This window comes from Dipodomys spectabilis, unplaced genomic scaffold (assembly GCF_019054845.1).
Source record: "Dipodomys spectabilis isolate Male_0828 unplaced genomic scaffold, ASM1905484v1 ptg000062l, whole genome shotgun sequence".
NCBI classification, from domain to species: domain Eukaryota; kingdom Metazoa; phylum Chordata; class Mammalia; order Rodentia; family Heteromyidae; genus Dipodomys; species Dipodomys spectabilis.
The window spans coordinates 2,316,413-2,386,393 of NW_024870739.1; the positions used below are offsets into that span (position 1 = coordinate 2,316,413).

The 69,981-nt window shown below is 46.3% G+C and overlaps 3 protein-coding genes across 7 annotated transcripts; 2 read left to right on the forward strand and 1 right to left on the reverse strand.

The window, feature by feature from the left end:
* Positions 1–6,388: 6,388 nt before the first annotated feature.
* Positions 6,389–19,156, forward strand: Xaf1 (XIAP associated factor 1). 2 transcript variants are annotated; one of them, XM_042680652.1, is made up of 7 exons: positions 6,389–6,474; positions 8,729–8,864; positions 10,065–10,260; positions 11,930–12,012; positions 15,801–16,139; positions 18,837–18,906; positions 19,040–19,156. In XM_042680652.1, exons 1-7 carry the CDS (start codon positions 6,443–6,445, stop codon positions 19,090–19,092), a joined length of 909 nt encoding a protein of 302 aa, XP_042536586.1. In that variant the 5' UTR covers positions 6,389–6,442; the 3' UTR covers positions 19,093–19,156. The 2 variants fall into 2 exon arrangements, with proteins under 2 accessions (XP_042536586.1, XP_042536587.1); XM_042680653.1 differs by lacking the exon at positions 18,837–18,906.
* A 21-nt stretch (positions 19,157–19,177) lies between these two features.
* Fbxo39 (F-box protein 39) lies at positions 19,178–27,394 on the forward strand. 4 transcript variants are annotated; one of them, XM_042680650.1, is made up of 4 exons: positions 19,178–19,207; positions 21,920–23,024; positions 24,871–25,047; positions 25,944–27,394. In XM_042680650.1, the coding sequence occupies exons 2-4, from the start codon at positions 21,999–22,001 to the stop codon at positions 26,070–26,072; spliced, it is 1,332 nt and encodes a 443-aa protein (XP_042536584.1). In that variant the 5' UTR covers positions 19,178–19,207; positions 21,920–21,998; the 3' UTR covers positions 26,073–27,394. The 4 variants fall into 4 exon arrangements, 3 of the variants coding, with proteins under 3 accessions (XP_042536584.1, XP_042536582.1, XP_042536585.1); XM_042680648.1 differs by lacking the exon at positions 19,178–19,207 and adding an exon at positions 19,256–19,324; XR_006147601.1 differs by lacking the exon at positions 19,178–19,207 and adding an exon at positions 25,172–25,620 and having other exon boundaries at positions 21,405–23,024; positions 25,944–26,005.
* A 21,296-nt stretch (positions 27,395–48,690) lies between these two features.
* Positions 48,691–69,018, reverse strand: Tekt1 (tektin 1). The gene is made up of 8 exons (XM_042680603.1): positions 68,934–69,018; positions 67,755–67,962; positions 59,596–59,761; positions 55,658–55,786; positions 54,788–54,931; positions 53,377–53,599; positions 49,555–49,751; positions 48,691–48,940 (listed from the first exon to the last, which is right to left on the reverse strand). The coding sequence occupies exons 2-8, from the start codon at positions 67,942–67,944 to the stop codon at positions 48,730–48,732; spliced, it is 1,260 nt and encodes a 419-aa protein (XP_042536537.1). The 5' UTR covers positions 67,945–67,962; positions 68,934–69,018; the 3' UTR covers positions 48,691–48,729.
* Between the last annotated feature and the right edge of the window lie 963 nt (positions 69,019–69,981).

The following is a 69,981-nucleotide window of genomic DNA, read 5'->3' on the forward strand; positions in this document are numbered from 1 at the left end:
AAAGAAGCTCAGGGACAGTGCCCAGGCCCTGAGCTCAAGCTCCAGGACTGGCAGAAAAAAAATTAAGTGAAGTAAGTTTGGTTCAGGCGACAAAAGATACATCTTTTCTTTCCTTTTTTCCTTTCCTTGCCTTCCCTTCCCTTCTTTCCTTTCCTTTCCTTTCCTTTCCTTTCCCTTCCTTTCCTTTCCTTTCCTTCCTTCCTTCCTTCCTTCCTTCCTTCCTTCCTTCCTTCCTTCCTTCCTTCCTTCCTTCCTTCCTTCCTAACTTTCTTTTTTTGTTGGTCATGGGGCTTGAACTCTGGGCCTAGGCACTGTCCCTCAGCTCTTCAGATCAAGGCTAGAGCTCTACCACTTGAGCCACAGTGCCACTTCAGGATTTCTGAGTGGTTAATTGGAGATAAGAGTCTCACGGACTTTCCTGCCCAGGCTGGCTTTGAACAGCAATCTTCAGATCCCAGCCTCCTAAGTAACTAGGAATACAGGTGTGAGCCCGGCCTAAGGTACAAGTTTTCTATCATATATGGAAGTTAAACCTAAATTATAAATACATTTGTATGCATATATATTATATGGTATATCCAGGGGAGAATTCTGATGACATAACTCCTTTGAACAACTCACAGTTTAACAAAATGAATATCAGGAAGCTGGAACTTGTGATGTGAGGTTGTGGGGGAGTGGGGGGGGAGCGAGGGGGAGGATAGGAGTAAGTAGGGGAGATGAATGGAGAAAGAAAACATAAGCTGAAAGCACTGGTGATATTCAATGTACAGATGTGAATGTAGCCAAGGCAACCAGGGGGTGAGCAGAGCTGAGACAGACAGGGAAGAATGGCAAAAGGGCACCCTGGTCAAGATGCACTGTAGCTCAAGCAGTAGAGCGCTAGCCTCGCGCAAACGAAGCTCAGGGACCAAGGGAGGAAGGGAGGAAGGGAGGAAGGAGGGAAGGAAGGAAGGAAGGAAGGAAGGAAGGAAGGAAGGAAGGAAGGAAGGAAGGAAGGAAGGAAGGAAGGAACCAAGGAACCAAGGAAGGAAGGAAGGAAGGAAGGAAGGAAGGAAGGAACCAAGGAAGGAAGGAAGGAAGGAAGGAAGGAACCAAGGAAGGAAGGAAGGAAGGAAGGAAGGAAGGAAGGAAGGAAGGAAGGAAGGAAGGAAGGAGGGAAGGAACGAAGGAACCAAGGAAGGAAGGAAGGAAGGAAGGAAGGAAGGAAGGAACCAAGGAAGGAAGGAAGGAAGGAACGAAGGAAGGAAGGAACGAAGGAAGGAAGGAAGGAAGAAAAAAATCCAAACTATAACAAGCTTTCTGTCAAATTGTCTATACTGTAAGTTACATGGAGACCCAGATGAGAAGAAACTGTCCCTAAGAGAAACAAAGGAGATTAGATCAGGAAGCGATTCTAGATCAGGAAGAGCGCTTGGTCTTGAAAAATGGCTTGATTTGATGATTTTTGGCTGGGAGTTTGGACTAAGGATTGAGGCACTGTCCCTTAGCTTTTATGCTCAAGGCTGGCCACTTGAGCCACCACTTCACTTCTGACATTTTGGTGGTTAGTTAGAGAATCTCTCAGAATTTTCTGCCTGGGCTGACTTTGAACCGTGATCCTCAGATCTCAGCCTCCTGAGTAGCTAGAATTACAGGCGTGAGCCACTGGCGCCTGGCTAGGCAGTCCCTCTTATGCATGCTAATTTTTCTCTCCCTCTCTCCCCCACTTTTTCTCCCCCTCATCCCCCTCATAATCACTCAGCTGGTGCTCTACCATTTGAACCACATCTCCAGCTCAATTTTACATCTTTACCAGAACCACTACCAACTCTGGGCATCTCAGAAGGACATGATTGTGAATATTCTTCATTTTTCATTAGTATGAACATTCACAGATGGCCCAGAGAAAGGAGTGGAGAACCAAGGTCTTAGGGACTTAGTACCTTGTTGGACTGATGAGGAAGGGGATCAGGAGACCAACTACAGTCTCTGACTCATGACCCAGTGCTTCTCTCTCCACCAGCTGCCAAACGGGTTAGGTTAACCAAATTTGAATCCCAGGTCTGAAATGAACTATACAACCTTGAACAAATTGACCTCATTGTCCCATTTGGGGCAGGGGGGTGCTTAACAGTACTGAGGCTTGAACTCAGGTCCTTACATCCTTTTTTGCTCAAGGCTGGCACTCTACCACGTGAACCATGCCTCTACTTTTGGCTTTTTACTGGCAAATTGGAGATAAGAGACTCTTGGGGTTGTCTACTCTACCATTCTTCAAACCTCAGTCCTCAGTTCTCAGCCTCCTGGATAACTAGAATTGCAGGGGTGAATCTTGGAGCCTAGCAACTACATAAAATCTTAAAATGTCAGGCTGCATGGGTCTGGTCCTCTGTGATCCTGAGGGTGGGAATAGAAGGCACCTAAGTCCTGTAGGCAACACCTCTGACTTACAGAAAACACCTGAATCTTGTAGGAAATTTCACTTTGTGTGTGTGTGTGTGTGTGTGTGCATAAGCACACGTGACACACGCACCAATACTGGGGCTTGAATTCAGGGCCAACACTGTTCCTTTGCTTTTTTTTGAACAAGGCTAGCACTCTACCACTTGAGCCACAGCTCCACTTGTGGCTTTTGGGTGGTCAGTTGAAAGTAAGAGTCCCAGGAACTTTCCTGCCCAAGCTGGCTTCAAACTGGGATCTTCAGATCTCAGTCTCCTGAGTAACTAGAATTATAGGCATGAGCCCCCAGTGCTTGCTTCCTCACTTCCTAGTAGTTTGCTTACTTGGTGGCTCCTCCTACTTTCTTTCTTTCTTTCTTTTTTTTCCCTGTCAGTTGTGGGGCTTGAACTCTGGGCCTGGGCACTGTCCCTCAGCTCTTCAGCTTAAGGCCAGCACTCTACCACTTGAGCCACAGTGCCACTTCTGGTTTTCTGGTGGTTTATTGGAAATAAGAGTCTCACGAACTTTGTTGCCTAGGCTGACTTTGAATCATGATCCTCAGATCTCAGCCTCCTGAGTAGCTAGGATTACAGGTGTGAGCCACCAGCACCTGGCTCCTCCTACTTTCTTGTGGGCCTATTTGTGTGAACTGCAACCACAAAAATTGTTGCAATTGTTTTAAGGGGACTCCTTTATATAAAGTGTATGTATATACATGCACATGTGCGCAAGCATGCGTGCGTGCACACACACACACCCACACACTGGTACTAGGGCTTGAACTTAGAGCTTTGTGCTTTTGCTTGGCTTTATTGCTCAAAGCTGTTGCTCTTACCACTTGAGCCATACCTCTGCTTCCCACTTTTTTGCTGGTTAATTAAAGATAAGAGTCTCATGGAATTTTCTGCCCTGGCTAGCTTCAAACCTCAATCATTGGATCCCAGTTTTCTGAGTAGCTAGGATGACAAGCATGAACCATCAATACCAGTTTAGGACCTCTTTCTACCCTGAAGAGATCACACAAATATTTCTTTAAGATGTGTGTGTGTGTGTGTGTGTGTGTGTGTTGGTCCTAGGGCTTGTACTTGGGACTTGAGCCTTTTCACACAAGCTGGCACTCTACCACTTGAGCCACCGCTCCACTTCTGCCTTTTTGGTAATTAATTGGAAATAAGAGTCTCACAGACTTTGCTGCCCAGATTGGCTTCGAATTGCAATCCTCAGATCTCAGCTTGCTGAGTAGCTAGGATGAGCCACAGGTGCAAGGCATGAGCTAAAGGTGCAGGGTAGATGCTCTTCCAAATTACCAACTGAGGTATAGCAGGGTACTAATAAGCCAGGTGTTTTTGCAAGGAGCACCCCTCATTCCATGTGGCAAGTTGGAAGAGAGAAACGGGAGAGTAAGGGAATAGATGGCTGGGAAAAGAACCAGAAGGGGAAAGTTGCTGCACTGGGGAGGCCTAGCCTCGGACCCCCATCCTCCAGGCTGCAAGAACAGCCTGTCAGGAAGGGGGAGGGGGGGTAGGGGGAGGGACAGCCAGGATTGAGAGGACAGGGCCGGCTGAGCTTCAGAGGGGCTTTCTGGGAGTGTCTGGCCACAGGAAGTTGGGGATAACCTGAGCTGGGAATTCTTTTTTTTTTTTTTTATTTTATTTGAGAACATACTGTACAGAGGGGTTACAATTACATGGGCAGGATAATACATACATTTCTTACCAAGCATTGCAGCCTCCTCCTTTGTTTACCCTTCACCTCCCTTCCCAGCCTCCCCCCTCCCCCCCACCCAATCATACCCCCCTCCCCCCCACCGACATTGTAAAGCTGGTTTTGACATGACATTTTGTACTTCTCATTGTTACAACAGGTCCACCTGAATCCTTAAACGACTTGTTTGTCCCCGTCTCCTCCACATGTTATACTGACATCAAATATAGTGAAAGTGGGGGTTACACTGTGGGGGAGGGACATACAAAGCAACAAAGAAATAATCTTATAAATGCGTTAGAAACACATGCATGAAAGAAACAAAAACATTAAAATACATATTTGAGGGCTCGTTTTCCTAACATCACATTCTCTGACTTTTTCCGCTTGACTCATACCTATACTAGATATTGCAAATAAGGGAAACCATGGGACCTATGTTTCTTTGGGCCTGGCTTACTTCACTTAATATAATTTTTTCCAAGCCTTTCCATTTCCTAACAAATGGGGAAATGTCATTCTTTCTGATGGAGGCATAGAATTCCATTGTGTATATATACCACATTTTCTTGATCCATTCATCTACTGAGGGGCATCTGGGTTGGTTCCATATCTTAGCTATGGTAAATAATGCTGCAATAAACATAGTTGTGCTGGTAGCTTTAATGTGGTCTTTTTTGTAAACATTAGGGTAAATGCCCAAAAGTGGGATTGCTGGGTCATAGGGGAGTTCTATGTGAAGTCTTTTGAGGAACCTCCATACTGCTTTCCAAAGTGGTTGAACAAGTTTACATTCCCACCAACAATGAAGTAAGGTTCCTTTCTGTCCACATCCTCTCCAGCATCTGTTGTTGTTAGAGTTCTTGATTTTTGCTGTTCTAACTGGAGTGAGGTGATATCTCAATGTTGTTTTGATTTGCATTTCTTTTATGGCTAGGGATGTTGAACATTTCTTCATGTGTCTATTGGCCATCCTTCTTTCTTCTTCAGAGAAGCTTCTCTTTAAGTCTTTCGCCCACTTACTTATTGGGCAGTTGTTTCTTTGAGGATTTGTTGTTGGGTGGTTTAATTTTTTGAGTTCCAAGTATATTTTAGATATGAGACCCTTGTCCATTGTATGGCTAGTAAAGATCTTCTCCCAATCCGTGGGCTTTCTATTGATCTTGCTAGCTATGTCATTTGCCCTGCAGAAGCTCTGCAACCTTATGCAATCCCATTTGTCCAACCTTTCTTTGATTTGTTGTGTTTCCGGGTCTCTATTCAGAAAATTTCGGCCTGAGCCAAGAAGACCCAGGGTTTCTCCTATTCCATCCTGTAATGTTTTCAGAGTGTCTGCTTTGAGTTCAAGGTCTTTGATCCATTTGGAGTTGATTCTGGTGCAGGGTGATATATAAGGATCTAGCTTTAGTTTTCTACATGTAGTTAACCAGTTTTGCCAGCACCATTTACTGAAGAGGCTGTCTGTCTTCCATTCTATTGTTTTAGCTCCCTTATCGAAGATTAGATGGCTATAGGTCTGTGGGTTCATTTCTGGGTTTTCAATTCTATTCCATTGGTCCTGAGGTCTGTTCTTATGCCAATACCAAGCTGTTTTGATTACTATGGCTTTATAGTAGAGTTTGAAATTTGGTATTGATATTCCTCCAGCAGTGTTCTTTCCGTTGAGGAGCGTTTTTGCTATTCGGGGTCTTTTATTGTTCCATATGAATTTTTGGATTGCCTCTTCTATTTCCTTGAAGAATGAGGGTGGAATTTTGATAGGTATTGCGTTGAATTTGTAGCTAGCCTTGGGAAGTATTGCCATTTTCACGATGTTAATCTTTCCAATCCAGGAGCATGGAGAAGAAATAAAACTCTCCCTCTTTGCAGATGACATGATCTTGTATTTAAAGCATCCCATAGACTCCACTCCCAAATTACTCAAGCTGATTCAAAACTTTGGCAAAGTAGCAGGTTATAAAATTAACCCCCAAAAATCAATGGCTTTTCTGTATGCCAACAATGAGAAAAGTGTGGCTGAAATTAGGAAAGCAACTCCATTTGTAATAGCCCCACAAAAAATAAAATATCTAGGAATTAACTTAACTAAAGAAGTGAAGGACCTCTATGAGGAAAACCTTAAAATCTTGAAAAAGGAAATCAACACAGAACTTAAAAAATGAGCTGGGAATTCTTAAGGTTCCCGCCCCCCCTCCTCCCAGAGCAGCTGGCACTGCCCCACACTTTCAGTTTTGTTTTGTTTTCTTGTCTTTCCTGGAGAGAAACGAAACTCAACAGAGAGCACAGAGCGACCGGGTGACAGGCACAGAATCGCACCATGGAGGATGGCTTCCAGCTTTGCGGGAATTGGTAAGAGGCCACTCTAGAGCAGCTGGCCCAGGCTGCCTGGAGAGAGAAAGCGAGGAGCAAGTGTGTGGTTCTCGTGCAGGTGCCCCCAAGAGTGCAGGCAGGTGGGGACCGGGGGATCCTGGCAGCTAGGTGAAAGCTAGAGCTGCCTCAATTTCACTGCACTTCAAGGGCAATAGCCTACTGGTCTGCTCTTTCTTCTCAGGGATTATAAATGCTAAGTCCTCACACACTGATATGTGAAAGCAAAGCGCCCACAGGTTCTCCTGAGCCATCCCTATACTCAGGGGGCCGGGAGGTGGGGCTGGCAGACAATGGTGGGGATCAGGACCATGTCAGTAAGCGAAAGGAGCTGGCCCAGAGAGGGACTTCACTCTGGAACATCTCCACTGCACAACTTTGCTCCAACAGGACTTCTCTAGATCTCAGGACTAGAACAAGCTCAGAGTAGAGAAGGAACAAGCCAGATAGAGCAGAGGAAGAACAGATAGGGATGGTGGTAAGGCCACTTGTGTGTGTGGTATGTGTTAAGAGAGCTGGTGTAGATGCAGAGCAGTGCAGTTCAAATGGTTTTTCTCTGGCCTCATCTCAGGTTAGGGCCTGAACATCCAGGCCTGTAGGGCTATGGCCTCTATATTTCTTTTTCCCCCACACAGTTGCCACCAGCAAGAGTTGATGAAGAAAGGAAACATTTCCTGATGATACAGACAGTTAGAATTTGTTTTTAAAAGTGTGTGTGTGGGGAGGGGGGGGGGGGGCTGGGAAGGTGGCTCAGTGGTAGAGCGCTTGCCTTGCATGCATGAGGCCCTGGGTTCGATTCCTCAGCACCACATAAGCAAAATGAAAAAAGCCAGAAGTGGTGCTGTGGCTCAAGTGGTAGAGCGCTAGCCTTGAGCTGAAGAGCTGAGGGACAGCGCCTAGGCTCAGAGTTCAGGCCCCATGACTGGACCACCCCCCCCCCAAAAAAAAGTGTGTGTGGGGGGGAGGCTGGGAAGGTGGCTTAGTGGTAGAGTGCATGCCTAGCATGCATGAAACCGTGGGTTCAACTTCTCAGTGCCACATAAACAGAAAAGGCTAGAAGTGGCGCTGTGGCTCAAGTGGTAAAGTGTTAGCCTTGAGCAAATGAAGCAAGCTCAGGGACAGTGCCCAGGCCCTGAGTTCAAGCCCCAAGACTGGCAAAAATAAAAATAAAAGGAAAAAAAAGTGCCCAGTGTTGGTGGATCACTACTCAACAGGCTGAGATCTGAAAATTGCTGTTCAAAGCCAGCCTAGGCAGGATGGTTCTTTTTTTTTTTTTGGGTCCGGTCGTGGGGCCTGAACTCTGGGCCTGGGCACTGTCCCTCAGCTCTTCAGCTCAAGGCTAGCGCTCTACCACTTGAGCCACAGCACCACTTCCGGCTTTTTTCTTTTTGCTTATGTGGTGCTGAGGAATCGAACCCAGGGCCTCTGGCATGCAAGGCAAGTGCTCTACCACTGAGCCACCTTCCCAGACCCTTTTTTTTTTTTTTCTGTGTTGGTCATGGGACTTGAACTCTGGGCCTGGGTGCTGTCCCTCAGCTCTTCAGCTCAAGGCTAGAACTCTACCACTTGAGCCACAGCGCCACTTATGGCTTTTTCTGCTTATATGGTGCTGAGGAATCAAACCCAGGGCTTCATGCCTGCAAGGCAAGCACTCTCCCACTGAGCCACCTTCCCAGCCCCAGGAAGTTTCTTGAGACTGTTATCTTCAGTTAACCACCAAAGAGCCAGAAGTGAAACTGTGGCTTAAGAGCTAGAGTGCCAGGCTTGAATGACAAGGCTAAGGGAGGGGCATAGTAAAAATAAAAATAATAATAATAAAACCTCAGGGCCTGGGCACTGCCCCTTTTTCAAGCTCAAAGCTGGTACCCTACTACTTGATCTACAGCTTCACTTCTGGCTTTTGGTTGTTAATTGGAGATAGAAATCTCATAGACTTCCCTGCCAGGTCTGTCTTGGAACTGTGATCCCTCAGATCTCAGCCTCCTGAGTAGCTAGGACTGCAAGCCATGGCACTTGGCCTTAAACTGTACATCTTATAGTGCCAGTTGGCACATTTTGAGATGTTATATACCATCAGGGAAAAAAAGCATTGTCCTGGTTCTAGACCAAGATAAGAAAGGCAGAGCAAGTGGTGTCTCCATTATCCTATTTCAGTGCTCAAGGCCTGGGTGTGAAATGGGGTTCTGTGTTTATACCAGGACACTAAGCCTAGCCTTTTTCTTTCCTTGATCCTTAGCAAAAGAAGTGTGGCCTCTGCCCACTTCACCCTCCATGAGGCCCACTGCCTGCGGTTCCTGGTCCTTTGCCCAGAGTGTGAGGAGCCTGTCCCAAAGGAAAAGTTTCAAGAGCATCAACAGAATGAGCACCAGCAGGTAAGCAGCTTCAGGAAGGGGCTAAGGCTCAGAAGCTGGAAGACAGTCCTTCCCTGCCCCCCATCCCACCCCAGAAGCCATGTAACCCCTCCACACCCACTGTCTGGGAAAAGGAAACATAATCCTGACTTTTTTTTTTGGTAGTAAACTGAATCTGCTCTCAGTTTCCCTTTTGGCAGTCTTTCCCTGCAGGCTTGTGAGTCTGGCCAGACAAATAGCTCAAGCTGTAGAAAATGTGGAATGGAGTTTGAGATTTTGGAAGAGCAACAGCATGAATTAAAGACTCTAGAAGATGAGCTTTTTTTTTTTTTTTTTTTTTTTTAAACACATCAGTCCCTCTTGGTGCCTCTTGGATTTCTTTCTGGAAATCTTGAGTTCAAGTGTTGGTTTTAACTTAAACTGACCCAGCAAACCCTTCTTGAGCACTAAGCTGAGCGATGGAGGGAAACAGAAGGTGGCCAACCCTGGTCTAGGAAATCACAGGTCCAGCAAGGTCCCTGAGCCAGGATAGATATGGGAAGGCATGGTGCAGGCTGCAGCATGTTCTGTGTGTGTGTGTGTGTGTGTGTGTGTGTGTGTGTTAGCTGAAAGTGCAGAGAGACCCTTGTTAGAATTGCATAAGAGTCAGGTACCATTTCCTCTCTATAACCCACAAGCAGGCCAACCCAGACAAAGGAGAGGGAGAAGGTAGGCAAGACCAATAATAAAGATGTCCTCTCACCAGGTTCTGGTGGTGCATGCCTGTAATTCTAGCTGCTTACAAGGCTAAGACTGAGGATCAGTTTCTGAATCTAACCTGAGCAGGAAAGTCCATGAGACTCTTATATCCAAATAACCAGCAAAAGCCAAAAGTAGAGTTATAGCTCAAGTGGTAGAGCACCAGTAAAAAAGCCAAGTAAGGGTTTAAGGCTCTGAGTTCAAGCCCCAGTACTGGACCACACACTAAGATATCCTCTGACTACCCTTCCCCCCTGAGTAGGCTCAGGGTGCATTGGAGAGCCAGCCCACCTCAATGACACAGGCCCCTTACCCCCGATACTGAATAGAAGGGCTTTCTCTGGTACATGAAGCCAAGAGAGTTTGTATTCCTTGGCCATCACTTTCTCTGATTGGCTTCACTTCCCCAGGAATCATGGCTAATGTCCCCAATCTACCCACAATCCAAGAAGCCAGTCATTCTGACCCTGCTTCCTCCCACAGACCAAGGAACAAGAGGAAGACCCCATTAAATGCAAGTTCTGTGAGCTTTCTGTGCGGCTCAGCAAGCTGGAGATCCATGAGACCCACTGTGGCAGCCGGAGAGAACGCTGTCCACACTGCGAACAGCTCATCACACTCCGAGTGATGGCCCAGCACACAGATTTCTGTGGGAGCAACCAGGCTGGATTTGGAGAAGGTGAGCACAGAGATAGGCCGAGGAGGACAATGCCCAGGACCAGAGCATCTCCTGGAAAGGATGCAGGGCCTAGAAGCACAGTGGAAGCTGTGGGTCTCCATTCACCTGGCTATTCTAGTTCAGCACTGTATCTGCCTTCTGGCCAGCAGTGGCCCTTAAATGACTGGTCCAAGGAGAATGAGAGGACAGCGGTGGGAATTTGTGACTATACATACAAGTAAGCCCTGAAACTGAGAGGTTTTCTGAAATTCTTCCACATAATCTTTGTTGTTGTTGTTGGTCATGGGGCCTGAACTCTGAGTCAGGGCACTGTCCCTCAGCTCTTCAGCTCAAGGCTAGCACTCTACCACTTGAGCCACAGCACCACTTCTGGCTTTTTTCTGTTTATGTGGTGCTGGGGAACCAAACCCAGCGCCTCATGCATGTGAGGCAAACACTCTATCACTGAGCCACCTTCCCAGCCCTCTTCCACATAATCTTAGCCTGGTAGTACTCACCTGAATCTATTAGTAGTTGAAGAACAATTTAAAAAAACACCTGTCTGTGTAAAGAGAATGAAGAAGAAATTAGACTGCGCATTCATGCTGCCAGAACAAAATCTTTTTCCACCTTCAGCAATGGCCAGAAGCCAGAAGCTACAATAGCTTCAAACACTCCTAATCCAATTCAAGGACCTCTTTTGTTGTTGTTTTTGTTGTTGTTGGTGGTGGTGGTGGTGGTGGTGGTGGTGGCGTGTATGTGTGTGTGTGTGGTTGGTACTGGGGCTTGAATTCAGGGCCTTGCACTCTCCCTTAGCGTTTTTGTTTTTACTCAAGGCTAGGATTTCACCACTTGACTCACAGCTCTACTTCCTGCCTGGGCTGGCTTTGAACCTCGATCCTCAGATTTCAGCCTCCAGAATAGCTAAATTTACTGGTGCCCAGCTGCCATGACCTCTTTATGGAAGTGTGTTAATTAAGGACAGAGCCATCCATGTGATAGATCCTTGTAGGCTTTACTGGTTGTTTTGAGAACATAATAACATGTGAAGAGACACAGAAACTCTTTAGACAGTAAATCCCTCTAAGTAGGCAATTTTCTCTGTCAAAACTGGTCAATGGAAAAACTGACAAGTGTGAGATTTATGTATATTTCCTTCACCCATTGGGCCTGGGCTTCCACACAAACAACCCAGTCTCCAGCACGACACAACTCTAACACAAGGATGTGTACAATGAACACCTGTCTGGAAGGCAGCACCTGGAGAGGGGCAGAAGGAGTCTCATTGGATTAGCCAGGTTTGGCTTCTGTGGCACAACACGCTTCATCTCCTTAGAAACCAGCTCTGGGCTGGGAATGTGGCTTAGGGGTAGAGTGCTTACCTCACATGCATGAAGCCCTGATTTCGATTCCTCAATACAACATACACAGAAAAAGCCAGAAGTGGTTCTGTGGCTCAAGTGGTACAGTGCTAGCCTTGAGCTGTGTTGCCCCTCTGGACATAAAGGCCATGATGTGGGTGACTTAGCCAAGACTGGCCTGTGTGGCCAGGGGTGTTGTCATTACAGGAAACTCTAGACCAGGCAGGCTGGGTGGAAGAGTGTACTCAAGTCATGCAGGCTGTCACAGACAGCTTGGCCAGCCATTGCCAGGGACAGTTATAGATGGTGTTGTTTCTGTGCTTATTTAGGGAGAAGAGTGCCATCTGAAAGGAAAATCCACTGTGTTTCTTGCAACCAAATGATTCCAGGAAATATATATATCCACCACATGGTAAGTAGCAATTCATCTCTGTGTGTGTGTGTGTATATACAGTACCTGGGCTTGAACTCAGGGCCTCATATTCTCACTTGGCTTTTTCACTCAAGGCTGGTGTTCTACCACTTGAGCTACACTTCCACTTCTAGCTATTTGCTGGTTAGAGATAAAAATCTCATTTCTTCTGCCTGGGCTGGCTTGGAATCATCTGTCTGTCTATCTGTCTGTTCAGATACATATAAATGTGTATGTCTATGTATATTTTTTTCAGTTGTTCCCAAAGGGGCTTTCATGCATTGATTAAGGTGAACTTAGCATGCATACTTTGTCTTCTTTGGTGCCCAGCTTTCAAAGAGCATCCTCTGAGCCTCACCTACCTTCAAGACCTAGGCATTGCTGTTTGGAGTTTGGTAGGGCGTGCATTACAGTTCTCTGTGAGCTCCCTGGCAAAACTCAGTGGCTTCTTCTCCATATTTTCCATAGAGAAGTTGGTATTAGACTCCTCCCAGACTTCTTCCATCATCCCGCTAAACACTAATTGTTGTTTTTGTTTTTTGTTTTTTGTGTTTTTTTGGTCAATCATGAGGCTTGAACTCTGGGCCTGAGTGCTGTCCCTCAGCTCTTCAGCTCAAGGCTAGCACTCTAACACTTGAGCCACAGTGCCACTTCCAGTTTTTTGGTCGGTATTGGAGATAAACGTCTCAAGGAGCCAGGTGCCGGTGGCTCACACCTGTAATCCTAGCTACTCAGGAGGCTGAGATCTGAGGATCATGGTTTAAAGCCAGCCTGGGCAAGACAGTCTGTGACACTCTTATCTCCAATAAGCTACTAGAAAACCAGAAGTGGCGCTATGGTTCAAGCGGTAGAGCGCTTGCCTTGAGCTGAAGAGCTCAGGGACAGTGCCCAAGCCTAGAGTTCAAGCCTCACTACTGACAAAAAAAAAATGTCTCATGGATTTCCTGCCCGGGCTGGCTTTGATTGAACAGCGATCCTCAGGTCTCAGCCTCCTGAGTAGCTAGGATTACAGGCATCAGCCACTGGCACCTGGCTCCATGAGACTTTTATCTCCAATAAATGACCAGAAAACTGGAAGTGTGCTCAAATGGTAGAGTGCTAGTCTTGTGCTGAAGAGCTGAGGGACAGCTCTTGAGCTGAAGAGCTGAGGGACAGCGCTTAGGATTACAGACGTGAGCCATCGGTTTCCAGCCCTAAACACTATTTCTTTCCTTTCCTTTTCCATGTTTTCCTTTGAATAGAGGATTGAACACAGGGCCTTGCGATTGCTAGGCAAGTACTTTATCACTTGAACCATACCTCCAGTCCTTCTGCTTGTTTTAAGTTTGCTTTTCAGATAGGATCTCAGGCATTTGTACAAGCTGGCCTCAGACTGAGATCCTCCCAGCTCTGCCTCCAGAATCATTGGGAATCATAGGCATAAGCCATGATGACCACCCCCAAAGCATCATTTGGTGCCTTGCTAGGCCCTGTTTTGGTATAAGATGGAGCATTTTCATTCTGGGAAACTTACCAAAGCTCTTCCTCTTTGGGTGGTGAGCTATTTACCATGCCAAACCCTTCAGTCAACAAATAGACTATCCAAACTAAAGATACCTTAAGACACTGGTGGCTCTTGTTTATAATCTTAGCTACTTGGGAGGCTAAGATCTGAGGATTTGAGATTCAAAGCCAGCTTAGGCAGAAAAGACCATGAGACTCTTATCTATAATTAACCAGCAAAAAGCCAGTCAGAGGCACAGTTCAAGTAGTAGAGTACCAGCCTTGAGTGAAAAAGCCAAGTGAGAACTAGAGGACCTGAGTTCAAGCCCTAGTACTAGCAAAGAGAAAGAGAGAGAGAGATACAGAGACAGAGAAAGACAGTGCTTAGAGATGACCTCATCCTTTGTTACATTCTTTGCCTTGTTTTTTATTCTTGCTGTAAAATACATGTATAATTCGCCATCCCTTCCAGTGTTGTATAGGAGAAGAAGCATCTCATTTCCAATTCCCTACCTGTGTGGACACTTTTCTCTCATTCAAGCACCAAGTCAAGACTGAGCCCATGTTTCTTCCTGTAGCCAAAGTATCAGCTAATGTGCATAAACCATGTATTAGTCCATTTGCACTGCTGTAACAGAAAACCATGGTCTGGGTAACATACAGAACAGAGATGATTTCTTACAATTCTGCAGCCTGGAAGTTCAAGTGAAGATGCTGGCAATTAGTGTCCTGAAAGCCTTTTTGCTTCCTCTTCCTAGGACAGACCACAAATGGACAAACTAGCACAATGCTGCAGTGAAACCTCTTTCATTTATTTATTTGTTTGTTTATGATGGTACTGGGGTTTGAACTCAGGGCCTTGTGCTCTGGCTTGAATTTTTCACTGGTGCTCTACCACTTGAGCCACACCTCTACGTCAGGCTTCCTTCTGGTTAATTGGAGGAAAGAGTCTCACTGAGTTTCCCATCTGGGCTGGCTTCAAACCTCAATTCTCAGATCTCAGCTAGGATTATAGGCATGCACCACCAGCACCTGGTGAGAGTACATCTTCATTATTGGTCTCTCCTACCCTCTGCCTCTCCTTTATCCAGCTTGCTTGGCTGTAGAGAGGAAATGGTACTTGACTATGTCAGCCAAAGCCCTTTTTTTTCTTTTTTCATTTTTTCTTTTTTTTTTTTGGCGGTCATGGGGCTTGAACTCTGGGCCTGGGTGCTGTCCCTCAGTTCTTCAGCTCAAGGCAAACGCTCTACTACATGAGCCACAGTGCCACTTCCGGTTTTCTGAGTAGTTTATTGGAGTTAAGAGTCTCACTGACTTTCATGCTCGGGCTGGCTTTGAACCTTAATCCTTAGCTCTCAGCCTCCTGAGTAGCTAGGATTACAGGGGGAGCCACTGGTATCCAGCTCAAAGCCCTTTTATAAGGTCTTAATCCCATTAATGAAGGAGGAGCTCATGTGACCTCATCGTCTCTTAAGGTCCCCTATCTTTGTGTGATAGCACATTAGCAACTTGGAATTGGTGGGCACACATTCAGGTGTTAGGCAGACAAGCCTTTATGCTGGACACTCTCCCCACCCCTCTCGTTTGCCAGTCCTGGGGCTTAAACTCAGGGCTTGGGTATTGTCCCTGAGCTTCTTTTGCTCAAGGCTAGCACTCTGCCACTTGAGCCATAGCAGCATTTCAGCTTCAAACCCTGGGCTTCGTGCATGCGTGGCAAGCATCTACCACTAAGCCACATTCCCAGCCCCATCAGAGTCTCCTTTCTTCAATATTACTTGTTCTGGACTTCCCTTCTTTTGGCAGTCCTAGGATTTGAACTCATGGCCTTGTACTTGCTAGATAAGTGCTCTACAGCTAAGCTACATCTGCATCCCTTTTTTGAACTAATTCTTTTGTGATAAGATCTCACTTTTTGCACCCGAACTTCAGTTATATTTCTTGCAGTCACTGAGATGACAGGAGTATACCACCACACCCAGCTGTTGCTTGAGACTCTGCTTGGGCTGACCTCCAACCCAAATCTTCCTCACCTCAGCTTCCTGAGTAGCTAGGATTACAGGAATGAGCTATTATGTCAGGCTTGCCTGACTTGTCTCACCTAAGATTAAAGTATCTTTGTAAGTTTTTCTGTTTTTCTTTTCTTTCTTTCTTTCTATTGGGATTTGAACCAGGACTTTCAGCTTGCTAGACAGACATTCGTCTATTTAATTTATGTCCCATCCTTGACATGGGAGGTTCAGTTACTTGGTTGACTATATTAAAGTTGAAGTCATTTTAAAATGTTGATGTGCCACTTACAATTGCAGGGTAAATGCTGTCCAGTCTCAGAGTCTGTGAAACACCATCCTCTTGGAAAGCCAAAACTTTCTCCTCCATCCCTTCCAAGTCAGGCTGATGGAACACAAACCTCTACATCAGAGAAAGATGTCCGTCCAAAGGAAAAAACCACCATCAGTTCACATCCCTCTAAATGTTCAACAAAGCCTACAGTAAGAAGCAAAAGCAGAAGCATGGATTTGCCTTTGAAGTCTAAGCCTAAGCTGAGGGCCGCCTCTCCCACAGAAGAGCAGTCAGCTTATGACATTCTAAGGAGATGTTCTGAGTGTGCCATCCTGCTTCCCTTGCCTACCCTAAACAAACACCAGGTACCCTCTTCTGTGTTCTCTCTCCCTCCCTCCCTCCCTCTCCCTCTCTCTCTCTCTCTATATATATTTTTTCTTTTTTTGCCAGTCCTGGGGCTTGAACTCAGGGCCTGGGCACTGAGTTTCTTTTGCTCAATGCTAGTGTTCTACCACCTGAGCCATAGTGCCATTTCAGGGCTTCATGCATGCTAGGCAAGCACTCTACCACTGAGCCACATTCCCAGCCCTTCTGTGTTCTCTTTACCTCACTGGGAACTGCCTGGATTTTGGAAATCCAAGGCATGGCCTGGTTCTTGTGGCTCCCACCTGTAATCCTAGCTACTCAGGAGGCTGAGATCTGAGGACTGCTGTTTAAAGCCAGCTGGGGCGGGAAAGTCCATGAGACTCATCTACAATTAGCTACCAAAAAGCAGGAAGCAGAGTTTGGCTCAAGTGATAGAGTGCTAGCCTTGAGCAAAAAAGCTAAGGGGTTGAGTTCAAACCCCAATATTGGTGCATGTCTGTACACACACACACACACACACACACACACACACACACACACACAATCCAAATGTGCAAGGTGTGCACAAATGCTGCAGCTGGCCAGCTCTTCTTTGTCTCTTCTTCCTTTTTTGTGTCCCCACGTGCTTTCTTTCCAGCATTTGTCATCTAGTTTCTTTGTGTCACCCACAGCAAGTACTCTGAGGCTTGGAAGTGAATGAATGAAGTCAGTCTCTCTTCTAGGATAGATAAGGCAGCAGAAGCTCAGAGAGCAGAAGTCTTTTATGCTGGTACTGGGGCTAAACTCATTGCCTCATACTCTCACTCCACTTCTGTAGCTCAAGACTGACCCTCTACCACTTGAGCCATATCTCCACTTCCGGCTTTTTTGCTGGATAATTAGGAATAAGAGTCCTGGGCTTTTCTGCCTGGGCTTGCTTTGATCCATGATCATCAGATCTCAGCCTCATATGTGGCTACAATTATAGGAGTAGCTACATTTTCTTTTCCTTCTCTGAACTAGGCATCTTGTATTATTTGAGGGAGGAAATCTATTATTTATCCATATACATTCACATTTGAAGTACTATTGGAACTTTTCTTTGCATTTTAATAAATTAAAATTTAGAAGTGCCCAAGTAAAACAATATGTTCCCTGTTTTGTTATTGTGGTTGTTTGGAAATTGTGTGTGTGTGTGCGCGCGTGTGTGTGGGTGTATGTGTGCATGCACACACATGTGCCTGCTAGTACTGGGGTTTGAACTCAGAGCCTCATGTTCTCCTATAGCTTTTCTGCTTGAGGTTGGCACTCTGCAACTTGAGCCACACCTCACTTCTGACTTTTCTTTCTTTCTTTCTTTCTTTCTTTCTTCCTTCCTTCCTTCCTTCTTTTCTTTCTTTCTTTTTTTTTTTTTTTTGCTGGTCCTGGGACTTGACCTCTAGTCCTGGGCACTGTCCTTGAGATCCTTTTTGCTCAAGGCTAGCATTCTAACACTTGAGCTACAGGGACACTTTCAGCCTTTTCTGTGATTAATTAGAGATAAGAGTCTCACAGGCTTTCCCTCTGGTTGGCTTCAAACCACAATCCTCACATCACAATCGTCCAATCTCAGCCTTCTGAGTAGCTAGGATTACAGGCATGCACCACCAGCTTTTAGCTACTTCCAGCTTTTAGCCAGTAAATTATAAAAGTCTGAAGGATTTGACTGCTCAAGCTGGCTTCAATCCTAAATCCTTATATCTCAGCCTCTTGAGTAGCAAGGATTATCAGCATGAGCTACCCATGCCTAGCTAACATACAATTGCTGGAGTACTAGGCTAGTTTATTGCAAGTGTTCTGGAAGCTGGACAATATTTTTCTTTTGTGCTGGCACTTTACATTTTTTTATTTTTATTGTAAAGGTGATGTACAGAGGGGTTATAGTTACGTAAGTTGGATATTGAGTACATTTTTTTGAGTACATATCTTTACTTCATTTTCTCCAAGTTTTTTCCATCCCAACCTTTCTCCCCAACAAGTTGTATAGGTCACTTTCAACATAGTGTCTAGTGAGTATCACTGCTGAAATGGCTCACCTTTTATCTTACTTCTGTGCTTCCCCTTCACAAATCAGATACACTTACATATAAGACAAAAGGTACAGAAATCATGATGCTGGTACTGGAGGCTGAAGTCAGGATCTCACACTCATGGCTTTTTGTTCAAGGCTGGTGCTCTACCACTTGAGCCACATTTCCACTTGGCTCCCAGTTTTTCTATGGTGTGGGCATCTTCTCGTACACCCTCTGATGGTGACCACCTCTTCTAAACACTGCCCTGTCCTCCCATACTCTCTTGTCTCAATGGGCTCCATGCTATTTCTACACCCATGTGTCTCTGAGCACCTGAGCCTAGCACTCAAGCTTTGAGATATTTAAAAACTAGTGCTGGATGCCTGTGGCTCATGCATGTAATCCTAGTTACTCAGGAGGCTGAGATCTGAGGATCACAGTTTAAAGCCAGCCTGAGCAGGAAAATCCCTGAGACTCTAATCTCCAATAAACCACGAGAAAATCAGAAGTGATGCTGTGGCTCAAGTGGTAGAACATTAGCCTTGCGCTGAAGAGCTGAGGGACAGTGCCCAGGCCCAGAGTTCAAGCCCTATGACAAAAACAAACAAACAAACTAGCAATGCTCACTTGAAACATATTGAACTTTAAAAATATGTGTTTCTTTAGGTGAAATGTCAACATTTAGCTTCATTACGAGAAAAACAAGTGAAGAACCAGCTAGATTTGGAAAGAAAAGGTATCCTGAATTTAGATTTCCTGTTTACATGGCTTTCCTGCTTCTTCCCTGTGATGGTCTTTTACTTGTGGAAAGAGAGGGGATTTTAGAAGAAAAGGTTTAACCTTGAACTCTTTCTTTTCTTTTTGAACAGGCATCAGCTTACCCCAAGATGACCAGGAGAGAAAAATTCTGGATTCCGATTAGGCCTAGGAGACCTGCAGCTGGGTTCCTGAAGAATTAAAGCCAAGCAAAACAAAACCACACTCTCCCAGAAAGCTTCCTGCTCATCATTTTTATGCATTGCTTACTGGTTTTCTGGGTAATTGATCTCAGTTCAGGCAGCAGATCAGACAGTAGAGGGGGAAGAAGAAAAGAAGGAAGGCGAGAAACAGTGGGGAGAGGGAGAGCAGAAGCTGGATTGGTGGACAAGGGACATGTAAGCGCGAAAGGGGGAGGAGGGTCACTGGTTTTCCGAAGGGAATTGGGGAGGAAGCCTGGAGGAATTGGGGAGATGCAATTTCCCTGAGGGAAAACAGTACACTCAACTTTCTGCCTGGGCTTTGGGAAAATCCTTTACTTGGCCTGCTTAAGGAAGATACGCCCCACCCAAATGGAGAGGTAGGAGGGGGGAAGGTTCTTAAGTTTGTTAAGTTCAACTCCAGCTTGCTTAAGGCTTTCCCAGGCAGGGGCTGGTGTCTCCAGAAAGGAAAGCGGAGCCCCAGCCCAGATCGCACCTGTCTTCCAAAAGAGGAGGCACAGGAGCTGAGTCTCCCTAAGCTGGACAGGGCTGTTCGGGCTGGAGAGTTCAAGTTCAAGGCACAGCCTCTTCTTCGCAGGGGCGGGCGCAGGGCCATGCTTACCGGGCTGCTCATCCCCCAGCCCCTAGCCAAAACCCCTTCCTGGACACTCCACGTGCGGCTCCTGCGCCCACTCACCAACTGAGCTGACAGCTTGGGGCTGGGGTCCCTTGCAGCCCAGTGGGGATGCGCGGGTGGCGGCGTCACAAAGGTGGCCGGGTGCAAGGCTTTTATCTGGGCGAGAAAGCCGGACTCAGACTCGGTGCTTGCAGAGTTGGCTTCGGAGCAACAGCGCGGGCGGAACAAGCAGCTCGCGGTCCCTGCGGCCCAATCAGGGCGCAGCAAGCGGGTAACGGGCTAGCGTGGAAAGCCGGCGCGTGGTGCCCTGGGCGCAGGCCGGGATGGTAGTGGGGCGCTGCAAGTGCCTCTTGGAGCTGCTTGTCCTCCTCCCCCTGCCTCCTCCTGAAGCATCTGGCGTGGCGGGAGGTTCTCCCGTTCGTGGTGATGCGCAGCCCTGAGCTTTCCTTCCCAGATTGGCAACACCTTTGTTTCTCCATTTGTGAAACGCAGAGATGGTGCAGAAGTCCTGTGTGGAAGCCCACTAAGGACAGTTCCCAAGGAGAGAGCATTTCCCCCTGCCAGGCAACCCCTCACCAGCTCCCAACACTAGACTTGTTTGTGTGCCAGTACTGGGGCTGGAACTCAGGGCCTGAGGCTCACTGTTCCTTAGCTTTGTCACTCAAGGCTGGTGCGCTACTACTAGAGTCACACCTCCACTTCTAGCATTCTGATGGGTAATTGGAAATAGGAGTCTTATGGACTTTCCTACCTGGGTTGGCTCCAAACTATGATCTTCAGATCTCAGCTTCCTGAACAGCTAGGATTACAGGTGTGAATCGCCAGTGTCTGGCTCAGATACTACCTTTATAGAGGGAGGGACTACAGCACAAAGAAATGAATTAACTTGATGAATGTCACACGGTAGTAAGTGACAGGTCTGAACCCAACCCTCCAAGCTACCCTGTTCCTCACTCGTCATAAGAAGCAGGTGCTCATCTCCTTCATTATATATGATGTGGAGGCTCCTTGTTAAACTCTAGCCCACCAAACATATCCCTTCTTCCAACCCCATCCCTGCTTCTTAAATGCCTAATGACTCTTCCTGCCTGTAACTTTCTCAGGGCTGTCATTTAACTCTTGACCATACTGGGGATGGAATTCAAGGCAAGCTTTTCTTTTTTAAAAAATTAGCTTTCCTAGAGCACTTTCTATGAGTCCTTGATTCATGCTGCATGGTCCTCACCCTTGGGAGGTTTACAAGTAATTGGAGAGACATCCCAATTTTTTCATTTGTTAAATTCAGTTTGCAGCTCAGCATCTCCTAGATGGTCTGGAGGCTGAGATCCTGAGGATCAAGGTTGGAAGCCAGCCAAGGCAGACAAAACCAAGGGATGGTTGTTGTTGTTGTTCAGGTACAGGGACTTGAACTCAAAGCCCTGAAATCCTGCTTAGCTTTTTCATTACAAGCTTGGCACTCTACCACATGAGCCATACCGCCACTTCTGGTTTTTACTGGTTAATTGGAAATAAAGAGTGCCACAGACTTTTCTGCCTTGGCCTAAGAGATTCCTATCCCTAATCAATCAACAAAATGCTGGAAGTGGTATGGCTTACATGGTTGAGCACCAGTCTTGAGGGGGACAAAAAGCTAAGCAAGAGTGTGAGGTTCTGAGTTCAAGCTCTAGTACCAATACCTAAATTAATGAATGAATTAGTGAATTAATTTTAAAAATTTGCAAATTCAAGACATCCAAGTAGTATCTACTTCCCTAAATATTGCACACAACTCATGCATTCACAATTCTGTGACTTTGCCCAGAATTTTTGTTTCCTCTGCCTGGAATAGATTAGTTTTTCCTCTACCACCACCAGACCATCATGGCACACTTACCCTACAAAACAACCAGCTTTCACCTCTTCTGAGAAGCCCATTCTCCTTCCTCACTCCCACAGAATTAGCCACATCTACTGTGCTACCCTAGTCCTGGAGGGTAGCTGGATTTGTGTTCCCAGGTTGACTGAAGTCCTTCCATGGGGGGCTATGTTATGGGTCTCTCTTTAGACTCCCTGCAGTGTGCACAAGCCAAACCCAGTGTTCCCAGGATGGCAGAAGTTCACTGACTTGAGTTTCATCTGTTTGCCATGTAATGGCTCTTCTTTTTCACTCTCTACAGAAAACAGGTGATTGCTTTTCTCTGCTCACTCTTGGAAGCCCTGCTCCCACGCAGCAACACCGTCCCTCCCAGTTCTCTGATGGATGAAGAAGGTGACCTGATCCAGCCTCAAGACCAGAGCTGCTGGGCTTCCCTGCCCGACGTGTGCCTTCGTCGCGTTTTCTGGTGGCTGGGAGACAGGGACAGGTCCAGGGCGGCCCTGGTCTGCAGGAAATGGAACCAGATGATGTATTCGGCTGACCTCTGGCGCTACCGGACCATCACCTTCAGTGGAAGACCATCCAGGGCACATGCGTCGGAATTCGAGTCCGCCCTGTGGTATGTGAAGAAATTTGGTCGTTACCTGGAACATCTGGAGATCAAGTTTCTGAATCCGTACAATGCCGTCTTGACCAAGAAGTTCCAGATCACCATGCGAGGTCTGCTCGCATGCCTGGGCAAGAGTAACAGCCGTCTGAAGTCTCTCTCCATCCAGCACCTGGAGATGGACCGTCTGGTCTGGAGGAACAGTATCAGGAACTCGCTCATCAAGAGCTTGAGTTTCTTCCTCAAGAAGATGGGCAAACACCTGGATCAGCTCAGCCTGAAAGGGGCCAGGTTGACGGTGGAGCAAGGCTGCAACATCCTCAACTCCCTGAGCTACCTGAAGAATGTGAGCCTGGCCTCGGAGCTTAACATCGAAGATTTCTTCAGCCACCATCTAGCTGTCTACAGCAGCCCCCAGTTCCACAAGACCATGAACACATTCTGCAACCTTACATCCCTGACACTCAACTACAACTGTATCTCTGATGAGCTGCTGGAGAGCTTGGGTGAGAACAATGCCAGCACCCTTGGGACCATGAACATCAAATGCCACATTCACGACCCCCATGGGCAGGTGGTCTGGGGTATGTCCTGGGCCAAGCTGGCTAAGCAGGCCAACAACCTGAAGGTGAACTTCTTCTTTGAACGGGTCATGAAATACGAGCGTTTGGTTCGGATCCTCCTGCAAGAGATTCCCGTGAGGAGTGTCAGCCTCCGAAGCTGCTATTTTAGTGATCCAGACTGGTCCATGCGGCCCACTCTCACCGACCTCCTGCCCACCTTCCGGTACACTCTGCAGGTAAGAAGGAAATGAGAACTGGATGCTGGTGGGGAGTGATTGCCACTAGGATGAGCAGATTTCTAGAGGAAAGCCAGCTGCCACCTGTTCCTTGATGCCCCCCTCCCCCCAATCCCACACCAAAGTCCTAGGAAGTGATGCTAAAGGCACCCTCCCCAATGCACCAAAGGCCACGGCAGGTAAACACCTGCTTCCTTCCTATATGTGCGGTGCAGGCATTGTCTTGTAGACTGTCAACCAAAGAAGAGACTTCTATTCTAATCAGCTCAGAGCTGCGAAGCCTGAGCCAGGAGATGCTTTGCAGGTAAGCAGCCTCTTTCCACCTTTCTACCAGGTTGGAGCCACACACAGGAGACCCTATGTATGCTAAGTAGGAGGGCCTATTCTACCCACTTACTACAGGGCCTGGTAATGGGAAAGAGGAGAATGGAAAGAACCAACCAGGTAAAAATCCAAGTTTGACTTAGGCCACTGAAGAGTTTGGAGGTTCTGGGCCTATTCTTTACTGGGGCAGCTTCTCCACCTATAAACCCAGGATTTTTGTCCTTTCTAAGATTCTCAAACAGCTCTAACAGGCACAAATAGCACTGCTCACACCAGGGTGCTCATAAGCCTGAGGTATGCAGGGCAGCCATGGTTGAGGATCCTTTGTGCTGCAGAAGAACTGAAGTTTGGTCATCAGTCCACTTCAGGAGGGCTGAGGCCAGCACCCTGGTCTTTGGTCTCCTAATACATCGCCTTCAAATTCTAGGCTTTTGTTTTGTTTTGTTTTGTGGCTGTACCAGTTACCTGTGGTAACTGTGCTAGTATTTCTATTTCTTGTCTTGAGTCGAAATCAAAGAATTAATCTGAGAGGCAAGGAGTGCATTTTCAAAGAAGAGTTTTCAAAGATTGAGAACTCAAAGGTGCTGGTAGGTCATGCCTGTCATCCTAATTGCTTAGGGATCTGAGATCTGAGAATACTGATTCAAAGCCAGCCTGGGCAGACAAATCTGAGAGACTTTTTAATTAACCAGCAAAAACACAGGAGTAGAGGTGTGGCTCAAGTGGTAGAGAGTCATCCTTGAGCAAAAAAGCTAAGCAAATGAATGAGGTCCTGAGTTCAAGCCCTATATACACAAGCACGCGTACATGTGTGCATACACACACACATACATACCTTAAGACCCCTTTTATTCTCTATGGAGGATTTTTTGGAGTATTTTGGAGTATTGAGAGTATTTAAGCAAATTAGAGTTTGACCAACAAGTCTAGATTAACTCAAGCCATTACTATGCATCTGCTTCATGTTTATACCTGGATTTTTAATCAGGTACATGAGATGCAAATAATATTCATGAGCTACTAAATAGAAAAAAAAAAATCCCTTACTGGGCACTTGGAGGTCATGGAAAAACTGCACATGCTTTGGGAACTAGTTAGAATTGCAAAAAAGAACTGGGGTGACAATCCATACAAAGGATGTTTCGAAGCATTTCTGGGTTATTTGGGATGATTTCATTCACATCTATTTGATGTATTCCCACTCTCTGCTCACCTCTGCCTTGTGTGTCCAGTTCCCTGTATCAGTATTGGGGTTAAACTCACACTTGCCTGACAAATGCTCTACCACTTGAGCCACATGCTTCCAGCCTTTAAATTCTGGGGTTTGCAAACCTGCATGTCTACTTGTGAGGTCATTCTCAATTCTCTTCTTCTAAGATCTAAACCTCTAGTGCCTTGTCTAAAAAGCTACCAAGTCATCATAGCTATCTGACCCAAAGCCAGGTCAAGGAGATGTCGTGAAATGACCCAGCCAGCCTCAGCTCCTCTGTCCACACATGCCTCCTCTCTTGGTATTTTCCAGAAATTAACTTTTGAGTTCAACAATAACCACGAGTCACTCGATGAGGAGCTACACCTCCTCATCCTGTCCTGCAGGAAGCTTTTCTACTTCAAAATCTGGGCTTTCCTGGATGTTAGGTTTGTGGAGCGGATCCTGAAAAGCCAGGAGGAGGGGCAATGTGCCCTGCGCACACTTAAGGTAAGGGCTTCTAGGACAGAAAGCTTTGACTCTAAGAGGTAAGTCAGAGATGAGGGGGGAAGTGGGGACAGCCATTGGCACCCGATGCCCACTGAGGGAAAATGACTTGAAGTCTTCTTTTCAGTACCACTGGGCCAAAGGTTCTGTGTCCGTGGATTCAACTAATTGCTGATTGAAATACCTGGGGAAGCCAGGTGCCGGTAGCTGTAATCCCAGCAACTCAGGAGGCTGAGATCTGAGGATCGTGTTTGCAAACAGTCCAGGCAGACAAACCAGAGAGACTCTTCCCTCGAGTTAACCACCAACATGCCAAAACCAGCACTATATCAAAAGGGAACTGTGGCCCAAGTGGTTGAGCACCAGCCTTGAGCAAACAGTCAAATAAGAATGAGACCCTGAGTTCAAGCCCCTGTATCAGCACAGAAAAACAAACAAACAAGCAAACAAACAAAAAAAGAACAGAAAATAACTGGGGTCGGGGAGATTATGCCTGTCCTGAAGATGTATAGACCTTCTCTCTTATTGTTATGCCTTAAATGATACAGAATAACAACTATACAGCATTATTATCAGGTATTATATATGTGTAAATACTTGTAGTACCTGTTATAAGTGATCTAGGGATGATTTATAAAGTACATGGGGGACACAAGTAGGTGATATGTAAATATGACATCATTTTACATAAAAGACTTAAACATCCAAGGATTCTAGAATTTGAGGGGGAGGTCCTGGAATGGATCCCTTGTGTATGACTCTAGCTGTGTTTGGGCTTTTTCTAATTGTGTGTGTAGATATTTGCACACTTGTTGTCAGGTCCTCAATGATGTACTCACTCCTGTGTGTGTGTGTGTGTGTGTGTGTGTGCATGTGTGTGTGTTTCTCTATTGATGCAGGTAAGAATTTATACAAACAGATATGAGACAAATGAAGAGGACAGGACCCTGAGAGAAATTCACAGAAGGTACAGAAAGCTGATCGATTCAGAGCTGAACTATTTTGTCATCGCCTATCCCATGATGTAATAAGCACTCTCTAGAGGAAGAAAACCTAGGTACACTTTGAACCTGAAAACCTGGTGCCTAAAGAACAACACCGAGAGCACCCCAAACCTCTGTCTTCTCTCTCCTTTTTGGCCAGTTCCACACCAACATGAACAGCCTGGCCAAGGCTGGGACTGCTGGTGGTGGGATGGCCCCGGGTGACTTAAAAGTGCCATCTTTACCAACTCTCTGGGGGTGATTGCTTTTTGTCATGTGGTTTTACTTTTTGTCATCCTCACTCAGCCACTGAGAAAAAAAAAAGCCAAAGCAGTTTCCTACTAATGGAGGCTGAAGCCTGCTCACTGGTGGGCAGCCTGTGGGCAGACAGAAACCGCTAACCTGCATTCCCTGTTTAGAATGTGGCCTCCATCCCAATGACCTCTGTGTCAGAGCCACCTGACCTGAAGTTGCCTGGGCCAGATGTCGCATCAATGGAAACCGCCAGCCTGTGCTTGAAGTGGGAAAATGCCTGTTTTTTTCTCAAGGAACCTACTCACCACTGGAACTCCATCCCCAAGAAGAAACTCAGCCCAACTGGCCAGCTTAGTGGACATGGATCTGCTGCCTTGCTCAGCCTGTGTCTCCTTTCCTTTTGCATTGTGGCTGCCCGGTGCCCAACCTGCTCTGAGCCGGCAGTCCTCAGTGTGTGACTGAACCAGGAGGAGTCAGGACACCCACATGCATGAAGAATTTCTAATATCATAGAGAAATGTCGCTAATGCAATTTTAAGGTGAAAAAGCAGGACACAAGACTACATTTAGTGTGGTATCGATCATATGACACACACACTAAGGATTTGTGTGTGTGTGTGTGTGTGTGCGCATGTGTATGTGTGTGTGCACGCACGCGAGTGTGTGTTTGTAATGAGGCTAGGACTCCGGACCTTACCCTCTTATTTTTTCTGCTCAAGGCTCGTGCTCTACCACTTGAGCCACACCTCTACTTCTGACTTTTTGCTGGTTAATCGAAGACTTGTCTGCCAACTGCAATCCTAAACCTCAGCCTCCTGAGTAGCTAGGATGACAGGCATGAAGCACTGGCAACAAGTGGATTTTTTTTTTCTTAAAGCATAGAAACAACCAGAAATATTGATTTTGGAGGATAGAATTGTGGGTGATTTCTGTTGTTCTGGTATGTTTTCCAAAATTCTCAACTTTTCCACGGTGTAATCTGATGCATTTCAAAGGATGAGTAATTACAGTTCCTGAGCTCTTGCCACAAACTCGGGCTTTATCTCTGCACATGCTTGTATAGTGGTCTTTTTCAACAGATTATAAAACAATAAAACACCTAAATACTTTTAGTCAGCTACTCATTTCAGATTTCACATCTTGCCTTTTGTGTGCTGTGTCCATATTTATATATTTCAGCCCTATTTTTTTTTTACCAGTCCTGGGCTTGAACATTGTCTCTGAGCTTATTGCTTAAAGCTAGTGCTCTACAACTTGAACCATTCTTCTTCTGGCTTTTGGGGAAATAAGAGTTTAATTGGAGCACCTGTGGTTCGTGCCTGTAATCCTAGCTACTCAGGAGGCTGAGATATGAGGATCACAATTCAAAGCCAGCCTGAAGTCCAAGAGACTCTTATCTCCAATAAACCACTCAGAAAACTGGAAGTGGCACAGTGGCTCTAGTGGTAGAACACTAGACAGACAGCGTTCAGACCCAGAGTTCAAGCCTCATGATCTACAAAAAAAAAAAAAAAAGTTTAATTGGAGATAAGAATCTTGTGGGCTTTCCTGTCTAGGCTGGCTTCAAATTGAGATCCTTAGATCTCAGCTGTCTGAGTAGGTAGGATTACAGGCATAAACCACTGAAGACTGGCCTCAGATCTTTATGAAAGTTCTGTTAAACTTGTACTTTTCCATTTCCAAAGCACTTTTTAGAGAGAAACCAGATGGTAGGAAGCTCCAGCAGGGTCTGACCTTAAGTCACTGGAACTGGAAAGACCTAAGGAGCGGTCCAGTACCGTGTGGCCCAGAGGTGGCAACTTACTGGGATCAGAGGGGGTCTCAGCTAGAAACCAACCCATTGGCAGGTAGACCAATTTAATAAGTCCTTTGTGCCTTTCATCTCAAACATGGAATCTAAGCATAAATATCTCTGTACATAAAACATGTTAACATACTCAAATGGAAGTTTACTTGCTTAGCCAGTGTACATCCATCCCCAAACTCAAACCCTCATGGCACAAACAAAGCCAAACAAAAAGTACTGTATAAGCAAACTCAAACATCAATGACTGTTTTTGTTTGTTTGTTTGTTTGGGGGTTTTTTGCTGGTCCTGGGTCTGAACTTGGCCTGGGTGCTGTCTCTGAGCTCTTCAACCCAGGGCTAATGCTCTACCACTCACCACAGCACCTCTTCTGGCTTTTTCTGCTTATGTCGTACTGAGGAATTGAACCCAGGGTCTCATGCTTGCAAGATAAGCACTCTACCACTGTTTTTATGCAAGTGTTTCCATAAAAGAATGAATTAGTTGCCAGAGTTTTGCGTAGGTCTGTCATATATGGCTTATCTATTATGCTACCATGTACTATGTCACTGGAGCTTTGCTGGGGCCCACTCACACCTGGAATCCTAGATACTCAGGAGGTTGAGATCTTCAGATCAAGGTTTGAAGCCAGCCTGAGCAAACAAATCTAAAAGTCTCCTATCTCCACTGAACCATCAATAAGAGCTGGAAGACGAGGTGTGGCTCAAATGATAGAGTGTCAGCCTTGAGTGAATAAGCTTAAGAAAGAGTATGAGGCCTTGCATTCAAGTCCCAGTATTCTGCACAAAATACCAGCAGCTACAAAGAAGGACCTTGAAATATTACTGCAAAGACATTCTGGTTTCCCTGAGTACTCAAAACAAGAGCAAGACCAGGAAAGTTGGAGTAGGAAAATGCAAAATGTGAAAGTGATTCCCAATGCACATTTGTTTTGATTTATTTCTCTTGTTCTCTTGAGCCAGTACTGGCCCTTGAACTCAAGGCCTAAGCATTGTCCCTTAGCCTTTTTGCTCAAGGCTGGAACTCTATCACTTGAGCCACAGCCTCACTTCCCACATTTTGCCGGTTAATTGGAGATGAGTCTCTTGGACTTGTCTGCCTGAGCTGGTTTTGAACCTCAAACCTCAGATCTCAGCCTCCTAAGTAGCTAGGATTACAAGTAAGAGCCATGGGTGTCCACACAAATAAATGCATACTTCTAAGCAAAAGACATTCTTTTGTTATGATTGTCAGTACTGAAGTTTGAACTCAGAGCCTTGTACTTGCTAGAAAGGTGCTTATAAGGTCTTATATTTTTGCCAGGTTGGATGCAAACTGTTATCCTCTCTGATCTCTTCCTCTTTTTTTTTTGGTTCCAGTCCTGGGGCTTGAACTTGAAGGCTGGATACTGTCCCTGAGCATTTTTGCTCAAAGCTAGTGCTCTTCCACTTGACCCACCACTCTATTTCTGGCTTTCTGGTAGTAAATTGGAGATAAGATTGTCTCAAGGACTTTCTTGCCAGCGCTGGCTTGAAACTAAGATCCTCAGATCACAGCTCCTGAGTAGCTAAGGATTACAGGCATGAGCCACTAGTGTTCAGCTGAGTAGCTGAGATTATAGGCATAAGGTAGTATGCTCAGCATCTTATTTAATGCTGAGGCCCTATGGAAGATGGAGCTAGCCAACAGTCTTGTGACCTCACTCTTCCTCTCTGAATGACAACATATAATACATAGACCAAGAGGAAGAGGAGTTAGCTCTGGTATCTATCTCTGGGCTGAAGGTCTGCAAAGAACTCCTGAGTTGTTTTGTTGTTGTTGTTGTTGTTGTTGCTTGAGAGGTACTCAGGAGCACTCCAGTGTCACTGTCCCATGTGTAAGAACAAAATACATATTTCAGGCCATTGGCTGAACAAGCCCTGGATCTGACAAAACCTGGATGACACATGACTGGCTCCTGTCTCCAGCATGTCCGAGGGACGATGGGCTGAATGTGTGTCCCCTGAAAAATTCAGCTATTGACACATAATCCTTTGGAGGTGATTATAAGGTCTGCACAGGGACACCTCCCTACCTCTTGGCTAAGTTTCTGCCCAGTATCTGTTACCTAGGTAACTGGCAGACCTGGAAGCAGTCACCTTCTCCTCCTCCTAGGTCACATCCTGGGCCACCTCTGATCACATGCCTCCCATCTGACCTTAGGAAGGGTCCCACACCCTGATCCAGTGTGGCCACACCTTTCCTCCACCTGGCCACACCTCTTCCTGTTCCTGGTCTAGATAAGTCCTGTCCTGGGATGGGTCACCCCCTTTTCCTTTTCAGCCATGCTCCTCCACCATGCAGGCTGGGGCGGTGTTCTCTTCATCAGCTACCTAATGAAACCTACCTAGTTAATATACCTTACACATGGATGGGGTTTTTGAGTTGGAAATAGAATTTCCTAACCACCCCTTTTCTGTGAACTGAACTGCCTTGAGACTCCGTGTGAGACTTTTCACCAATACCATTGCTGCCTTCACATCCACATCCACACCACTTCTCTACTCTGGTGAGTGAAACTACTCTCTCTGGTTCTCTGTTGCTCAGTCTCTGTCCAGATGTGCTGCAGATGTGCACCAGAGAGCTCCTACAGGCAGGTCACCTCCAAAGCCAAGGATGCTTGGTTTTGGAGGCTTGGCCATTTCTCTCTAGAGGGCTCTGGGGGAAGTCAGGATGCCACTTCTGCCTGGTCAGCTCTTCTTCACTCACCAGACTGACTCTCCTACACATTTAATGGGGTGCTGTGAGTCATGCCCTAGCCGTGAAACCCCTTTGAAATGCCTCCTGCACTCCCTGGAAAGCCAGAGCACCTAATTTTTATGCCATTCTCAGATGTGGACAGTTTTTGCCACTGTGATGGTAAATGGTCAGAAGTCTGTTTACTTTCAGGCTCTCTTTGCTCTCTCTCTGCCAGTTATGTCCAGCTTTCCCTATCTCTCCCTTTATCTTTTCTACAACATTTTGGATTGTGCCTTGAAGATGCGATGCAGGCTGGAGCCCCCCTCTAGGTTCCCTCTCAGAGGCTAGCCACTCTAGGTTTGCACATTGTCAGAGTTTCCATTTGTTCAGGTTTTCTTTGCACTTTTTCAGAAATTCACCATCTTGAGTTCTCCATCTTGGCCACATGGTGGGTTAAGGGTTTGGGCTCATCTGACCCTTAACCCTCCACCAAGCTTACTACCCCACCCATTCTAACAAGTTGCTGCCTCTTCACAGGCCCTAGAAACTGAGGCCCAACCACCTGCTTTGTTAGCAAAGATGTCTAAATATTGTTGTCAAAAATTTTAGGTTTTGAGTTTTGCCTTTTTTTGTTTGGTGTTGTATATTCTAGTACTGACTATGTGGTTCTAAAATATTGGAAAATAATGTCATCTTACTGCTGGAATTCCAAGAATCTATGGCCATTATTCATTTTGGGGCACTATAAAACTTAATGTACACAGTGTGTGTGTGTGTGTGTGTGTGTGTGTGCGCGTGTGTGCATGCATGCGCGCGCACAGTATGTGTGTATGTCTGTGTCTGTGTAAACTTGTTATCTGGCATTGTAATCAAGTTATTTGGCTTAAACTGTCTGAGATTGTTCAGTTTGGAGTCGTAGTTCAGTGCCAGCCAGTCTACATGCAGTCCAGATCCAGTCCATCTCTTCCAACCTGGAGGACAGGCCTCCCTCCTGCCTAGACCATCCTGACTACCTCCACCATGGTGAAAGTAGACTGGAGTCTCGCTTGGTTCCATCACACGCTGCTGATTTCCTGGTGAAAGATGGCTTTGGATTTGCAAAAGCTAAGGCTCTTTCTGTAACTTTGGTTAACTTAAGCACTGTTAGGGTTACCAGAAAGAAATCAATACCATATTTGTGCTAGAAATTCTCATCACATCTAACAAGTTTTGTCATTGCAGAATATTTGTTGGTCAATTCTTGATAAGAACCAGGTAAGCTGTACTTATTCTACTTGATCTCCATGTTGCTTTAATTGGAAATAATAAAGGGTTTTTGTGGCAAAAATTGCAGTTCAAAGCCAGCCCGGGCCGAAAAATCCCTAAGACTCCATCTCCCAACTAACCTGCAAAGAGCCAGGCTGAAAGCTGGCTCAATACTGGAAGTGGTACTGTAACGCAACGTGGTAGAGCGCTAGCCTTGAGCAGAAGTGCTCAGAGACAGTGCTCAGGCCTTGAGTTCAAACCTCCATGAATATTAACTGGAACAAGCCATCCCAGCAACAAGCACCTAGACTCCGCCAGTCTGGGGAACAAGGGAACGTGGAGAGGAATAAGAGGAGATGATGTCACATCAGCCTCTTTGTGCCTGCCCTTTCAAAATTGACCAGAGCTGGGAGGTCAATAGAAGTGAGAAGCCTTGTCCCTCTAATGTCCATACCTGTCTTTTATTTTAACTGGAATTTACATTTTTGCCTTTGTTACCTGATGTTCTCCCTACCTAGTCACCAGATGTCAGAAGTAGCTAGGGACATTTCCACCAACTCCAGAACAGCCTGGAATGCAGGAGATAATTTTCTGCCCCAAACACTTCCTCTTGCTATTTGTTTGCTTTCTAGTATTTTTTTTTATTTTTGCTCAGCCCCTCTCTGTCTCATGAGACTTCCTCCAGATTTCAAGAGATTCGCCTCCTCCAGACTTCATCTAAGGACTCACACCTACCAAGGGACCGCTGCTGCCTGCTGCCTTCTCCCAGAGGGGAACACATCTCAGCTTTTACCCTTACTGTTGCTGCCCCTTGCCAGCAGGAAGTAGCCAGAGAGAATCTTTACCCTTTTTCATAATTATCAAAAGGCTGGAATGTAAGGTGTGCACAGGGACACCTCCCTAACTCTTGGCTAAGTTTCTGCCCAGTATTTGTTACCTAGGTAACTGGCACAGCTGGAAGCAGTCACCTTCCCCTCCTAGATCACATCCTGGGCCACCTCTGGTCACATGCCTCCCATCTGACCTTAGGAGGGTCCCAGACCCTGAAGTCACATCCAGATCCAGTGTGGCCACACCTTTCTCTCATCTGGCCACACCTCTTCCTGTCTCTATTTAATATCTTACAGTGAGGGGGTCACAAGGGTGGGGGCTCTGTGAATTGAATTAGGGTCTTTGTAACTGAAGCCCCAGAGCAATCTCTCATGTGTTCTACCATATAAGAACTTGGCAGCATACAGCTGGAAGGGTGCCCTTGCCTGAATCTAACCATAATGGCACCTTCCTCCCCTTTCACTTCCTGAGAGAATATATTTCTGGTGGTGGTTTGGTTTTTTTGTGTTTTTGTGTTTTGTTTTGTTTTTGCCAGTCATGAGGCTTGAACTCAGGGCCTGGACACTGTCCCTGAGCTTCTTTTGCTCAAGGCTACCACTTGAACTGTAGCACCACTTCCAGTTTTTCTGTTTATGTGATACTGAGGAACTGAATTCATGCATGCTAGGCAAGCACTCTGCAAGTAAAGCTATGATCGCATCAAGAACAAACCTCTATCATAGGAAAATGCACAGGACAAGGGTTGGGGGGGGGGGGTTGTTTTGTTTTTGCTTTTGCTTTTCAACCAGACTCTTTTTTTTTTTGTCAGTCGTGGGGCTTGAACTCTGGGCCTGGGCGCTGTCCCTCAGCTCTTCAGCTCAAGGCGAGCGCTCTACCACTTGAGCTACAGCGCCACTTCCGGTTTTCTGGTGGTTTATTGGAGATAGGAGTCTCACGGTCTCTCCTGCCCGGGCTGGCTTTGAACCGCGATCCTCAGATCTCAGCCTCCTGAGTAGCTAGGATTACAGGCGTGAGCCACCAGCGCCCGGCTCAACCAGACTCTTAAGGATGAACCTTTGTCCTCCTACACTGGAAAGTCTTTGAGGTCTGGGTTCTCAGATTCTGGAGAACATTCAGAATAAGTTTCTGACCATGGGTAGGCCTTTATTTCTGCTAGGTGGAAGTGGCGCTGTAGTTCAAGTGGTAGAGCGTTCGCCTTGAGCTGAAGAGCTGAGGGACAGCGCCCAGGCCCAGAGTTCAAGCCCCACGACCGACCAAAAAAAAAAAAAAAAAAAGATCAAATATTTCTGCTAGGTGTGCAATGTGAGGAGCTGAGAAATTCTACCTCTGAGGTTGCAGAGCTGTGAGTGCTGGGGCTGGAGCCTGTGATCCTGAGCATGGTTATGCATGGCCACATTGGCTTCACCCTGAAGCCGTGGAACCTGAGTTTGAACTCTGACCTGCCACTTAATTGGCTGTGTGTCCTTGGACAATTTAACCTTCCTGAAGGTCAGCTACTTCGTGTATACATTGATTAATTAATATAGGTACTTCAGCAGAGGAGCTTGCCCATGGGCATTTAATGAATATTAGCTTTTATCCTACTTAGCCAATGAAACAACTCTGCTCAAAGTACACAGTTTCTTGGTGACAGAATCAACACTCTTGGTTCCTGATTCAGAACTCACAACTCTTTGCTCCATGGAAACAGTAAAATGAGAAGAATCTAATCCCTTCCCTACGCAACCCAATTCAGAAAGGTATTTAAAGTGATCACCTATTGCTAGGTAATAAATAATTCACATACTTCTACATAATCCTCACAATCCCTCTAGAAAGTAATGATTACTATCATCCTCTATTTCTGCCCTGGTACTGGGGCTTGAACACTCCCTTAGCTGTTTCTGCTCAAGGCTGACACTCTACCACTTGAGCCACAACTCCATTTCTATCTTTTTGCTGGTTAATTGGACCTAAGAATCTCATGGACTTTTCTACCTGGGATGGCTTCAAATATTGATGATCAGATTTCAACTAGGATTATAGGCATGAGCCACCAGTGCCCAGCCATTCGCCACTTTCAGAAATAAGAAAATGGAAGCTTTATAAGGCTAACTACCTAAGGCCATTTATGAAGTACTGGGCGCATCAAACCCAGTTCCACAGCCATGTTCATAATGTACCCACACCAAGGAGATTTGGGGGTGAATTCTAGGATTCCTCCATTAAGTTCAGGGGCATTTTGAAAGAGAGGATCAACAAAAACTTCTGTTTTACTATGTTTAATTCAAAATGTTGCTCTGCACAATACGATAAGAGAAAAATTCTAAGCTGTCCCAAATTTAATCATAAGGGCTGGAGAATTGGAAAGAGGAGAGATAAGGAAAACTACTCAGAAAACAGCCATGGACTAAGCCTACCAAGATGATTTCACATTCCTGAATATTAAGATCTAGACTCAACATCTAGGTTTCTGGCCCTCCAGGCACCTCAGCAATGCCCAGAGGTTCCTCCTGATTCCTGCCTACAACCCCATCCAATCCAGAAACAAGCATCAATCACCACACTTGGAAAGATAAAAGGACTCAGTAACCCAAAATTGTCTTAAGAGTTGTTTTTTGTTTTTTTTTTTTCTGTTGGTTGTGGGACCTGAACTCTGGGCCTGGGCGCTGTCCCTCAGCTCTTTAGCTCAAGGCTAGTGCTCTACCACTTGAGCCACAGCACCACTTGCAGCTTTTTCTGCTTATGTGGTGCTGAGGAATCGAACCCAGGGCCTCGAGCATGCAAGGCAAGCGCTCTACCACTGAGCCACCTTCCCAGTCAAGAGTTTGGGCAAAAAAAAAATCTTTAAGTAGGGTTAAAAGAGTTGAGGACAAGGCATGACATAGGTAGATATAGTTAAGACAGCTCCAAGTCACTTGTGTGGCCTGCTTGACCTTTCTTTCTAACTCTGCTGAAGAGAGCTGTACACTTTATTACTGGGACAGAACAACGTGATCTCCTGAGTTTATGGCTGTTTCCCTTAAGATGATAAGAAGATAGATGACAGACATTTTGCCTTCCACACAGATGCTCCTGCCGGGCCCCTTCCTGAGACATCACAATGACCTAGAAACCTCCCAGGATGCCCTACCCCTTAAAGCTCCCACCATTCACAGCAGTGCCACACTAGGGACTGAACCTTAGCACATCAGTCTCTGGAAGGCAAGATCCACACTGCAGCAGCACCAATGATAGGGTCCTGTTGGAGGACCTTGTGGCTAGGAACCACCTTTGCTGGCTTAGTAGAGTCACGTAGGCATCCCTGCAGGAACCAGATCTGAATTAGCAGTTCTTCCAGGAACATAGCAGCCTGGCTCCCTTTGGGCCGACAATCCAGCTCTCCCCGAGTTAAGGGTGTCAGTGAGATTCTATATTTCAGTGACCTGGACAAAAAATTTGTGAATGAATTTCCAGGTGAAAAATAGGCAACAGATCCTATGAATGCCTACTATCCTCTTCCTCATTGGTAATTGGTTTTCTGTGTGACCCAAGTGGGTCAGTTGTGTTCCTGTCCTAGTTTCCTTGTTTGAGATCCTGTTTGGGGAATGCATCATCGCTGTAAAGGGATGGGATCTCTCTCTCTCTCTCTCTCTCTCTCTCTCTCTCTCTCTCTCTCTCTCTCTCTCTCTCTCTCTCTCTCTGTCTTCAGCACCTGGGCACTGTCCCGTCTAGTCTTTCTACTCAAAGCTAGCACTCTACCACTTGAGCCACAGTATCACTTCCTGCCTTTTCTGTTTATGTGGCACTGAGGAATCAAACCCTGGGCTTCATGCATGCTGGACAAGCACTCTACCAATAAGCCACATTTCCAACCCTCTCATTTTTATTTTTCATTTTGTGCCCGTACTGGTTCTTGAATTCAGTGCCTTAAGCTCTTGCCTGGCTTTTTTGCTCCAGACTGGAGCTCTACCACTTGAACCACACCTCACTACCTGGACATGCTCTCTTCAGAAGCCCAGTCTGCCTCCCCCTCCCTCACTCTGCCCCAGATCACATGATGCATGCTCCAACCACATGCCTGCTCTGTTTTCCTGTCTGTAGGATGGGGAGGCTGGATGCAATCATGAGAAGATGTGTATGGCCTCTGTTCCCAGACATGCTGCTTTGACCGAAGGAACTCTCCTCTGTCTCTGCAGGATTTCCATATTGCTTGGGACACATAACCTCTTCTTTCAAGAATCCCCCCTCTGTGTGGCCTTTCCTCATGGTCTCGGAAGGCTGCTGCAGCCCCACACCTCTCAGCTCTGTGGCAGCAGGTGGGCAGGATGGGAAGGCATCACTGGAAGAAGTCTTTCCCAGACCCTCACCAGCTTCTGCTTTTGCCCCCTTGGCCAGACCTGACTGTCGTGGTCAGCCTATCTGTGAAAGAGGCTGAGAACAAACTCACTTGGGAGGCCTCTATCACAGAAGCGGGTGAGAAGAGGGGAGAGTGGGCCTGGCTGCTGGATGAGGCAGCTCTCTTGGGACCTGTGTTAGCTCTCTGTGTACCACTGCCATCCCCAGCAGCTCTTGCCTGGGGTAGGGGGGGAGGAATTGTGCCAGCAGGATAGTATACAAAGCCACAATCAAGTAAGTGCACCATCAGGTGCATTGTGATTAGACCACTCACAAAGCAAAGCTGCTCACACACCGGGTCTGTGATGCTGCCGTGCTTCTCTGTTGCCTTGGGGAAATAGTCACGGATGGCCCCTTCCCCGTGTGAACAATCTTTGTGGCATTCACCAGGGGACCTGAGGTTACCCACCCCCCCTCTACACTGAGAAATATAGGATTAAAGTCAGCACAAGAAACAGACTTCCCAGGATTAAGGTATTTGGAAGTCAGGGCTGTCAAAAGCCCCTGATAGCGATGCCTGTAATTCTAGCCATTCGGGAAGCTGAGATCTGAGAATAAAGGTTGGAAGGCAGCCAGAGCAGGAAAATCCATGAGACTCATGTCCAGTTAACCAGTCAAAACAACAACAATAACAAAAAGCCAACTAACTAGAAGTGTGATAATAGTGTATGCCTTAAACAAAAAGGCCAATTAAGAACATAAGGCCCTAGCCAGGCGCCGGTGGCTCACACCTGTAATCCTAGCTACTCAGGAGGCTGAGATCTGAGGATCACCGTTCAAAGCCAGCCAGGGCAGGAAAGTCCGTGAGACTCATCCCCAATAAACCACTAGAAAACCGGAAGTGGTGCTATGGCTCAAGCGGTAGAGCGCTCGCCTTGAGCTGAAGAGCTGAGGAGAGCACTCAGGCCCAGAGTTCAAATCCCACAACCGACCAAAAAAAAAAAAAAGAACATAAGGCCCTAGCCAGGCACTGGTGGCTCACACCTATAGTCCTAGCTACTCAGGAAGCCGAGATCAAAGTAGATCCAGGCAGGAAAGTCCATGAGACTCTTTTTTTTTTTTTTTTTTTTTTTGCCAGTCATGGGGCCTGAGCTCTGGGCCTGGGCACTGTTCCTCAGCTCTTCAGCTCAAGGCTAGTGCTCTACCACTTGAGCCACAGCGCCACTTTCAGCTTTTTCTGCTTATGTGGTGCTGAGGAATCGAACCCAGGGCCTCATGCATGCAAGGCAAGCACTCTACCACTGAGCTACTTTCCCAGCCCTCCATGAGACTCTTATCTCCAATTAATCACAGATAAAGCCGGAAGTGGTGCTATAGCTCAAGTGGTAGAACGTGAGCCTTGAGCAAAAAAGGAGCATAAAGACAGCACCCAGGCCCCAAGTTCTGAGAGGCCTTAGCCAAAGTACAGCCATTCCAAACTTAGTCTCCATTTTGAAGGCCTTTACTGAAAGTATCCATTGTGAAGGCCTTTACTGAAAGTACCCATTGTAAAGACTTTTAACTGAGAGTAAGAACTCAGGTTTCTGGAAAAACTGAAATGTCCCAATAACAGTCTGCCTATATAACTCCCTTAGTAATAGCCATCAGCAGATGACAGGAAAGCGCCTGAAGCTCCAGATGTTTCTTTTTTGGGGGGGGGGAGGGGTCCAGTTGTGGGGCCTGAACTCTGGGCCTGGTCGCTATCCCTCAGCTCTTCAGCTCAAGGCTAGTGCTCTACCACTTGAGCCACAGCGCCACTTCCGGCTTTTTTTGTGCTGCTGAGGAATTGAACCCAGGACCTCATGCATGCAAGGCAAGCGCGCCACCACTGAGCCACCTTCCCAGCCCTCCAGATGTTTCTTAAGATAGTATAGTTAACATAGTTTGCTGCTTAACCGCTTAGCCCGCGCATGCTCTCCAATACGATTGTTACAAGATTTACTTACTAAATGTTAACCAATCATGTAACTGCCAAGCTGGGAACTCCCTTACCTCAACCCTATGCTCTATAAAAACCCTGCTAAAAGAAAAGCCGGGGCTCTCAACTCTGACCCGCTGCGTCAGTGATAGTTGTGAGTCCAGGCTCGAGCTTGTAATAAATGATTCTCATGTGCTCACATCAGAATCAGCTCCTTGGTGGTCTTTGGGGCTTCCTTTGGGCATAACAGTTCAAGTCCCATGACTGACAAAAAATAAAAAAAATAAAAATTAGACCTCCAGTATACACACACAACAAAAGTCAGTCTCTAAATCTGGCACTGAGTGACAACGAGTAAGTTATTGACTCTCTGCCTGATTTTTCTACATAGCATCTCTACTTGCTACCAAATAAATGGTGGGATAGAGTGGTTTTAGAAGTGTATATGTTCACATTGTTCCACTTTGGTGACTGGGTCCCACCAGTGGGATTCTGGTCTCAGTTTCCCCACCTGTGAGGTGGGACCACAGGGTGTAGTGCCCCTCATGCTGGGCACTCAGGACTATTGTCAAGACTCCCTACAATAGACTCGTCTGGCAAGGCTATCATTAGAATCGAGACTCCTTCATAGGCAGGAGTCTAGCCAGACCCAGATCACTGCTGTAGGGGCAGAGTCAGCCCTTTGGAATGCCCGACTTTGCCTATGCTGTGCCAAAGCCTGCAATGATGCCTCGCCTCCCACCAAGCCTGCATCCATTTCTACATCAAGATCCCCACCCAGAGCTGGCCATGATGACTGGCACCTACAATCCTAGATACTCAGGAGGCTGGGATCTGAGGACTGTAATTCCAGGGCTGACCTAGAAAGACAAAGAAACTCTTATCCCCAATTAACCACCCAAAAAGCTGGAAGTGGCGATGTGGCTCAAATGGTAGATCACCAGCCTTGAACAAAAAATCTAAAAGAGTATGTAGACCCTGATTTCAAGCCTCAGTACCAGTGCATGTATACATGCATGTGTGCGTGCATGTGTGTACGTAAGCACATACACATATCTCCAAGCATAAAGAGAGATCCTTTATTTATTTATTTGTATTTTCTTTGCCAGTCCTAGGGCTTGAACTCAGGGCCTAAGCACTGTCACTGAGCTTCATTTGCTCAAGGCTAGACTTGAGTCACAGTGCCACTTCTGGCTTTTTCTGTTTATGTGATACTGAGGAATCAAACCTAGGGCTTCATTTATACTAGGCAAGTACTCTACCACTAAGGCACATCCCCAGCCAGTGGGAGACCCTTTATTAAAAATAACCAGGGGAGGGCTGAGAAGGTGGCACAGTGGTAAAGTGCTTGCCTTGCATGCATGAGGCCCTGGGTCCGATTCCTCAGCACTACATAAGAAGAAAAAAAAGCCAGAAGTGGCGCTGTGGCTCAAGTGGTAGAGCACTAACCTTGAGTTCAGGCCCCATGACCAAAAACAACCAAAAAAAAAAAAACAAAAACAAAAACAGTGCAGGGTTGGGAATGTGAAGTGCTTGTCTAGCAAGTTTGATTGCTCAGTACCACATAAACAGAAAAAGCTGGAAAGTGGTGCTGTGACTCAAGTGGTAGAGTGCTAGCCTTTAGCAAAAGCAGCTAAGTGCTCAGGCCCTGACTAAATAAATAAATAACCAGTGCAGCCAAGCGCCAGTGGCTCATGCCTGTCATCCTACCTACTCAGGAAGCTGAGATCTGCAAATCATGGTTTAAAGCCAGCCTGTGCACTCTTACCTTCAATAAATTACCAAACAAGCCAGAGGTGGAGCTGTGGCTCCAAGTGATAGAGCAATGAGTAAAAGAAGCTCAGTGACAGTGCCCAGGCCCTGAGGCACTGAGGCAGCCCCAGGACTGGCACAAAAAAAGCAAAAAGGGACAGGTGGAGTGGCTCAAGTGGTAGAGTGCCTGCTTCATAAGCATGAGGCCCTGATTTTAAACCTCAGTGCCATCATTACTGATAACAATTCCACCCAGGATCATTCTACTCTCACTGTTGTAAGGGAAATCATCCCAGAAGCCACATTTTAAAATATGGAATATTGGAATCTTTATTATACAGTTAACAGGCTAACAGGCTGCAGGCTGCCAGTTGTTACAAAGGCCTGCAGCACGCAAATACACATAACACAGCTAGGAATCATGCTAAAGAGGAAAGAAATAACAAGAACAATACCAACAAGCCAATTCAGCTCCAATGGAGAGCTGAATTGGGACTCCATGATGACTGGAGACGAGACAGGACACAGGCCAGGATCACAGAGACACATGTGGCATGGAGTCCTGCGGCTAGGCCCTGGCCTAAATAGGTTGGTGCAGGGGGCCGATCTTCAGGAAATTCCCAGTCCCAGGCACTAGACTGACAGATTCAACAACCTATCAGCCAAGTGCCTGCCGCTGCCTCTAGGGTTCCAGGCACGCCCATTACCTGGGAGGCAGGTGATTGGCGGGAGGGGGGGGGCGGGAAACGGGTCCTTTCCCCAGCATGAAGACAAGATGCCAGATCTATAATCCACCATGTGGCCAATATGGCACTGGCCAGACCTGGCCTCCTTACTTCACCACCTCCCGCTCCACTCCTCAGCCCACTTCTCCAGTCAAGCAAACGTGGCAAGGCACAGGCAATAATCCATAAAAACAAAACAAAACAACCACCATGGGACTCAGCATGAGGAGCAGAAAGGGCAGCAGGAGGTTGCCTGGGGGTTGCACAGGTCGTCCTGGGGCCCTTAGTGGTGTCCAGAGCTGAGGAAGTGAACTACATGCATGAAGCCAGTTCCCACTTCTCTTTTTCTGTCTTTATTGTTTTTGGGTAGTACTAGGGCTTGAACTCAGGGCCTCATGTTCTTCCTTATCTTTTTCACTCAAGGCTGGCATTCTATGCTTAAGCCACATACCTTCACAGCCTTTGTTTTGCTGATTAAAGTCTTACATATGTTCTTAGACTGGCTTTGAACTTTGATCCTCAGATCTCAGCCTCTTGAGTAAACCAGGATTACGGGCATGAGCCACAGAACTGGCCCCCCTTCTGTGTCTTGATGCATTGGCATCCACTTTTTCTCTTGCTGCAAATTGACCTTCTGTTTCCAGTTCACATCACAGACAGCAGTGGTCATGCACACTCCAAGGCCTCCATCTTCTATATTCCACAGAGCAGCTGGTAACACTTAAGTCTCTTGCTCCCCAATCCAGCATCCTCAGAAAAGGGTTTACTGTTAATACTTCCCACCCCATCCGCTGGGGCAAGGAGCAAGGGGGAAAGAGGGTGGCAGGAATTGTGGAGGAAGGGCTGGTTCTCCTGAGGAGTTTGCTGTACAGCGAACTGCAAGAAGCTACCCCCTTGCCTATTTAGAGTCCTGCTTCAAACACACACACAGTTTCATCTTCTCTGGTGCCAGCAGAGCCTCTCACTTTTCCCATCAATATATATTGGTTAAGATTCTTTTTTGTTGTTCTTGTGTTTGCACACCCACCCACATATGCACACATACATTAGTAGTAAGGTTTGAACTTGGGACCTCATATTCTTGCTTAGATTTTTTTTTTTTGTTAAAGGCTGGCATGCTACCATTTGAACTACTTCTAGCTTTGGGCTAGTAAATTGATGTTTCATGGACTTGGCCTGATGTTGAACTTTGATCCTCAGATCTCAGCCTCCTGGTAGCTAGAGTTATAGGCATGAGTGAGCCACTAGTGCTCCACTGGCTAAGATTTTTTTTTGGTCAGTTGTGGGACTTGAACTCTGGGCCTGGGTGCTGTCCCTCAGCTCTTCAGCTCAAGGTTAGCACTCTACCACTTGAGCCACAGTGCCACTTCTGGTTTTCTGGTGGTTTATTGGAGATAAGAGTCTCACAGACTTTCCTGCCCGGGCTGACTTTGAACCATGATCCTCAGCTCTTAGCCTCCTGAGTAACTAGGATTACAGGTGTGAGCCACCAGCACCCAGCTTTTTCCTTTTTTCAGTCTTTGGGCTTGAACTCAGGGCCTGAGCACTGACCCTGAGCTTCTTTTGCTCAAAGCTAGCACTCTATCACTTAAGCCACAGCACCACTTCAGCTTTTTCTGTTTATGTGGTATGAGGAATGGAACCCAGGGCTTCATGTATGCTAGGCACTCAAAAGCCTGATTCCCAGAGACAGACTCCCAACAGCACCGCAGAGTTGAAGAGTGGCAGCCAGCAAAGAGAGATTGTGCTATACAGACCTGTTTATACCAGATCATTCCACATGGTTGAGCGCCGAAAAATAAGCTCAAAGCAATAGTGAGAAGAAGCGAGTCTGCAGTCAGTCACCTGTAGGTGCCTTGGGACATTTAGCTTTCTTGCCAGCCATTCCCTACTGAACCTATCCTAGCATTGTGCCAATTAGGAATACTATAGATTGCCACGTACCTGCAGTTCTGGCCTGCAAGCCTAGCTACTCAGGAGGCTGAGATCTGAGAGTCACAGTGCAAGGCCAGCTTAGACAGCAAACTCTGAAACTCTTATCTCCAATGAACCTCCAAAAAGCCTAAAATGGAGTTGTTGCTCAAATGGCAGAGAACCAGCCTTGTGTGACAAACCTAAGGGATAGTGCCCAGGTCCTGAATTCAGCCCTGGTATAAATAAATAAATAGCTGCCAGTTAGCTTATCCCTGTAATCAGCTACTCAGGAGGCTGAGATCAGAGGATTGTGTTTCAAAGCCAGTGCAGGCAAGGAAGTCAGTGAGACTCTTATCTCCAATTAATCATCAAAAGGCTAGTAGTGGAGCTATGGCTCAAGTGGTAGAGTGCTAGCCTTGAGCACAAAAGCCCAGGACTTGAGTTCAAGTTCCAGCACTGGTAAATAAATACCACAGTCTGTGCTTTAAACAGACTTAAAAAAAAAAGTCTTTAAACAGCTTTTTTCCCCTCAAGGTTTCTGATAGGCAGTAGAGAGTCACAGAGCCTGCCCTCTGTGTCTAGTGAGTCTATTTCCTGGTGCGCAGGTGCTGTTTTCAGCTGGAAGCAGCGAGCCTTCAGGGCACTGAGAGGACATTGGTCACATGGAGGTAGCCCCAACCTCCTACATCATCTCATCCCAATGCCTCCCAAGGATGGAAGGTGTGGTCACAGAGGCTGAGCCAACCTTCCTGAGATTTTTCCAACCATGCTAAATTCTGTGCTGTTTGGGAGAATTCTCTCTCATGGCTGCCAAAGATACAGGCTATGATTCCTTCTGTTTATGACAAATTCAACCTGTTATATTTAAAGACTCAGGTTTAGTTGACTCCCAACTGAAAGGATGGTATTTAACATTATTTTATTATCTAATAAAGTTTTCTTTTTTGCAATACTAGGGTTTGAACCTAGTACTAATGGCTTTGTGCTTAACAGGCTATCACTGTCACATCCCCAATATTTTTTGCTTTTATTTTTCCTATAAGGTCTTGCTTTTTCCCCTAGAAGCAATCCTTACATTCTTCAGATCTTGAGTAGCTAGGATTACAGGCATGAGCTGCTATGCCCAGTTTGTGTTTTGTTGTTGAGACAAGGTATCACCATGTCCTTGAACTCATAACCCTCCTGCCTCAGCTTCCCAAATACTGGAATTACAGGTAGGTATTTCCATGTCCAGCACGAATAAGATGTTTTTTTGGTTGGGGGAGAGGGGTTGGTTGGTTGTGGGGCTTGAACTCTGGGCCTGGGTGCTATCCCTCAGGCTTTTCAGCTCAAGGCAGACACTCTACCACTTGAGCCACAGCGCCACTTCCAGTTTTCTGGTGGTTTAATGGCGATAAGAGTCTCATGGACTTTTCCTGCCCGAGCTGGCTTTGAATCGCGATCCTCAGATCTCAGCCTCCTGAGTAACTACAGGCATTGAGCCACTGGTGCCCAGCTCGAATAAGGTTTTATTTTCTCCTGACAGGCTATCTGGCTGGTGGGTCAAGAATAGGTTGTATTTGGTGTCTATAAAGGCTCTTGCAACCATGGGATGGTTGTATATACCATATACCCTCTATGGAACTGATGAAATATGTGATGTCAGAGCCGGGCGCTGGTGGTGCACGACTGTGATCCTAGCTACTCAAGAGGCTGAGATCTGAAGACCATGGTTTGAAAACAGCCTGGGCAGACACATCCATAAGACTCACCTCCAATGAACCAGCACAAAGCTGAAAGTGGAAGTGTAGCTCAAGTGGTAGAGTTGCCCAGAGTTCAAGCCCCGTACAGGCACAGAAAAACAAAAACATGTTATAAGCATTATGCCCACTTTTGGTCCACAGCTCCACCCAGACCTGAGCTCCTCCTGGAGTTCCTGCCATACAGTTGGCCCCTCCCTCCCTCCGCCCAGACCCACCTGAGCTCCCATCCACCTCACTTCCTAACCCCCAGACCCTGCTGCTACCTAGATAGTGGAGGCCACCATGCGTACTCTCTCTGGGAGAAGAACGGCTCCTCTAAAAACCTTGTAAAAATCTTTCTCCTGTGCCTGCCTGCCTCCACGTGGTCCCCTGGCATGGATGTGACAGATCCTTTCATTGATCCTTTTACATGTAATGCCAAATGAGATTCAGCAAGTATGTAAGCAAACAGAAATTACTTTCCTTAAAGTTTTTATACTTCTGAAACTTATGTTTACATTTTTAAATTATATTCTTATAATCTTTATAATCTTTTTATAATCTTGTAGTTGTACAAAGGAGTTACCCCTCAACAAAACAGTTTATGAATCAGATGCATCTTTATTAATGTCACCCCTTTCATTAGTCTCTCCCACCGCTTCCAACCCTACTTCTTCCATGTTGTTAATTTTGCACAATATGTATTGGATTATTTTTTTCTCAGTTGTGGGGCTTGAATTCTAGGCCTGGGCGCTGTCCCTCAGCTCTTCAGCTCAAGGTAAGCACTCTACCACTTGAGCCACAGCACCCCTTCCAGTTTTCGGAGCGGTTTATTGGAGATAAGAGTCTTACAGATTTTCCTGCCCGGGCTGGCTTTGAACCGTGATCCTCAGCTCTCAGCCTCCTGAGTAGCTAAGATTATAGGTGTGAGCCACCGGTGCCTGGCTATGTATTGAATTTAATGACTGCATTCCTCCCCCCTCTTCCTTTCTATTCATCTGTACCTTTCCTGATGCTTACATATTGAGAAGTGGCCTTCACCCCAGTCAAAATAACATTTCCCACAAACACAGCACGTACCACACTGTGTTGAGATTCTCAGCTCCTTTACTGCACAGATTAGGGCCTCATTAGGCCCTTTTCATTTTCAGAAGGGGCAGCTGAAGTTCAGGGAAGTTGACTTCTGGATCCACTTCAGGAAGCTGGTGGTGCCGACAGGAGTGACCAGGAACCACAGAGCCTGTGGTCTAAACTGACAGCTAGGGTGGGGCCTCGAGGAGGAAGTCACAGAGAGGAAGGCTCCCTACAGCCAGCTGGCCACAGCCCTGGGCCCAGCCCTGGAACCTGTTAAGCTGGTGCTAATCCTGGGGTCTCTCTCTAAGCTGGAGAGGGGTGTGTTTTGAGCCAGCTACAGCACTAAAGCACCCAGACACTCCCTCATGGATATGGGAAGTCTGCTCAGTCATCAGACCTGATGCTCAGAAGCTGGGTGGTCAGAACAGTTGAGGGTAAAGAAGCGCTAAACATGCTCTTCACATCAGGCTAGACGGAGAGGGTCCTAGGCATTGTGAGGGTGAAGGCTGGACTTGAACCCCACCCTTGGAATGTGCTCACTATTGGTGAAATGGATGGGCAGATAACTACAACAAAGATCTTTTCATTTTTTGTGCTGGTACTGGAATTGAACTCTCCCTTAGCTTTTTCACTCAAAGTTGGTGCTCTACTACTTGGGCTATAGCTCCACTTTTGGCTTTTTAGTAGCTAATGGGAAATAAGTCTCTCAGATGTATCTTTCTAGTCTGGATTTGAATCAGGATCTCCTATCTCAGCTTCCTGAATAGCTAGGATTATGGGCGTGAACCACCTGTACCCTGCTGCAAAAGTCTTCATATAGCAGTCCATCAGATATGTTCCCATTTGCTAGGACTCAGTTGGGGTTGCTGTGAGCAGAACTCCGTTTGGACATGAAATATAGTATGTGAAACGAAGATAGCAAAAACTTTCTGTTCTTGTTGTTTTGTGCCCATACTAGAACTTGAGCCAGGGCTTCAAGATATCACTTACTCTTTTGCTTATGGCTGGTGCTTTAGTACTTAAGCCACACTTCCATTTCAGCATTTTTTCTGGTTAATTGAAGATAATGGCTTTTTGAACCTCCATCCTCCCATCTCAGCCTGTCGAGTAACTAGGATTACAGATATGAGTCATTAATGCTTTCACTGGCTTGGTGATTTTTTTTTTTTGTCAGTCCTGTGGCTTGAACTCGGGGCCTGGGTACTATCCTTGGGCTTCTTTTGTTCAAGGCTAGCACTCTACTACTTGAGCCACAGTGCCACTTCTGGCTTTTTCTGTTTATGTGGTACTGAGAAATCAAACACAGGGCTTCATGCATGCTAGGCAAGCACTCTACCAGTAAGCCACATTCCCAGCCTTGGTGATTTTTTTTTTTTTTTTTTGGTCGGTCATGGGGCTTAAACTCTGGCCTGGGCACTGTCCCTCAGCTCTTCAGCTCAAGGCTAGCACTCTACCACTTGAGCCACAGTGCCACTTCTGGCTTTCTGGTGGTTATTTGGAGATGAGAGTCTCACAGAGTTTCCTGCCTGGGCTGGCTTTGAACCATGATCCTCAGATCGCAGCCTCCTGAGTAGCTAGGATTATAGGCATGAGCCACCAGTGCCTGGTCCTGGCAAAATTTTTAAAAGAGGTATGCAATCGTTAGTATACAGCAACATGAAAAATGGGTGCAATACAAAATTGAGAAAACATGAAAATTGAGACTATGCCAGAACAACTGTGCAGAAATGGTGGTAGTACAGGGTTATTGAGACAGGTGAGACAGGCTGGGCCATAAAACCTTTCACAGATTCTCATACCATCCCCTGTGAGGCAGCTACACAGAGACCAGAGATGCCTAGATCCTGAACAGTACCACTTCCGGCTTTTTCTGCTTATGTGGTGCTGAGGAATTGAACCCAGGACCTCATGCATACGGGGCAAGCACTCTACCACTGAGCCACAAACCAGGAGCCACCATGTCACTTTCTAGGGGATTTCATCTGCACATGGGGATTTCATCTGCACATGGGGGGTGGGGGTGGGGGGCTGTGACCAGCAGGGACCTCCTCCTAGCCACGCCCACACTTGGCCAGGCCCATCCCTATCGGCCACACCTTATAGAGGCCAAGCCCCTCGTAGCCACGCCCTCCCTACCAGACATGCCCCTCACCAGAATTTCCCCCCCCCATATGCCCCCTTCCCGCCTGGCTCCGCCTCCTTCCTGGCCATGCAGGCCTCCCCGTCCCTCAACCAACGCCCCCCCCCCCCAGCCGCCGCGCATAAGCCCTGGCCCCCAGAAATCTGTGTGTAGGGGACCCCACCTAGAGGCCGAGGTGGGTGAGCCCCAAGCCCCTGCCGGCCTAAAGAGAGTTCTGTGCTGTCGATGTGTAATGAAATGGGGGTTCCTGCTGTCGATGTGGAACGTGGTTTAATGGGAACGTGGCGCCCCTAGGAGCAAACGGCGTCTGGGCGGATGCCCCCGGCCCAGTTGCCCTTTTCCTCGCCATCGCGCGGCGGGATGGACTGCCGCATGTGCATGCACAGCACCTCGTCGATGTAGATGGTGTGCTCCTTCACCTGGATCTCCTCCTGCAGGGCCAGCTGCCGCTGGTGCAGCCCCTTCAGCTCCACCCTGGCCTGGTCCAGGAACTCCTTAAGCCTGCGGGGAGAACCAACAACACCAGGACTGACTCCTCTCCACACCCCTTTCTGGGAGACACACTTGAATGGGTATCAAGGTGGAAGTCAAAAGGATGGCGCCCTAGATTTCTGATTGGTTGCCATTGCCTATGTGTGTTTATGTGTAAATATATAAAGTATATAACATGTGTATTTTTAACTCAGGATTTGACATTGCTAAGGCAAGCACTCTACCGCTTGAGCTTGTATCTTCAGTCCAAATGCCAATATTTAAAACCACAAACTCACACTTATGATCCTACCTACTCAGGAGGCTGGAGCAGAGAATCATGGTTCAAAGACAGCCCAGGTAGGAATGTCCATAAGGTTCTCATCTCCAATTAGTAACCAAAAAACCAGAAGTGGAGCTGTGGCTGAAGTGATAGAGCAGAAACCTTGAGTGAAAAAGCTAAGGAACAGTTCAAGCCCCAGGACCACAGATTTTTCTCTGAACTTCTGGATTTGAGCTTCTTTAAGGAAGTTAATGCTGAGATCCACTTTTCCCACAGCTGCCTGAGTAAATGCTAAGGCTCTAGGGAGGGATCCGTAAAATGTGAGGCCCCCAAAGGCCCCTCTGTCCTGCTGCTGGCTTACCTTGCAATATTGCAGGCAATCTCATCCACTTCCTGGATCAGGCAATACTGAGCAACATCACAACACAGCTCTATATTAGGCCGGTGGGTCCTGGTCTCCAGGCGCGTGTGGGCCACCTTGGCAGGCCCTTCCTGGTCAAGAATGGCTTTTTCAAGATCTGCAATATTTCTCTCCTGGGAAGCAATCTCTTCCATGACCTGATAGGAAGAATTGACGTAGGTGAGGCTGGGTAATCCTCCTCAAAGCTCAACAACACAAGGTGAATTTTGAGAGATAAGGCTCAGATAAATCTGCTTGCTCATCCCCAAAGGGATGTGTGTGTGTGTGTGTGTGTGTGTGTGTGTGTGTGTGTGGCCACCATTGCTACCTCATTCCTTGCACACAGGATCACACTGCTGCTGTGGCCAACCACTGGGGTATCATCCACAGAAAGCGCCATGGTTTCCTGTAACCCTCTCCAGCACTGGTTCTATGTGCTGACAGCCTGGGGAAAGGCTGCCATGATGTACATTGAGCTTTGCTGCTATTTTTGAGGGTGGCTTTTTGCACCAAAAACATATTACACATTACACAATTACAAATATTTCTGAGATCAATAGTTAGGGTTGGGGCTGGTAGTTCTAGCTCAGTGGTAGACTACTTGCCTGAGCACATATGCAAGATTCTTAGAATGGCCCACAAAAGCCCACAAGTTTTGCAAGGCCCTGGGTTCCATCCTCAGAAAAGCCCCCCCCCCCCCAAAGAATCTTTTTTTAACCAGTACTGAGTCTTGAACTCAGGGTAAGGACAATCTCCTTTAGCCATTTTTTGCTCAAGGCTTGTGCTCTACCACTTGAGGCACACATCCACTTCCAGATCTTTGCTGGTTAATTGGGGTTTTTTTTGATCTCTCAGTCAGGCTTCAAACTTCAATCCTCAGATCTCAGCCTCCTGAAGACCTTGGATTACAGTCATGAGCCACTAGCACCTGATTCATAATCAATACCTTTATCACACTGGGAAGAAAGGAGGGAGGGATAAAGAATAATTCCTTGCTGTCATCTAATACAGTGTTTTAATCTCTGATTGGCTGTATTTAAAGAATTGATCTATTCAAGATAGAACCCAAAATGAAAACCATACATTGTATTTGGTTTTCTTAAAATTTTTTCTTAACATTTCCAATTATTTATTAAATTCAGTTCACTTATATTAGTTTTAATTTCACAGAGTTAATCACTTTAACTTGATTTTGACTAACAGTTACTCTCACCTCAAACTTTGCTAAAAATCTTTTGAACATTTATTTAGAGTGGCATTTATAAACTGTATTTTATTTTTTTATGATACTGAGGTTTGAACTCAGGGCTTTATGCTTGCTAGGCAGGCACACTACCTCTAAGCCACACCTCCAGCCCAAGTATATACTTTTCTGAAATCTAGAATTCCTTAAAACAATACTAATAGACTAGAAATCAGCAAACTGTGCCCTTTGCCCCAAAATGTTTGCCATCTGTTTGTGCAAACTTCAAAATAAAATTCAACTTTTAGTGTCCATAAATACAGTTGCATGAGACACAGACATGAGCAGAGTTAAGCAGCTGTGACAGGCTGTGTGCTGTCACTGATTCAAAATACTGGCCACATTGAAATCCCCGTGACACGGCTGCAACGCACTATTTCACCACACGATGACATTACTTTTGCTGTTTTATCACCAGTACATTTTATTCCAGTTCAGCTGCTGTTTACAAATGTCTGAAACTGGGTAATGTATGAAGAATAGAAACGTATTTCTCACACTTCTATAGGCATGGGAGTTTAAGGTCAAGGAGGCTCAAGTTTCTGTCTGTTAAGGACAGCTGTTAAGTGCTGCATGATGGCGCCCACCAGAGGGCGCACGCGCCTTTGCACCCTCCCACCCAAAGGCAGAAAGGCAGACGAATCTGCTAGTTCCACCCACTCAGGTACATCTGTGTGTGTGTGTGTGTGTGTGTCGCGCGCGCGCACACACACACACACACACGCGCGCGCGCATGCACGCTTTTATTGCTCAAGGATAGCATTCTACCATTTGAGCCAAACCTCCACTTCTGGCTTTTTGCTGGTTTGGAAATAAAGAGTTCAGGGATTTTTTCTGCCCAGACTAACTTTGAACTTTGATCCTCAGATCTCAGCCTCCTGACTAGCAGGTATTACAAGGTGTGAACAGCCTGCACCCAGAATTAGTTTTTAAGGCCCAGTATAGTTTAGGTTCTGTTACCAAACTAGATGTCAAGCAACTGAATATCTTATTCAATGACGCTGTGGCTGAGCTCGAATATTATCAGACTAAACATGCATCACAGTATTCTCAGCTCATAAGAAAGCAATGACCAGGGCTGGGAAGGTGGCTCAGTAGTAGAGTGCTTGCCTTGCATGCCTGAGGCCCTGGGTTCAATTCCTCAGCACCACATAAGCAAAAAGAAAAAAAGCCGGAAGTAGCACTATGGCTCAAGTGGTAGAGTGCTAGCCTTGAGCTGAAGAGCTGAGGGACAGCACCCAGGTCCAGAGTTCAGGCCCCACGACCGGACCCCCCCCCCCAAAAAAAAAAAAAAAAAGAAAAGCAATGACCAGTAAAATTAGAAAATTCCAAATGGAGTATCTCATGACAGAGTATCTCAAAATGAAAACAAGGTAGTGATCAAATTAAAGTAACAACTAATTCATTTCCTAGCCATATAAAAAACAACCATTTCTAATTGACTCAATCATGTTTGACCACAGCAATTAAGGAAGTGTGACCAGAAGAAGAGAAACTCGTGTAAAATTATTCGTCTTTCTGCAGCATGTTTTATCAGTGTGAAGGGATTAGGGAATAAAGTCAATAATTGATTCTTAGAGACATTTTTGCCATTTTCCCCTAAATGATATAGTAGAACAACAATTTGCATATCCATTAGATATAATAAGGCATCAAAGCTGAGTGTATGTGTAGGTTCTTTGTAAATACTATCCAATGTTATACAAGGGACTGAACATTCCAGGAGCTGTGGCATTGAATGGGGGGGGCGATCTCTTTGCAGACACCAAGGATGACAAAACAGGGAAAATTCTGTGTGTGCACATGTGTCTATGTGTGCATGATGTGTGGGGTAGGATGGGTGTCAGTAATGGGACTTGAACTCAGTACCTCTTGCTTGGCTTTTTTGCTCAAAGTCAGCACTCTACCACTTGGGCCAAGAATCTCTTGGATTTATCTGCCCAGGCTGGCTTTGATCTTCAGATCTCAGCCTCCTGAGTAGCTAGGATTACAGACAGGCATAAGTCAGCAAGTTGAGTGCTTTTTTTTGGGGGGGGGGGGAGTCGGTCGTGGGGCCTGAACTCTGGGCCTGGGCACTGTCCCTCAGCTCTTCAGCTCTACCACTTGAGCCACAGCACCACTTCCGGCTTTTTCTTTTTGCTTATGTGTTGCTGAGGAATCAAACCCAGGGCCTCATGCATGCAAGGCAAGCGCTCTACCACTGAGCCACCTTCCCAGCCCTTTTTTTTTTAATGGAAAGGTAAGTTCCTGCCCAGTAGGCTTCATACTTCGATTCTCAGATCTCAACCTCCTGCATAGGGTTACCTAAACAGACAGCTGGGTACAGAGCTGTCTCCTCCCCTCTGCATTACTGGGTGGACCAAGTGCCACTCCAGTCTCCAAATCCTGAAGCCTGCTGCTAAGATGGAGAGACTTCAAACCACCACCTCTTACCAGCCATCCCCCTCCCACCTCAACCCAGTGGGGCAGCAGCCTGGCCCAGGGCACCCTCGTTTCCATGGAAACCTCACATCACTCCTCCGCACTCCTGGGGACCTCACCAAGGTCAGATGATCAGACAGCTTGTCCCTCGCACCCTTGATTGCTTTGAGGCCAGTCTTGAATGCTGTGTTCACCAAGTCACACTGCTTGCGCAGGTCATTGGCTGTCTGGCACAAGATCTGGTCCACCATGGCTTTCAGGGCCAGGGAGTTGTTGCGCTGCTTGTCTGCCTTCTCCACATTGGTGTTGGAGAATTCTAGCCAGTCCTCCAGACTCACAGAGCTGAAAGAAACCCCCCCACACACATACACACAAGTGTTCACGCCATGTCCAGGCTCAGGAGGGCTGGGAGGAGGACAGGTTTCTGGGAGTCACTAGGAGTTAAGCCTGCCCCCACACCTCAGAAGCCCCAGAAATGTTCTTCTACCTCTAGGCAGAGTCAACAGCAGTCTGTCAATAACAATATACTTAGCTAGTGATAGAAGCTGTGCATCCACATAAATGAATACGGTGGCATTTCATGATGATTTTTTTTGTGAACATTAGTGACTCTCAGAACAGTGCTAACTAGAGTAAATAGGACATGCACAGGATACAGTGTGCAATGCTATTTCATAAGCAGGCAAAGAAAATCTACTAGAAAGTAGGAGTATGGCTACATTTGTGGAGGATAAAAGACATATCCACAGAGCAGAAGGGTCAAGAGAGGACGGGATAGGAGGATCACAAGTTTGAGGCTAGCCACCATCCCTAGCTCTTTTGTTTTAGCTGTTATTTTTTTGCTTATTTTTGTCTCCTATTTATACTTCTTGTACAGTGGGAATGACAAGCACATGCCAACATGCCTAGCTGTTAGTTGAGATGAGGTCTCTCAAACTTTTGGCCAAGCCTGGCCTTTAAACTTCCATCCTTCTAATCTCTGCCTCACCAGGAGCTGGAATTAAAGGCATGTTTTCATTGCTCATTTTCAGGTGTGTGTGTGTGTGTGTGTGTGTGTGTGTGTGTGTGTGTGTGTAAGAGAGAAATGAGGGGATCTGGATTTGAACTCAGGTCCTCAAGCTCTCACTTAACTTTTTCACTCAAGGCTAGCAATCTACCACTTGCGCCACACCTTCACTTCTGGTTGTTTGCTGGTTAATTGGAGATGAGAGTCTCTTGGATTTGTCTGCCTAGGCTGGCTTTGAACCCTGATCCTCAGATCTCAGTCTCCTGAGTAGCTAGGATTACAGGTGTGAGCCACTGGCACCAGCAGAATTCATCATTTTTCTTTTATCCTTCAAATTATTGTCCAAAGAATTGCAGGTTACCATGTACATTTATGTGCATCATGCACCTTCAGCCAGGTCAGGCTTTCTTAAAGGGACAGGAGCCTTTAGACCCCATCAGGTAGGACCCACCAGATGGTGGGGCCTCCCTACTGGATCCTGCCCATCTGGGTGAGTGGGCGGAAGCAAATTGAGCCCCACTTACTTGGGTTCAACCTTCAGGGAATTCTCAGAATATCTGATGTTTGGTGAGTTGTTGTTGATCGAGAAGCAGATGTCCTCGATGGTCAAGGCTGTAAATTTGTCCTTCAAATCCTTTTCCAGATTGTACTTAGCAGAACGGTTGAGCCTGCAGGGAGAAGGTAGGGAGCCAGGTGTCTTCCCCCTTGCCCAGCCTTGGCGCCACCCACCGGTTCTTGGGGGCCGGAGGGGGGGCGGGGAAGAACACAGCTGAAGCCAGGCAGGGCACTGAGGGGCCAGGCACCCTCCCCTCTCCCTCGTCCTCCCCTTCCCCCACCTCATCCTCCCCACCACCAGCCCTGCTTACCCATGCCATACCACTGGAGGCTTGATGCCACATTGACACACAAGGAAGCCTAGACCACAAGATCCTCCCTTCTACAGGACATTTGCTTTTCCATCCTCCTTCCCTCCCTCCCTCTTTCCCTCCCTCCCTCCCTCCCTTCCTTTTTGTGACAATACTGGGACTTGAAATTAGGACCTGGGTGCTCACTGTCCCTTAGCTTTTTCCTTTGAGGCTGGTGCTCTACCACTTGAGCCACATCTTCACTTTGGGCTTTGGGGTGGTTAATTGATAATAAGAGACTTTTCTGCCTGGTTCGGCTTCCAACTGTGATCCTCAGGCCTTGGCCTCAGGGTCACAAGGATTCCAGGCGCCAGCCATGGTCGCTATCAGCAGTGACATTTCCTGACTTGGCCGGGTTTGAGCGCTGTGTGAGCTGTGGGCCCTGCTGTCGCGCGTGCGTGGGCATGGTGCCACTCACGGGAGGCACGGGGGGGGTAGGCTGGGGTGCCCACTGCACCCCTGTGGTGGAGGGAGCTGGCTGGACCCTACCTGATCTGCTCTGTGGTCTCCTCCAGTGTACGGGTCAGCAGCGACATCACACCCTGCACGATCTCCACCTCCTTCAGCAGCTCCTGCTCCACCTCGTCGTGCACCAAGTCGGTGCCCACCCGCTTCTCCCTGGCCATGGGGATAGGCAGCTCACAGGGCAGGCCACTCAGCCTCGGCCATGCAGGGCAGGACATGAGCCCGCCTGGGTGCCAACCTGAGCACCAGGCACAGCCCCAGGCGTGAGGGTGAAAGCGTGGATGTGAGATGCTGATTGATGGCCGGGCCACCTCACTCTCCCAAACACAAAGTCTGAAAAATGATCACCACTCCTCCTTCCTAATCAAGCATCTACCCTGGAGCCTATCCCTCCTGAATCACTGTCATGCACGTGTGTGCTTGTGTATGTGCACATACGTGCGCACGTGTCATGCACACGACACTTGAGCTTGAACTTCGGGTCTGGGCGCTCTTCCTTAGCTTTTTGTTTGTTTTTTTTTTGGGGTCCGGTAGTGGGGCCTGAACTCTGGGCCTGGGCACTGTCCCTCAGCTCTTCAGTTCAAGGCTAGTGCTCTACCACTTGAGCCACAGTGCCACTTCCGGCTTTTTGCTTTTTGCTTATGTGGTGCTGAGGAATCGAACCCAGGGCCTCAGGCATGCAAGGCAAGCGCTCTACCACTGAGCCACCTTCTCAGCCCTTCCTTAGCTTTTTTACTCGATGTTGACATTCTGCCAATTGAGACAAAACTCCATTTCTGGATTTTTGGTGGTTAACCATATATAAAAGAGTCTTACAGACTTTGCTGCATAGGCAGGCTTTGAACCGAAATCCTCAGATCTCACCCTCCTGAGTAGCTAGGATGACCTGTGTCAGCCAACAGTGCCCAGCTTGGGAACCTTGTCTTTTGACTTTGAATTTCAAAGACAGGCACCTCTCTCCATCCCCCTCCTACAGCCTCGATTCTCAACAAGGGATCAAACCCAGAGAAAAGTTTCATTATAATACTAATAAAAAGAATATGAGGTTGGATTAGAGTGGCTCATGGCTGTAATCTCAGTGACTCAAGTGGTGGAGAGAAGAGGGGGGTTGTTCAGTACCAGCGTAAGCAAAAGAGAAAAAAAAAATTATCAAGACCCATTTCAAAGAACCATCAGGGTACAGTGGTTTATACCTATAACCCTAGCTCATAAGGGGTCTAAGGATGACGGTTGGGGGCAAATTAACAAATACTGCTCAGCATCTCCTGTCACTGAGCCATACTCCCCTCATACTTGACCTTGTGTCAAGTCCAGATGAGGAAACCAAATTTCAGACAGGCTAACTTACCAGAGTCACAGACTAGGCATGGTGCAGTGCTCACAGCCCACTATGCTGCATTCTCCAAACCACTTATACTCCACTCGACGTGTGACCTGACACTCATGAAACAAGCTATCTATGTCTTGATCATCTCTTCTATAAACTAGGGATAACTATTAGCAATTCATATTAGCAATTCATAGCAGTAGCAGGGAACCAATGAGAGAAAGCATCCACAACCATTCATGGCATCTAGGACGACATGCTCTGTAAATTGAACCTTCGGCATGACAATCATCCTTAGGCCATGAGCCCCTGGCCCACTGCCACCTCCTCTTGCTTCCAGTGTTCTCTAAACCTGATGGGGCAGCTGCGTAATTGCTGCAGAGTCCCTGCTGGGTTGGAGGAGGAAGACAGGGCACTAATGCAGCCACACTTGGAGGTGAGATATGGGTCTGGAGTGGTCTCTGAGCCAATCATGACCATATAACAATACTTCTTATGCTGGTTTAGGGGTTTGAACTCAGGGCCTGGGCACTATCCCTGAGTTTTATTACTCAAGGCTGGTGTTCTACCATTTAAGCCACAGTTTCACTTTCAGCTCTTTGGTGGTTCACTATAGATAAGTGTCTCAAAGAGCTGGGCACCAGTAGCTCATGCCTGTAATATTAGTTACTCAGGAGGCTGAGATCTGGAGGATCATTATTCAATGTCAGGCTGGGCAGGAAAGTCGGTGAGACTCTTATCTCCAATAAACCACCAGAAAACCAGAAGTGGCGCTGTGTCCCTAGAGCTGAAGAGCTGAGGGACAGTGCCCAGGCCCAGAGTTCAAGCCCTGCAACTAACAAGAAAGAAAGAAAGAAAGAAAGAAAGAAAGAAAGAAAGAAAGAAAGAAAGAAAGAAAGAAAGAAAGAAAGAAAGAAAGAAAGAAAGAAAGAAAGAAAGAAAGAAAGAAAGAAAGGCTGGGAAGGTGGCTCAGTGGTAGAGCGCTTGCCTTACACGCATGAGGCCCTGGGTTCGATTCCTCAGCACCACATAAGCAAAAAGAAAAAAGCTGGAAGTGGCGCTGTGGCTCAAGTGGTAGAGCGCTAGCCTTGAGCTGAAGAGCTGAGGGACAGAGCCCAGGCCCAGAGTTCAGGCCCCACTACCGGACCCAAAAAAAAAAAAGAAAGAAAGAAGGAAAAGAGTCTCAAGGTATTTACTGAGGGGACTGGCAAGATTCTCAGATCTCAGCCTCCAGAGTAGCTAGGATTATAGACGTGACCTATTGACTGATAACTATTTGCTGAGATAAGGACCTTGCTCTTTATCATCAGGAAACTGGGATGTGGGGTTGCAGTAACTATATTTTAAACATTAGGTGACCTGTAAAAGTCCATATGTGGAAAAGCTCAGTCTCTAGGATGGAGAAAATTGGGGCAGGGGTTGTACTAGGGCTCAAGGGAACAGGTCTAAAAATCAGCATCATCTGCTCAGAAATTTATAAGAGAAAAAGGATAATAAAAAGATATCCTTACTGTAATCCTAGCTAGTCTAAAGGCTGAGGATCCTGATTCAAGGTGGCCCAGGCAAAAAGTCCCTGGGGGATGGGGGGGGGGGGCAGATACTCTTATTTCTAAGTAACCACTCAAAAACCAGAAGGAGAGTTGTGACTCCAGTGGAAGAGCACTAGCCTTGAGCAAAAAAGGCCATGAGTCAAGCCCCACAACTGCCAAAATAAAGAAAAGGTGTGCTTAACCTGGCATCAGTGGCTCATGACTGTAGTCCTAGCTTCTTGGGAGGCTGAGGTCTAGAGGATCACTGTTTAAGACCAGCTGGGGCAGAAAAGTCTGAAAGACTCCATCTCCAATTAACCAGCAAAAAGTCAAGTTAAAGCATTGTTCAAGTAGTAAGTAGAGTGTCAGCAAAGCCAGCAAGCTGAGCATGCTAAAGGCCCTGAATTCAAATCCCAGTAGTGGCAAAAAAAAAAAAAAAAAGTCTAGTGCTTCCTGGATCACAAGGTGTTTCTTTCTTTTTTTGGGGGGGGCGGGGGTCGGTAGTGGGGCCTGAACTCTGGGCCTGGAGGCTGTCCCTCAGCTCTTCAGCTCAAGGCTAGCACTTGAGCCACAGCGCCACTTCCAGGTTTTTTTCTTTTTGCTTATGTGGTGCTGAGGAATCGAACCCAGGGCCTCATGCTTGCAAGACAAGTGCTCTACCACTGAGCCACCTTCCCAACCCTCACAAGATGTTTCTATGTGGCTTCATATAGGGAATAGATGGATTCCCTCCCAGTAGGTACACGCACCTCCCCTAGAAATAAGACTTCTGATTTTATTTTATCTGAGCACCCAGCTGCCTAAAATAAAAACCATCATTTCCTAATTTCTACCAATATGGCCATGTGATTAAGTTCTGATTAATGAGATGCAAGTACAAATGGTGAATGGCAAAACCCTACCCAAGCAGGAGCTTGCTGGGGAATGTAGTCATAATGTCTGGCACTCTAGCTGCCATCATAAATCATGAGGTTGCCTGGGGTGAGAATGTTATGTGCAGGAGAGCAACAAGATAGAAAAAGCCTGGAGCCCTGAAAGCATAGCACTCCATGCCAATTGTGCTGACCATCCCCAGACTCCTTAAACGTGAGAGTACGTTTTCCTACCTGTAGGCTAGACACATCTCAGTGATCTGCAGTGGCTCTTTAAAGCTTTTTAGGGCTTTTTCCAGCCGAGTTTTATACGTGAGCAAGTCATCAGTTTCGTGCACAAGCTGCTGAAGTTTGTCTTCCAACTCCTGCCTCCAGAACTTGAGTTCCTGGAGTCTCTGTTCTGAAGCACATGAAGAAGTTGTGGATTTTTTTATTTTGGTCATGTTTCAATTTTGTTATGCTTTGTTTTGTTTGTGCCAGTACTGGGCCTTGATCACAGGGCCCAGAAACTCTCCCTGAGCTTTTTTTTTAAGCTGGTACTCTACCAATTGAACACCTCTATTTCTGGCATTTTGGTGATTAATTGGAGAAATGAGTTTCACAGACTTTCCTGCCTTCACTGGCTTTCAACCATAATCCTTTGATCTCAGCCTCCTGAGTAGCTAGAATTATGGGCATAGTCATTGGCAATGAGCTCCACGTAGTAGTGGTGGTATGTGTGTGTATGTGTGCTCCTGTGCTGGTTCTGTGGCTTGAACTCAGGGCCTAAGCTATTGTGCTCAAGGCTAGCACTCTATCACTGGAGCTGGAGCTCCATTTCTGGCTTTTTGGTGATTAACTGTAGATAAGAGTCTCACAGACTTTCCTGCTGCTAGGGTGGTTTTGAACTATGATTCTCAGATCTCAGCCTCCTGAGTAGCTAGGATTATAGGAATGAGCCACCAGAACCTGCCTTCCTTTGGTGCCATTAGAAATGGTAAGTTTTTAGAACTATTCACTGAATCACAGATACTAAGACAACCAGCCCCCACCAACCCCTGTTGCCTTATATTTAAGCCTGCTTCTCCTCCCGACCTTTTTTTTTTAAACCTAATTGGCTACTATAGACATTTGGGACCCTTGGTTTATGACTTTTTGGCATTCGGAAAATGTAGTTTGTTTCATTTTACATCTATTTTTGATTCTTCTTAAGAGCACCATCTTTTTTTTTTTGTTAAGGTACCATCTTTTAAACTCTTTAGAAGCATGGAATTATCCAGAGAAAATTATTCTCCAAGATGAGCTCCACCATTTCTCTCTAGGGAAATGTTTCTTATTTTCTACCTCTCTAGCACCTATCTGGTTATATTCCAATTATTCATTTAAAAAAATCTTTCTGAGAGAGGGCTCAAGATGGCGACGGGGCAGTAGGGAAACGCCACAGCTCTCTCCAACCAAAAAGAGAGTTCGAGTTCCAACCTTTAATCTCCCCAAGAGACCGACAACAACAAAAAGACGAACACTCAGAGAAAAACCAGAGGTGGAAAATAACAAAAAAAGAAAGAGAGGAAAAGAAGAATTTCAGAACAGAGAAGAGCGAAGACCCCTCCCCCAACCTTTACTGGCCGCGCGGCAGTGCGCCAAGCCGCCGGCCAGCCGGCCCGGCAGGGGCTGCCGGAGCCACAGAGACACAGGGGGCTGCTTGCAGATCACCAGGTACCGGATTGCAGAACAGCGGATCGCCAGGAACAGAGAAACCTACCAGCCGGGAGTCTCCAGGAGGATCCCACCCCACCCATCACTCTCCACCGGAGAGGAGAGGCTCCATCCCGCCAAAGCCACCCGGCACCAGCAGCGCCACAAAGGGACCTGTCGCGATTGCAACGACCCGGCGGGGGGCCGCCCAACCCAGCCCGCAACCACCCCAACTGAACTCGGACTGCAACAACAACTGACGGACTGCAACAACAACTGACGACCTACAGGGTGAGTACCCATCAGGGGACAGGGAATCCATCAAGGGAGACCAGAGCTGGAGGGAATCCCCAGACCCTGACCTAGACTCCCTACCCCAACACCCGGACCACAGGACCCACTAAAACTGGGAACTGTTCGAGAGCCCCACCAGCCGGTGGAGCACACTCTGCTGGCCAGGCCAGAGCAAGAGCGCCCCGGGAAGGGAGCTTAAATGCTCAAGCCAGGAACAGTGCCCCTGGGTCAAGACTACCAACAGTAGAAGAAATTTGAACTGTGTCCTCCAGGCTGCATAACCAAGGTGGTATACACATTAGCACAGGCCTAACGAGCGCGCTCCAGGCTGGGGCCGGAACCAGGCCAGGGGACCGGCGCCTGAACAAAGCAAAAAGGGTCAGAAGTGGGGCTGTGGCTCAAATGGTAGGGTGCCAGCCCTGAGCTGAAGAGCTGAGGGACAGCACCCAAACCTAGAGTTCAAGCCCACAACCAGCCCAAAACAAACAAAAACACATCAGGAGCCCATAGCAGACTCCAGTATTTGGGAGAGTGCATCCAGAGCATCTGATCTTCCCAAGAGCACCCGCAGGAGCAAACACAAGCAGTCTAGGCTGCTCAACCCTTCCAAAGGCGGGAATTGCTACAGCAGAGAGCTGAGAATCCTAAGTGAATAGCAGCTGGAAATAGGCTCCCAACAGAATCCAGATCAGACACAGACTCTCTCTACCAATAGAGAATCAGCAACCAAGCAAAGACAGACACACCAAAACAAGATTGAAGAGCAGTCTCCTGAACCCCCATGCGAAAATCACAGAGAAAAATCACAAGGTTTACCACTACCCAGGACAGCAAGCTCACCTCAAAAGCCAGCAGCCACGCAGGGGAGAGCCCCAGTGGGAGCAAAGCAGGAATGGAAGACAAAAACTACATCCAAGGGTTGCTGGAGGCAATGACTCAAGAAATAAAGCGAGAAATGGATCAGAAATTGAAAGAGCACAAGGATGAACTATCAAAAGATATACAGGATATCAAACAAAAATTGGATGCAAAAATAGAAGCTGCACAAACCTCAGTAAGAAGTGAGATAAACGCCAAATTAGAGGTAATGCATACTGATCTCACCTCATTGAGAGGTGAGATCAGTACTCTGAGAACCAACATTGAATCCATAAAGGGATCCATTTCCACCATGCAAACCACAATAGAAGCCACGGTCAACAGAGTGAATGAAATGGAAGGTAGAGTGTCAGATACAGAAGACAGAATACACCAACTGGACCAAAAAGTGACAGATATGGAAAAATCACTCAAATTAAACCAAAGGGAAATTCAAGAGCAAGCAGATAATGCTAAAAAATTTAACCTTCGCATAATCGGAGTGGACGAAGGTGAGGAATTCCAGAGCAAGGGAATGCAACACCTATTTAACAAGATAGTCAATGAAAATTTTCCCCACCTCAAAAACGACCATCTTAACTACATCACAAAAGCTTATCGAACACCCAACAAGCAAGATCCCAGGAGAAACACTTCTAGGCACATAATAGTAACAATGATGGATCTGAATAATAAGGAAACAATCCTGCATGCAGCAAAAATGAAGAAGGAGCTATACTACAACGGGAAAAAAATTAGAATCACTGCAGATCTCTCCACACAAACAATGAATGCAAGAAAAGCCTGGGAAAGCACCATACGAGCCCTGAGAGCCAATAACTGCCAACCCAGACTGATATACCCGGCAAAGCTAGCATTCACATTCGATGGAGAACTGAAAACTTTTAATAGCAAAGAAAAACTAAATGAATACATAAACATTAAGCCAGCATTACAAAGAATTCTAAGAGGGGGGACACAACCTGAAGAAAGCAACCAGGAACTGGGACCTGCCCCAAACAGGCATTACTCAAAGTCTAACTGAGCAAGCACAGGAGGAAAGGAAAGAAGAAAAACTTAGGAAAACGGAATGGCAGGGACAACAATGCATCTCTCTATACTTTCTCTTAATATAAATGGGCTGAATTCGCCAATTAAAAGAAAACGAACTGAGGACTGGATCAGAAAACAAGACCCATCCATCTGTTGCCTTCAGGAGACCCACCTCTCAGCCAAACATACAAACAAACTCAGAGTGAAGGGGTGGAAAAGGATCTACCAATCAAATTCCCCCAATAAGAAAGCAGGTGTAGCTATCCTGATATCTGACAAAATAAACTTTTCATTAAAATCAGTACAGAAAGACAAGGATGGACACTACATATTAATAAAGGGAACAATCCAAGAGGAGGATATAACCATCATCAATTTATATGCCCCAAATATCGGTGCACCCAGATATGTTAAACAAATGCTCTCAAACTTACAGAATAAAATAGATCCCAATACGATAATACTAGGAGACTTTAACACGCCACTCTCACCAAAGGACAGGTCTACCAACCAGAGGATTGGCAAAGAAGCTACCGAATTAAGTGAGGCCATACTTCAAGCGGAATTAACTGACATCTACCGAGTATTTCACCCTAAAACAACACAGTACACATTCTTCTCAGCAGCTCATGGAACTTTCTCCAAAATAGACCATATCATAGTTCATTCAAGGAACTTAAGCAAATACAAAGGGATCGACATAATCCCCTGTATCCTATCTGACCACAGTGGAATCAAGCTAGCTCTCAATAACAAAGCATACCGCAGAAATTTCTCTAATACATGGAAATTGAACAGCACACTCCTTAACAAGGCCTGGGTAACAGAAGAGATCAGAGAAGAAATAAAGCATTTCCTAGAACTCAATGAAAATGAAAACACCTCACAAAGAAACTTGTGGGACACAGCAAAAGCAGTCCTGAGGGGCAAATTTATTGCCCTCAGTGCCCACATCAAGAGAATGGAGACAGACCAAGTAAATAATCTCATGTTGCAACTAAAACAGCTAGAAAAACAAGAAAAAATGGGACCTAAAGCTACTAGACGAAGCCAGATAACCAAATTGAGAGCAGAGATTAACCAATTAGAAAATCAGAAAACCATAACCAAAATAAACCAAACAAAAAGCTGGTTCTTTGAAAAAATAAACAAAATTGATGGCCCGTTGGCAAGATTAATTAAAAAAAGAAGAGAGGAAACCCATATTAATAGGATTAGGGATGCCACGGGAAACATCACAACACGTACCCAAGATATCCAAACAATTCTAACAGACTACTTTCAAAAGCTATACTCTCTAAAGGAAGAAAATCTGGCGGAAATGGATGCATTTTTAGAGAAATACAAGTTACCCAAACTGAGCAAAGAAGAAGTTAACCAATTAAATAAGCCAATATCCTATAATGAGATACAGGAAGCTATCAAAAGTCTTCCAACAAAAAAAAGCCCAGGACCAGATGGATTCACAGCAGAATTCTATAAGACCTTTAAAGAAGAACTAATACCCATACTCCTCAAGCTCTTCAGAGAAACAGAGAAGGAGGGAGCTATCCCAAACTCATTCTACGAAGCCAATATCACACTCATCCCCAAACCAGGCAAAGACCCAACCAAAAAGGAGAATTACAGGCCAATCTCCTTGATGAACACAGATGCAAAGATCCTTAACAAGATTCTAGCTAACAGAATCCAGAAACACATAAAAAAAATAATACACTATGATCAGGTAGGCTTCATCCCAGAGACACAGGGATGGTTTAACATACGTAAGTCAATAAATGTAATCCAGCATATCAACAGAGCCAAGGTCAAGAATCACATGATTATCGCCACAGATGCAGAAAAGGCCTTTGATAAAATTCAACATTCATTCATGCTAAAAGCTCTGGAGAAAATAGGAATAGAAGGAACATTTCTAAAAACAATAAAAGCCATTTATGACAGACCAATAGCCAATATTATACTTAATGGGGAAAAGCTACAACCAATCCTCCTAAAAACAGGAACAAGGCAAGGATGTCCACTGTCTCCACTCCTCTTCAACATAGTCCTAGAACCCTTAGCCAGGGCAATAAGGCAAGAAAAAGACATTAAAGGGATCCGCATAGGGAAAGAAGAAGTGAAACTATCCCTTTTTGCAGACGACATGATACTATACCTCCACGATCCCAAAAACTCCATCCCCAAACTTTTAGAAATCATAAGTCACTTCGGCAAAATAGCAGGATACAAAATAAACCCACAAAAATCAGTTGCCTTCCTATACACTGATAACGCACAGGAAGAGAGGGAAATAAAGGGAGCAACCCCATTCACAATAACCTCCCAAAAAATAAAATATTTAGGAATTAACCTAACCAAAGATGTAAAAGAACTATTTAATGAGAACTATAAAAAGTTAAAGAAAGAAATTGCAGAAGACACTAGGAAATGGAAAGACCTCCCATGCTCCTGGATAGGCCGACTTAATATAGTAAAGATGGTGATACTTCCAAAATTAATATACAAATTCAATGCAATTCCTATTAAAATCCCAATGACGTACATCACTGAAATACAGAAAACAGTCCAAAAATTTATATGGAACAACAAAAGACCTAGAATAGCCAAAACAATTCTAGGGGATAAAGACAATATGGGAGGGCTATCCATGCCGAACTTCAAACTCTACTACAGAGCTATAATCACAAAGACAGCATGGTACTGGCACAAAAACAGACCCGAAGACCAATGGAACAGAATAGAAGATCCAGATATAAATCCACAGGCCTACAGCCAGCTGATATTCGACAAAGGAGCCAAAGACATACAATGGAAGAAACACAGCCTCTTCAACCGCTGGTGCTGGGAAAACTGGGCAGCCACATGCAGAAAACTAAAAGTGGACCCCAGCCTATCACCATGCACCAACATCAACTCAAAATGGATTAAAGACCTTAACATTAAACCTGAATCTCTGAAACTACTGCAGGACAGAGTAGGAGAGACACTTGAACTAATAGGCACAGGAAGGAACTTCCTGAACAGAGTCCCAGGGTCACAACAAGTTGGAGAGAGACTCGACAAATGGGACTACCTTAAAATAAAAAGCTTCTGCACAGCTAAATCTATCGCAACTAAGCTAGAAAGACAACCAACTAATTGGGAAAAAATATTTACCAGCAATATATCAGACAAGGGGTTAACATCCTGTATATACAGGGAACTCAAGAAACTAATCCCTCCCAAACCTAACAAACCAATTACTAAATGGGCAAGGGAACTAAAGAGGGACTTCTCAAATGAAGAAATAAAAATGGCAAAGAAACACATGAGGAAATGTTCATCATCCCTGGTGGTGAAGGAAATGCAAATAAAGACAACCCTGAGATACCACCTTACCCCAGTCAGAATGTCCCACATCCACAAATCAGCCAACGACAAATGCTGGAGGGGATGTGGAGAAAGAGGAACCCTATTACACTGCTGGTGGGAATGTACACTTATACAACCACTTTGGAAAGCAGTCTGGAGGGTCCTTAGAAAGCTAAAGATTGACCTCCCTTACGACCCAGTCATACCACTTCTAGGCATCTACCCTGAACAACAGGAACCAATATACAAGGACACGTGCACCTCCATGTTTATTGCAGCACTGTTCGCAATAGCTAGGATATGGAAACAACCTAGGTGCCCCACCACAGATGAATGGATCCAAAAATTGTGGTATCTATACACAATGGAATATTATGCAGCCATTAGAAATGACAAAATAATGGCATTTGCAGGGAAATGGATGGAGCTAGAAGGAATCATGTTGAGCGAGGTAAGCCAAGAACGAAGAGACAAACGGTACATGGTCTCCCTCATAAGTGGATGCTAAATCCAAAAGGTTAGTGATACGACAAAACTAACAGGACTTAAGAAACAAAGAACTCCCGCTCATCTGGTTGAACCACTACTAAATATCCTCATGCTGCTGATCACAAATATGGTATATAACATGTGAACACTGTTATATATTACAGACTGTGGTAGACAATTTGCTCCAGGGAAGTTAGAATGAACTTGTGACTTTGAAATTATGTAATCATTTAATCACAATCAAAAAAAAAAAAAAAAAAAAGAACCTCGGGGAAGGGAGGGAGGGAGGGGATGGTAGGGGGAAAACAATGGAGGGGGTAACAATGTTCAAGAGGAAGTGTACTCATAACCTCACTCATGTAACTGTGACCCTCTGTATAGTAGCTTTACAATAAAAAAAAAAAATATATATAACAATAATTCAATAGAAAAAAAAAAAAAAAATCTTTCTCCTCTTCAAGACAGAGTCCTATAAAAGTAGACCCTGAACTCATTCCCTCTTCCTATTATGTGGTCCATAGATGCTCAATTAATATGTAATCCATGACTGGATGCAGGATGTATGGAAAGCAGACTGAGTGTCTCTCCTAGTGTCCTTTGATGACATGTGTCCATGCCTGAGTGTGATACTGTAATAGCTCCAGCCCCTCTGAGCATGCTCAATAGCTTACCAAGTTTCTTGTCTGAATCACACTGAGATCTCCTTGTGCTCTTATTGATTTCTTCCACAAGCCTCTGGCTTTCAACCACCAGGCGCTCAGATCGGCACCTCTGGGCTTCTGCCTTGTGGTAATGGTTCTTGTTAATGGTTTGCCATTCTGAGGGCAGGAACTTGGGAGGAGGTTGTATGAGTCTGGCCATTCTGAGATTTCCAAAGTCCTGGTGAAAGGCAGACTGGATTTTAGATTAAATGAAAATACTTGGAGTATTCTTTATTATTATTAGTAGTAGTAGTAGTATATCAAGCTATGATATTCATATTGAAAAGTACATAAGCCATAACCTGTACACAAAATAAACACACTGATGTTGCTAGCACCTACATCAAGAAACCAGCATCACCAAGCCCTACAAGGTGAGCAGTATGTTGTTTGGTCATAGCATTGCTGGGTCATAAAGCAGTGTTCTACCAAACAGATGAGCCCAGACGTATATTCTCTTGAGAAATAAATGTGCCAGGAGCTGGTGGCTCACACCTGTAATTTTATTTAAGCAGGAGGCTGAAATCTGAGACTGGATGTTCAAATCCAGCCCAGGAAGGAAAGTCTGTGAGACTCTTACCTCCAATTAACCACAATTAACAGCTGAAGTGGTGCTGTGGCCTAAAAGTGGTAGAGTGTGCTAGCCTTGAGCACAAAAGCCCAGGGACAGCAGCCAGGCCCCAAGTTCAAGCCCCAGGACCAGCACCAAAACATAAATAAAAAGAAAAAAGAAGCAAACAAATGTGCGTCTGTCACGGACAGCTGGCATCGAGCTATTCAACAGATAGAAGGATCTGAAAACGTTTCAGGTCAGAGGAAAAGAAAAAGGAGGGCGCAGGACGGCATCCGGCAGAGGCAGCCCAGGCACCCCAGCTCAAGACCCTAGGACTGCGTCTAACGCTCGACGGGAAGCGGGCCTGGGCGGCCCCGGGACGCCGGGCACTCGGGTGGAAGCCGAGCCCGGTCCCGCAGACCGTGTCCCCCGCTTTCTCCTCGGGCCATTTCTCCCCATGGCCTCTCCCAAGTTGGTCGGTGAAATCCAAAGCATAACCCCAAGTGTACGCAGCCTTGGGAGACGTGGGGACCTACGTTAGCGCTGATTCCAAAAGACCGAAGGCTTTAGGGGTGAGCCGGGTGGGCCCTGCTTACCTCAACGCCTCGGAGAGCGAGCGGAGGTTAGGCCCTCCTCACTCCAACTGGAGCTGGGGAGACTCGGACACAGTTAAACAACGCGGTCCCCATGGCAACCGGTGACGCGGCCACCGGTGAGGGGATTGGCTCCTGCGCCAAACGGTGCTTTGGGAGGCCTCTGCACATGCGCACACTTTGCAGCCAGCGAGCCACTGCCCGGGAACAGGTGCCGGGGAGGGGCGGCGGCAGGGGCCGGGGAGGGGCAGGCGCAGATGCTGGGAGGGGTCTTCACCTGCAGCGGGCTTGAACTCAAGGCCTCAGGCCATTTCCTGGAATTGTATGCTCCAGGCTGGCACTCTTTCCGCTTGAGCCACACCTCCACTTCTGGCTTTTTTGCTGGTTCATTGGAGATCTTGCCCAGGGATCTCAGCCTCCTGAACAGCTAATGTTAGAGGTGTGAGCGGCCGTTGTTGGGCCCGTGCCACTTCCTGATTTGCACCAGCTGTAAGGTTAGTTTGGCGTTTTATTCATTCATTCCTTTGATGTACCATCTATTTTATTTTAAAAGAAGGTTTTCCACCGCTACCCGAAATGGAAAATTAGTACCACCCATGTGACAGAAAGTAACCATAAAGAGAAATAAAACAAATGACATAGACCTTGATGCTGATTTAAAACAAAATAAAAGTAATGGTAAGAACCAGGTGCCAGTGGTTCACACCTGTAATCCTAGCTATTCAGGAGGGTGAGATCTGAGGATCAATGTTCAAAGTCAGACTAGGTAGGAAAGTTCCTGAGACTCTTATGTTCAATTAACCTTTTTTTTTTTTTTTAAGGCAAAACAACAAAATCACTATAAGTGGAGCTGGGGCTCAAATGGCAAAGTGCAAACTGAGAAAAGAAGCTCAGAGACAGCACCTAGGCCCTGGATTCAAGCAACAGGACCAACATCAATTTAAAAAAGTAATGATAGTTACCCTACAATTTAAAATTTTACATCTGAAAGACATTCTGAAAGGAGAATGGATCTATGTATAAAAACAGATGTTTGAGCTAGGTGCCAGGG

Excerpts from the sequence above, each read along its gene's own strand:
- Xaf1 (XM_042680652.1), top strand. The coding sequence starts at position 6,443 with ATGGAGGATGGCTTCCAGCTTTGCGGGAATTG. Across the intron at positions 6,475-8,728 it reads TTCCAGCTTTGCGGGAATTG|CAAAAGAAGTGTGGCCTCTG; the intron begins GTAAGAGGCCAC and ends CTTGATCCTTAG. Across the intron at positions 8,865-10,064 it reads AACAGAATGAGCACCAGCAG|ACCAAGGAACAAGAGGAAGA; the intron begins GTAAGCAGCTTC and ends TTCCTCCCACAG.
- Fbxo39 (XM_042680650.1), top strand. The coding sequence starts at position 21,999 with ATGGATGAAGAAGGTGACCTGATCCAGCCTCAAGACCAGAGCTGCTGG. Across the intron at positions 23,025-24,870 it reads CCTTCCGGTACACTCTGCAG|AAATTAACTTTTGAGTTCAA; the intron begins GTAAGAAGGAAA and ends GGTATTTTCCAG. Across the intron at positions 25,048-25,943 it reads GTGCCCTGCGCACACTTAAG|GTAAGAATTTATACAAACAG; the intron begins GTAAGGGCTTCT and ends CTATTGATGCAG.
- Tekt1 (XM_042680603.1), bottom strand. The coding sequence starts at position 67,944 with ATGGCCAGACTCATACAACCTCCTCCCAAGTTCCTGCCCTCAGAATGG. Across the intron at positions 54,932-55,657 it reads GAGACCACAGAGCAGATCAG|GCTCAACCGTTCTGCTAAGT; the intron begins GTAGGGTCCAGC and ends TTCTCCCTGCAG. Across the intron at positions 53,600-54,787 it reads TCCCTGAAGGTTGAACCCAA|CTCTGTGAGTCTGGAGGACT; the intron begins GTAAGTGGGGCT and ends GGTTTCTTTCAG.